Genomic DNA, 70,324 nt, shown 5'->3' with positions numbered 1-70,324 from the left:
ATTTTCCAAGAAAAAAAATTGCTGGCTTTACATGAAAAACACCAGCAAGTAGTTTGTCACTGTATGTACAAAATAATTACAGGATTCATCTATGTTATTTTTACAAGAAGGTACACCCCACTGTAGCGATTGTTTTTACTGATTATTAAGTTGATCTGAGGGGACAGTGAATGGCAAAAGTGCAAGGAAAACAGCTTTACTTTAATAACAATATTTAATTTTTAATACTGTAGCTAAATAGGGTCAAGTTCTACCCACAGACTTCTATCCTCCAACACCAAATCTAAGCCACGGGCACTGTAGACATCTTTGACACTCAGGCTCACACCAGGGTCATTTCAGCACAGGCAGCAGACATATACAATTAAAAAAGAGAGCAGGTTATATACCAAGGTCAGCCTTAGCTCAACAGATATGATTTCAATATGCCAGATTGCACAAGCATTATAAGAATTATAACCAAACTACATTGCCAAATAAATATATGTTCAAAAGCAGATGGTCTCTTAAGAAGACAGACTCATGCAATCTATCCCATGACTAGTACAGAGGAATTTGTGACAGGCCAAAACTGCTAGCAACTGCATTGTATAAGTATTCATCATTCTCACACAGAAGTTGATTTTTCTTAGGTACAACATTGTGATAAAACTACGGTATATAACCATGACCGTCATGGAGACAGTTAAGAGCTCAGTCAGTTGGTCTGCTCTGTGAAACCCCACTCCATAATGGAATTTATATAGAAAGTCCTATACATTTTCTTTGAGAAATATATTTTACAAATAGAGTATGAGACATCTGCCAAATACTCCATACCATCATACAGCATACAGCTCACTATACAGAAAATACAAATGTTTTGCATTCAGGCATATAAAATGTGGAGTAATCTCGCTTAACAAAAATATTGTTTTCACTTGAGAAACCTTCACCACAAGGGACTATGATGAGGCAACAGCTTAAGGTTTTACCATAGTAGCTCTTTCATCACAAAGTAGCAGCATTTCTGTTTGTTCTATGTCTTATGTTTTAAAATTCACACCCTTTCTAAGTGAAAGAGTATTAACATATTAACATATTAACACCCCCTGTTGTGACAAGAAGACAGCAAGGCAGGAGGTTAATACTGCTTCCTGTTTAGCCACAAGCTTTGCTTCAGTGTTCCAACATGTCAATTTTACCACCACACCAGCACTACAAGGTGGGAGAGCTGTGTGTAATGAATAAAGCACAGAATTTTTTTTTTCGACTAAATATCTCATATCCAGTGAGTGTGGGTCTTCGTTACACCCTTATAGCAAAAAGGTCATCTATTCACACGCACGCACTAACACACATAGCAGCAGTGAAGGAGATAACATACTAGTTGCCCACCTGGCAATCAGTGAGATGTCAGCAAAACTGGTCCGTGCAGGAATTCAGTGTTCCTAAAACACAGTTTTATTTTCTAAACATTCTAAATTCCTATATCTGCTGGAGGGGTAAACACACAACTTGTAGGTTAGCAGAAAACGGATATACCCGGTCACCACAGGGTTTCCCGCAGCGCTTTATAGTTAGGGCGCTCGCCTTGACAACAAATGCCCCCCGCCTTGACTATGTCCCTCCGAAAAAGAAAAATTCTGCCACAAAAAAAAGCTGTGCTGGTGACAATCTTAACTAAAAATTAACCTACATATTACAGGTCAAACATGGCAGCTCATTGGTGACAGCAGCACATGTGTCTATAACGGAACAGAATTCCATCTGTCACATAAAAAAGTGAAGCCCAATGCAAGTCAAGCACAAATATGCAGTTTTTATACAATCAACTTAGATCATCTTCAGTCTTGGAGTAGTATGTGTTGAAGCCAGCAATTTCATTAGGGTGTTAGAGACAAATGTAAACAGTAATAAGGACCTGACAATAAGTAGTCCTCTTTGCTCTGTAAGCCCCTCCTGACTGCTACTAGAGGAAAATTTAAACAAATGTGATGTGGGTGAACTGGACCTGGCCCCTTTAATAAATACTTTTTGAGGAGCATGGTTTAATTATTAGCTCGTTGGTCTCCTCCAGCAGGTCCAACTCCCAGCTTCCTCCTTCATAACAAGTGGCATTCTAACAAACTGCCTTTGTGAGCTAGCACTGTTTATAGAAGAAACAATAAGAAGAGAGATGTAGGCCAAGACTACACCATGGCCCTGTTTCCTGAAAGCCTTAAGAGTCACTGCAGCAACTGCAGAACAATTTGGGACTGGTTAAATCTTTATTAAACACTTGACACATAGCCTTGTTTAACAGCAAACTAAAAACTGAATAGAGAATGGATCATGCTACGTTACGCTATGTTCAAGAGACAAAATTCAATAAAACTACTTTCTATGTATCTCAAAGAAGCTCATAAAATTCTAGCTAATTAATAATCACAATTGAGCTCACTGGCTAAAACATGAAGCTAATTGATCTGTGCTGTGTGATAGGCAGTGCTGAATAACCTTAAACTACAACAACTGAGTTGCCCATATGTAGAGAAACAGAGAAAAAAAAATTTGAGGTGCCATAAGGAGCAAGCTTTCATTAACATTGTGTCCAAAGAAAAATGTGAAAACCAGTAGTAGGTCACAATAAATTTGTTCAATAAGAAACAAATTACATCTCAGAGATTACATTTAGCTATGATATACCAAAGTATAGCATTTTAACCTTCCTCATTCAACCATCTCTAACTCTGTGTGACTGTCAGGCATCGTTGAATTCTGAGGCTGGCTGTTTGTCTATACACAGCAAACCATGAGGCATGGTGGGTGCATTATCTGATCTCCTTAAGTATGCAGCACATAAGGAGAAACAGTAGATCCCAGCAACCATGGTCATTCAGACCCCTAAGGCTCAAGGTGACCAGTCAAACCTGCATGTTTACTCACAGTCACACAGATCCATCTAGCCAGGCAAAACCCCAGAGATCAAGACAATTGAGCATTAGGCAGATAATATATTTAAATTAATGGGTTTATCACCACTATCCCTACTATATACTGGCAACACTTTCACAGTGCATAGATGTACCAAACTGATTTCTTTCCATTTATATTTGCAGGTTTTAATCAGACATCCCTGCTATTTGTGCGCTTATTGCATCTTGCCTCTCGTGTGTGGCATCAGTTGCACAAGTGCCGCAAGACAGGCATCATGAAAACATACTCCAGCTTAGGACTATCCGATGTTACATGCCCCCAGGATGCTTTCTTTTGTTGAGGGAAATAAAAAGGTCACTAAGGGGAACAACAAGCACTGAATCTAATGTTGAAAATAAACCAAATCATGCACGCACTGAGGACTATAAACAGACTCGGGTCATGCTTGTTTAGACAACAGTCCTCAAGTGCTTCAAACTGCTCGCAGCTACGGTGGAGAAAGAGGTACAAGGTGTGAGCGTGGAATTGGGCTGATGCGACAGATAATGGGGAGAAACAGATAGGATTTCATTCCTGTGTCAGATTAGAGGGCTCTTTGTTACTGCCAGAGAGGGCAAAGCATGCCTGGAGAGAGAACAAGGATCGCCCTCACTCTTCTGGCACTTGTGCTAGATTGTGTGTGTGTGTGTGTGTGTGTGTGTGTGTGCGTGTGTGTGTGTGTGTGTGTGTGTGTGTGTGTGTGTGTGTGTGTGTGTGTGTGTGTGTGTACTGCATTCCTGTCATACATTTGGTAGGGAATTAAAAACTCTTAGCTCCAATGTTATTGTTAAAATGGGGATTTATACTCACCACATTTAAAAATTCCTACATTATAATAAATAGTGAAATAGCTTGTGGATTTGGTAATTTAGTCTAATAGGCTACACACATCCTTAATAATATGATACAGACTGCATAACTTAAATGTATATGTGCCAATTTTGGGCAATGATGCATCATACAAAGACAGTGTAAACTTCTATCATAGATAAAGCTCACTACAGTGGAAAAAACAGTTTGCATTTGAATCTCACTTAAAGCCTGACACATTCTAAATTAAACACTACTTCTACCTGCACTGGCGAGTAGAAAAAGTTCCAGGGAGTCTATTTAAAGAAGATTCAGTTTAGAACAATTAATTTCACTTATGACAGTCTACCTCAAAGGAGGATCCTCTGTGTCAACATCAACAGAGGATGAAGTGCACCATCAAACAGATACCGCACACACTCAGACACACAAAGACAAAGCATGACACCTTAAAATAACGATCAAACTGACTTGCCTCCTTGACACAAATAACAATACAGACACCCAGAAATTTAGAACAAAACAATATTCTTTCTTCACCAGCAACCCTTTGCAAAGGAAACCAAATACATAACATAAAATATTTAAAGACCTGAAAAATAAGAAGACTTTTAAGCTATAGGCATTTTGTCAGTACAAGAGCATGGGTGTGATGTGTGAGAGATAAAACCACACAAAAATTTATAAATTACATTGAATTTTAACATGTCTGCTCTTTATCACAGCTCTGCAGTCTCTTGATGAATTTAACAGGGATTACTTTAATGAAATACTTCAGATTTCCACAGGAAATGAAAACTATCACTTAAATAATACCTTTGGGTTCAGTAGCTGTCCACCATGCTAGAAATCAAACTCTGTGTCCTTGCACTCAGGTAAAGCCAAAGTTACATTCCACACCACAAACTCAGCCATCTCCTGTGTCACCTAACAGGGGAGCCATGATGCAGCTCTTCTTCACTAAGTGTTAACTTAGCAAAGGCCTATAGCATACAGCAGAGGCCTGCTATATATTTCTCATATTGCTTGCCAAATGTTTTTTTAACAGTCATTATGTCCTCTCTGCGTTTCTGTTGAAGCAGAACGTTTAACTTTGAAGAACACAAATATTGCATGAACATATTAAATCAACAAGCTTTCACTACTGTCTGCTAACCATTTTCTTGCTAAACATACCACAGAGTGGGCTAACAATGACATCAGCAGACAGATACATCAGTCAGTAATGTTTCGTTTCAGACAACCCTGCTGAGAGTAAACACACCTCTTGCAGCTTCTTGCTGCTTTCAGCTTGCACGTTGTTTCAGTTAGCCAAACCAACAATGCAGCTTCCTGTAAATCTGTGGGTAGCCACATATGGCACAGGGGCTGGCACATATCGACTGTACACTACCTGACTGTGGAAAAAAACTAATTATGACTAAAGATAGTCAAACATTTACCAAAGATATTTTTCTCAAGAGTTGGCACGGCACTCAAAGACGGCTGACCATTGAACCTAAAATTTGACAGGACGCCAGAAATAATTCCCCAGTGGTTTCAGTCTTACTAGCTTTTAAACTTTGTCCACCAGTTTCTTGGTGACATGCAAGTACCGTACTACAATATATATAATCTGTTCTTGTGGACTGGGAGCAGTTTTTCTTTTAGGGTCTTTTTTGAGCCACAACCTAACAATGATAAAGTAGGTAGTCGGGTAAAGTAGGGCACTGATTCTCAGCAGAATTGGCAGTTGCAGTGGTTTTACTAACAAGACTGTAACCAATAAACCTACACAGGTGTTTTCATTTACTGTGACTCTACTGAGGTGATGGTGGAGTTATCATTCAGGCAATTGGCCTTGTAAGGATATTTTTACAAAATTTTACTTCCCTAACAAAGTAAAGTAAAAGCTAAAAGTTATTTTCCCAGCATGAGCTAGCTCTGCTCTGAACTGACTGAATATAAGTTAACCAAGACAGGTACATTCCAAAATTCAAATGTTCCAAAAAAAAAGTCTTTGACTGATGTCAAGACCAATTTCGGGAGGGGAAGAGAAGACTGTGATCAATATGACAACCGGTACTCCTAATATGCATAACAAACTATCTTGCTAACATAGCAAATGGAAGTAATAAGCACGAGCATTGATGGACTAGTTTGCACTGGCAACTTATCTGGACAAACTACAGCTTTTATATAATAGTATATATAAGGGAATTATTGGTTAGACCCCGATGACAACATTTCTGTGCAGCAAAGAGAAGGTTTATGGTCACTGTGTGGATTTCTTTCTCTCCTCTAATTAGAATTCCACATACATGTTTAATTAACAACAATAGTTAATCACAAAGCCCTGAAAGAATTTCAGTTCCTGGCCCCTCTGGTTTACTTTGCTTTCACTTTACATGGCAGTTATACACTGCAGTACCGTTAGCTTGCATTCACCACATGTGCTGCCTGAGAAAGAAAAGTAAATAAAAAAAAAGTCTAAGGTACAGCTTCTTTAACTATACAAGACATTCCTCTTCCCTCTGTTGCAAATTTCTGACTGCAGGCTAAACCAAAGAAAGGACATGAACTGTTTTTTCTTAAAACAAGTGAATCCTGGTGTTGTTAAAGCCAACCCACATGTCACAAGGTATCACAACCGCTGCTGAGCTGACTTTTGAGAGAATCCTCCTGAGGATAAGATGTTCCATGTAGTGCGGTGTGGGACTCTGTGGTAAATCAGGTTATTACCTAACAGAAGACAAAGTGCAGGATGTGGAGGGTTTGAGACAGTGTATAGAATGTGGTAAGCATAATGATATGCAGAGCAGCCTCTCTTAAAGTCTTAAAATGCTGCTGCCCAGGGCCACCAGCAGAGCTGCAGTAAGATAATTCTCTCAAATCATAGAGGAGCTGTGTGATGTTCTGTACAGATCATATTCGTGCAATATACATTTCTTTTGTTAATGAAAGCAATGCCTCCTCGTTATAGTTTCACATTCTCTACTTCACAAGTCTGAAGTCCCTACTTGCAATCGCATTTCTCTAATTAATAAAACAGCTATCTACTCTGCAGACAAGGACACAAAACGAGGAAGGGTCATCAAAAAATATCCCCTAGTGAAAGCAGTAGATGTTGCTCCAACATCAGCTGCTCACAAAGTGGGCATTGTACCTCTCTCATAAGCATCATGTTGGCGATAAGCATGCAGTTCAAAAGAGCTGAAGTTTCCCCACTAAAACTTTCTCACCATAACATAGGTCAATGACAGTGAAAACATTTCATTTCAACCTGTATTTCAGCTTGTTTAGACTTTGTGTGGTTGACACATGTTGACTGATGGAAATATTTTAGTGCTTAGTGGTGCAACAGCATCATGACAAACAGAGAAGTGTCTCTACAAGGACTCATTTTCCTCTATTGTGGGGGGTCGGTGTTGGAGTAGACTATAGCAGTACACACATGGGGGGTTAGTCTCCTTTGCAAAAGGACTCCATTGTTGTGCCACAGTGACAAAGCAGTTCTGCAGGTTCCACCTTTACCTCTCCTCTCTCTCACTCTCCTTTCCTCCCCGCCACATTGACTGAAAACTCCAGTTGAGCATGCTGGTTGTGCTTTATGCAAAATGTCCTTGTCAACAGTAGTTTCATTCATTCTCATTCATTCTCAGCCAGCGCTGTATAGTCACTACATAGCTCTGCCAGTGCTGCAGACACATACACACACACACAGAGTTTAATAAGGACTGTAGGATGGCCAACAGGTAACAAGATAGAGGAGGCAGCCACTACATGACTGACCTGGATATGTCACAAAATAACACTGACTGATGTGCTGCAGCAGCATCTCTGCCATGCTGATCTTGACATAGGTCATAATGTCAAACTCAATAATAAAGACAGGAACATTTGACGGCTTGGGGGTCATACCACACTGGCATAAAAAACCTGGATGAAAATGACTTAAATAATAAAATAACGAATAATAATGAGTAATATCTGCACTGAAACTTTTCCAAGAAACACCCTTCACTGTGGCAACAATGTCATTTTGTTAAATAACAAACCACATTTTACATATAAAGGTAAAAACCGGTCATTTAGCTATGACTCATTACAGGTTCTAATGCGGCCTGCTGCCCTTATAAGTCATTATCTGCACAGCTGGTGCTAAAGTATCTCTCTTTTTTTTTTAAAGTGCTTCTACTTTAACGCCTTTTTTATGCAAATGGAAATGATGATGTCAGACTTATCCAAACGCTTAGATGCTCCTTCAGCTTGACAGTAGGCTACTTTCTATCTACGGCCTATTCTGAGCTCCCATAATCAGCTTACCAGGTTGAACACCGTCTCCACAATGTCTTGGTTGGAAACTTCCCCAACTTCCACCAGGCCGGCGAGCACAGCGAATTTCATTCGTATCCCCCTGATAGGCACTCCGGGGTTGAGCGCCATGGCGCCTGCTCTCCCGTCCTTTCCATCACCTGGCTGCGCAGCGCCCGCTGCCTCCTCGCTAGCCATTGCTAAGGAAGAACGGGACAGGTGGCGTTCACAGGTAAGGCACCTGTTCACCTCCCAACGGTGACAGCGAAGCCGATGTCGGAGGAGAAAGAGGGATCTCTATCTCCCCTTCAGTGGAGCTCCTGACAGTCTACAGGCACATAAGCGACACGTTTCCCTCCCCATCCAAAACCGAACCTCCAAAGTGTGCAACAAAAAAAAAAGAAGAAAAGCGCAAAGAGAATTTGTTGGTCGTTGACACTGCGAGGCTGGAAATGTCACCGCTCCTCTCCACAGTTAACTACTCCTCTGCCCTGCTCCGTAACTTGATACTAGACAGACGGATTAATGCTGTTAAAATCCGTGAAGAAGTGTGCAGCAGGTAAGGAGGGGACACGCAGGTGAAGCACAGTTCGCCTTTTACCTGCTTCCTCTTCGCCCGGACAAACTGCAAATGAGGACACAGGGACTTTAATATCTCCGTACAGCACTCGAAGTTGCTATTGTCAGTGAGTCCAGACACTTGACAGGTAGCGCGCTTGACAGGACCGAAAACTCACAAACTGGAGCAAAGCGAGTCCGTCCGCAGCTCTGATGGAAGTCGAGAGAGGACGGAGGTCCGCTCGCTGCTCCCCGGGAAACTCCACACACTTGGCTAAATGACTACGTTGACCCAGCTGCGCTGCATTTGCTTCCTGATCTACCCCGGTAGCTTCAGCTCGTCACCGCCATGACAGTGTAGCCCTTGAGTGAGTGGCGCATGCGCAGTAGGGAGTTGAGTCTATTCAGCTAGATGGCAGGTGTGCTGCTCAGGTGGCTCTCTAGCAGGACACGCTGGGATTCAGCTCAAATCAACAGTCTGTTTAAGAGGCTGTGACCATGCCTGACCCGAGGGCAGCACATAAGCTGCTGTTACTCCAGGTTCCAGTCAGCTACAACATGTAAAACACCAAATAATCTTCGCTATACACTCTACCTCATTATTATTACAGCTTATATGAGCATTGAGAGCAATTTAATTCAGTACACTACATCCAGCATATGTGACTTTAATGATAAAATAGAATTATCTATCTAATAATATGCACAAAATTAGCATTATATTGTACTGGTGTTCATAATAACTTAGTGAGTGAATTCTTATATGCCACATTATTTATAGCCTAGTGTTTTAAACAAACACAAGAACATATCACACAAGATTGACTTCATTAATCCACAACAAAACCAACTCTTGAAGTCTAAGTGAAAAGACCTTTAATATGTTGAATAAGCACAAAAATCCACTTTGTGTTGACAAAATGAAGAATATCCTGTCAACAGAAGAGCTAAGCAGCAGGGAAAGGTGTTGATATGCATTCAGAACGTTGTTTTTTCTGCAGTACAGCAGCACATTGACAGCTGTCTGCATCCTAAGGCACTGAAACCAAACATTAAAGCGAAGTGACAGCTCTGCTTTGCTTGCCTTTTCAAATCACCACCATCCCTATAACCTATGACATGTGAGGTTTTTTTCAGCTGTGTAGAGGTCAGGTCCCAGTTTCATCTATGTCTAATATTACACAATGAAAATCCTATTAAATCGCAATGTAAAGGCTGATACAAATATATTACATAAGATCTATATTCTTTCTTCCACTTCCCTGCTCACATCGGTAAGTTCATGTTTGCTTTGCAGGATGGATGAGCAGCCGTGAGTGTTGCCACAGAGGCAGCTGGCGTCACTGTTCCCACTGACCTCCCAGTGATGTGTGGCTGATCCCTCGGGGACCCTGGGAGTCATGGAAGCCAGCAGCACCACCCATGAGACACAGGCCTTGTCTCTGATTTAATGACCTGAAATCAGCAGACTTGTTCACTGAGCCCAAAAAGTAGGCTTCCTTAGATGAAGCTTTTACTGACCTTCAAACCTAACATGAATCATGCCCTGTTATTTTTCTAAGTGCACTCTCTATACAGATGATGAGACTGAAAGTTTGTGACATTCAGTGACACTGTAATTATCATTTTTGTCAAACTAGCTGCCATTTTGAGATTACATGAAAAGAAGATTATCCTTTCTTCCAATAATCTGACAACAAGTGATGAGCCTGTGTCCGAGTGTTGATGAAATAAAGGGAATGTTTAAAGACACAAAAAGCACAAGGAACTGCCTAAACAATAACACAGGAAATGCACAGTGCAAATATAAATGGGCATCAACAAAAGGAAATGACCAAAAATGAATACCATAAATTAATTAGTTTTTAAATGTTATTTTAAGGTCGTAAAACTGAAGTTTTGAGACATTTGAGTGATGTGATACATAAACAATAACAACTTCACTTGCAATGTGTCATTTCTTTGTGTAAATGTAACACCCTGCGTGCATAAAGACATGAGCCATAAGCCTGCAGGAGTTTGCTTTAACTTTGATATTAAACCAGTTTGTTGACTTAAAACTGACAGGTGTTTGTATTATTCTGCCCATCCCATTTAAATAAATGTATACCAGTGTATACAGCTCAACAGCAACACAAACTGCATCCTCCTGAATGACCTGGAAGACATTAAGCAAGACTGGTGTTTTAGCATTTATTTTAGTTGTATGAACTATAAACTAAGTGTGTTTTACCAACAGAAAAATTCTTTCCTTTGTTACAGCAACATGGGTGGATAACAGGTTATACACCTGCATGTGCATCACACAGGTGCAGAAACTAGTTCTTCCAGTTTAGAGATCATCTGTTACATTAATCCAAAAGGCCCATAAAACACAAATAAATTAACACAATGTATGTGGTGCACACATCCTCTGTAAAAAAAACATTTTATAAATAAATTACACTCTTGAATATCTACAAATTGTGAAATGCAATGCTTGCAGAATAAACTGAAATTAGTTTATAAAAATCTGATTTTTTTGATAAACCTTTGTTGACATTCAATGACATTGTGGTGATACATGTATTTTTTTAAACAAAGACTAAAATTATGCTTTTGTAATTTCAGTAAGCATGTAAATCACCTTTAGTTATCGCTGTTTGACTCCGCTTTCAAGACACAGATTATTTGTGAATTACCTTTTTCGCCAGCAGAGGGAGCCAACATAAACCACAAGAACTCGCGAGATAAGAGAACTCTCACGATCTCGTTCGGTCTCTTTAACTATCGCGGGATTTCCAGTTTCCTCCTCTTTCACTCCCTGTAGCCAACATGGCAGTCGGCAAGAATAAGAGGCTGACCAAAGGCGGTAAAAAGGGTGCCAAAAAGAAGATGTAAGTAGAAAATTTGCACATAGTTAGATTAAATAGTTCAAAACCTTTTCACACTTATCACTGCGGTCTGAAAAATGTAAAGGATGAATGCGATTTTAAGTAGATGATTAGTGGGCCAGTGCTAGTCTCCGCGTCGCCGGCCGCTGGAGTGCTGAATGGAGTTGTAACATGCTGTTTCCACTTCCACTGAGCTATGATGAGTATTTATAATGACCTCGCTGTGGCTATGTATGCAGATCTCGAGTAAAGGAACCAGAGTAGCCCCAGAAAACAGGTTTAGTTTGGTTCTGTAGTTAAACACAGTAACGTGTGTGCTCAATGTTAGCAAGTTAGCCGAGCTTATTTAGCAATATGGCAGTCAAACGCCACAGTTAATCGTTAAAGTGTAAAGATTACCGTGTTGTATGACATCCGTGCATAACCCGCTGTGTCTGATCAAGTCGCTGGTTATTTACTGACTAGCCAAAAAGTACATTTTAGAAGCAGCCCGCTAATCTGACCTGCGTCCTTTACTGTGGATGAGTAACGTAGCTAGCTTACTTAAACTGTAGCCTATAAACCTCATGTACATGCTAGTCTGAGCTTGGGATGTTTTTGTGATTGATTTTTCGTCTGTCCTGCAGTGTGGACCCTTTCTCCAAGAAGGACTGGTATGATGTCAAGGCACCAGCCATGTTCAACATCCGCAATCTTGGCAAGACCTTGGTCACCAGGACTCAGGGAACCAGTAAGTCTGCATATCGCAAAGGCTCATTGTGCTGTGCAGTTACTAAAGCTTGCTTGTGCACCATAAAAATAAGATGATGCCAGCCCCATTCTTACTGTTTCTATGACAGCAGAATGAGCTGCTGACAGAGACTGTAACTATATCTACTACATTGTTGTGGGTATATATGACAACATAAGCCTACAATGATTACTGCTGATTCAGTTTAATATTACTTTGTGTGGTCTCCCTTTTCTAAATTGTACCTGCTTTTACCACATAGGAATCGCCTCCGATGGCTTGAAGGGCCGTGTGTTCGAGGTGAGCCTCGCTGATCTGCAGAACGACGAGGTGGCCTTCCGCAAGTTCAAGCTCATCACTGAAGATGTGCAGGGCAAGAACTGCCTCACCAACTTCCACGGAATGGACCTGACCCGTGACAAGATGTGCTCCATGGTCAAGAAGTGGCAGGTAATCAGGCTTTTGGAATCATACCTCATCTTTCTGACAGATAAAATCTTGTCTTTGTGTTATGAGTTTTGACAATGATTCTGAATCAATATTTGGTTGAACTTTGAGATTAATTAGACCTTTTTACATGTAAAACATTACCTACCCACCAATGTTTAGGTTGTGGCAGTACAAATCCAGAGTTGTGCGTTTAATAGGCAATGGTGTAAAGTCTTTGGCTGCCTTTGGAAGACATAATTAAGCTGTTGAGACACCTGAGTGCAACTAACTTAAAAATGGCAGATGTAGTTTTGACTAATGCAGGGTGGCTTTTGTTTGGAATTGGGATGCAGGCAGCAGTACACAGGAAAGTCCATGTGGTCATTGTTCATCAAATGAGCATGATGTGCTAGGCATTTGCAGTATATTGTACAGAGGGTCATGGTTTCTCTTAAGTATTTCCTGTAGCAGCAAACACGGACATCGGCGTTAACCGTTTCTATGTTTTATTAGACTCTTAACAGCAGGTAATGCAAATGTATGTTGTGAATGCCTTTATTGTAATCTTACAGCTTTCTCCATAAAACACTGCTTGGCTTCTTTCAGATTTTGTGACATAATTTTGAGAGAAGTACATTGTTCTGTAGAATACATGAACTGAGTTGTACAGCTTTCCTTACTGAAATGCTGAGGCTTTTCTATCATGTCAGGAGAATGTTCGAATAAATTAGTGTTTGAGGAAACCAGACTATGGGATCTATTGTGGCTTGCAGAGCAAATATAAATTGAAAAGCTGTACATTTATTCCAATGTAAATGTTTCTGATCTTTGTCTGTAGACTATGATCGAAGCCCATGTGGATGTGAAGACCACCGACGGCTATCTCCTGCGTCTTTTCTGTGTGGGTTTCACAAAGAAGCGCACCAACCAGATCAGAAAGACCTCATACGCCCAGCACCAGCAGGTTCGCCAGATCCGCAAGAAGATGATGGAGATCATGACCCGTGAGGTTCAGACCAACGATCTGAAGGAAGTGGTCAACAAGCTGTAAGTGTATACAGTGGCTGCTGTGTGTAAATGGAAATGTATGTCGGATTACAGCAAGGAGAAATCTTGGAATTTGGTCCAGTCGAGTTTACCTCTGTGTCACTGATGGGTTAAAGGCTACACTTCTTAGGCTTTATGTATTCATACTGATTAGAGAGTCACAACCATTTTGTGGTTCAACAAACCCTGTGTGCTAAAGTGTATTATGTTGTACTCCAGGATCCCCGACAGTGTTGGCAAGGACATCGAGAAGGCCTGCCAGTCCATCTACCCACTGCACGACGTCTACGTCCGCAAGGTCAAGATGCTTAAGAAGCCCAAGTTTGAGTGTAAGTAATATGGAGATGCACCTGTGAGGATAGAATCCTCTCTTTTTTGTGTGGTAGTGGGAACACATGATGACAAACTGTTTCGGTCCCATATGATCACCTGATTACCTTCTATTGAGATCACCTGACGTTCCCTTACATTACAAAAAAGCAACAACAAAAACCCATTTAGGCAGAAAATTCCCTGTAAATGTTTGTTTAATCAGCTCAAGGTAAAAAAAATTGCTTTCCTTTTGTTACAGTGGGCAAACTGATGGAGCTCCATGGTGAGGGCGGTGCCGGCAGTGCTGCAAAGGCATCCGGTGATGACACTGGAGCAAAGGTGGAGAGGGCTGACGGCTATGAGCCCCCCATCCAGGAGACAGTCTAAAAACACCCTGACAGATTTAATAAAAAATGTAAATGACCAAACTCTACTGTCTTCCTTGGCTGTGATGATGATGATACAGTTAATGCAGGTTGTACTGCTGTATGGTGAAGTGTATAAAATTAATCTGCCAAGCAGTGGTACAGAGAATTTAGTCCATGTTGTCTGATATCGGTGCCACCTGGATTGTTTACCCAGCACCAAAAGTGTGATCTTTGGTATATTTGAAGCCATCAGCATGCAGTCAATAAGCAGGTTGTGTAAAATACAGTTTGAGGAAAACAATGAAGTGGCAAACCACTAGGTGGTGCACATGCTCGGTCAAAGAATCCCATGCTGGTCTAACTCAAGTGAACGTAGGTCGGCAACCATCTTTAATATTTATATATAGTACAAGTTATTCAGTAAACACTTCATTTCAAGGTAATGCTGTAGAAAGAAAAGCTGTTGCACTACTTGAAGATGGAATACTGAATTCCAATAAAAGGCAGTCAAGTTCAGACCTCCACTGCTGGAAGTCAAGAGTTCATGTCACCCAGCTGCGGTATCTTGTGGGCCGTGTGGCCCTATTCCAGTACTTGCACGTAGTTTTTAGGCACAAGGGCCCGTTTTCCTCTCAAATCTCCAAGAAACCATTCTTCATCAATGGATTCTATATTAGTTATAATATCCCCAACCTGTGAAAGAAGTAACACGACAGTCTGTGATGTCAGTGGTTGCTTTGCATTGAGCTTCAACACACAGATGTGTTTACTGCACCTGTATGGAGAGCTCCTCTTCGCAGTCAGATGTGAAGCTGTACAGCGCTCTGGCTCTCCCTCCAACAGTCGCTCCGTTCTGCTGGGCATTAATAGACTGCTGCCCTGTGGAAGAAGGCATACTCAGCTAATGAATAATAGAAAATCCATCAATGTGAATGAGCAGATGAGAGAAATTGGCCAAATGAGAGAAATTGTGCAAAAAGTTTTAGTGATTATTAAAAATATTTAAACGTGTAATTAACAGAAATCATTTTTGTAGTTTTCTTTAAATTGAAGAAACACTCATTGCTCCTTAATTTAAAAAAAAAGAAAAGAAAAAGAAAACCATAAGTAGCAATATCTTTAAACATGACATTTTAGGCTGGATATTTCCTGTGGAGAGCAATCCATTAAATTCAAATGTGTGAATTGTTTCTACCTGCGGTGGACTCAACAAAAGCCCTGGGGAACATCCCCTCTCTGCCGTTGAGTCTGCCACAGCTCCACTCAGCGTTCAGGTGCTCGGTGATCAGGATGCAGTCCCCCTGCTGAAAGGACAGGTCATCCCCTGACTTCCCGGTGTAGTCGTACAAAGCCACCGCCCACTCCACACTGGACTGAGATGCCACAGACAGAATAAGGGACGCAAAGGTGATAATATATCAGGTCAGTTGCATATTTCAGCCATCATGGTTCTTGTTGATGTTGTTGCTCATATAAATATTGGTTACCTGAGCAGGTTTGGCAACTTCAGGCTGCATGCTGGGGGAAGCAGCAGCCATGCCTGTGACAAAAAAGGGTAAATCTCATATAAAGAACATGAAAAATCTCTGGCTTATCAATAATGCATATCTTATTAAAATGACTCAAAATTGTAGTAGCTAATAAGGAGACAGAGTCCATATCCTAGACAGCTAGGAGAGGTTTTTATCATCACACTGTACATTTAAATGTCTTTAGGCCTTAAAGACTAAAGTATTTTGGGAGTCATCACAACCCATGACCTCTAAGGTGTTTTTATTTTAATGCCTGCTGTGGACTGGACATCTGTAAACAATTATTTAATGAAACACAAACAGATGCACAAATTCCTAACATGCCACAGAGGGAAATGCCCGTCAGCTTAAAAGTAAAGGAGGCATTAAGGCTCCTCACTCCTCATTTTCTATTGTTAGCAGCAACCTTAACACATAAAGAAATGCATACAATGATTGCATCTGAGCATTTTCAGGTGATCTCACCAGGCAGTGCTATCTTTGTAGACTGCTGCTGACTCGGTGGTGGAGGCAGATCTTCAATGACCTCTACAAAGTTCAGGGGAAAGATGCCGAGGACGACGCCGATCTGTCCCCGTGCCCAGTCTTCTCCCACGTACTCCTTCAGCTGGATCACATCCCCCTCGGTGAACGACAGCTCATCGCTATGCTCGCCCTCAAAGTCAAACCTCGCCACACATCTCGGGCCACTTTAACAATATGTCAAATCCAATTAGCTTATCAGGCTACTTATGAAGACCAAAGTTGTTGTGCTGAAACAACAGTACCTGATGGCTGCAGCTGGTTTCTTTGGTTTCTTTACACTTAGCTGATTTGGTGAATTTGACTAAAGAAGCAGAAAATCATCAGTATTTCTTCATTCACACGGTTCTTTGATGCAAATGAAGTAACTGATGCACTGATACTTACCAGGACTTTGACATAATTGACAGGAAAATACCCAGTAGATCCCCTGCAGGTGCCTCTGTACCACTCACTGTCCACCTGCTCCACCCTGGTCACAACATCCCCTGCTTTCAGACACAGCTCTCCTGGACCCTCTGTGAGGTGAACAAATAATGAAGAAGCTGTAAGCTGTAAATAGATGTAACCTTTATGTGATGCAAGATGAGAGCTTGACCCCATTTCCAGGGCTTTTGATATGCATCAGGCTTTTGGTCCAGCATATGGGACATTCATAGGGAATGGGGAAAGATTTCAAGTTATTCACCACCTGATTATAAACCATTGAACGCAGTATTTTGTTATATCAGTGCACAGCTAGCTGTGTCCCACTGTTTTGGATTGGAAGGAGGAAGTGTATCCCCAAACATATCTGTTAACATACTTTGTACAATCAAAGTTCTGTTTGGCTTCATGACACTGTTACCTGGAATGAAGTCATGCACAGCTTGCACCTTTATTCCGTCTCTATCCGAGGCAGGTGGAGCAGCAGCCTGCACAAAGAGCACAAAGCCTCCTAAAGGTTAAAATATTCAAGCTGACCGGGCACAAAAGACAGTGAGGCTCAGGTGACAATGAATGTTGTTTTTCTTATAAATAAAGAGTACGTTACCTCTGGGGCAGACATGTATGAGCCAAGAGGAGTAATGACCTTCATACGAGACTTGTGGACGCGGCCTCTGGCTTCTCCGACTTGACACTCAAACTCATTGTGGTTAATCTCTTCCAGCAGCACAAGCACTTCATTTTTCTGTTGAAAAAGCAGAGACATTAGCAGTTCAGGAAGGACTGCTGGATTTGAATACTGGTTTTGGTACCATACAGTACAGTACAGTTACCTGGAATGACAGTTCTCCTGTATTACTCCCATTGTAGTCAAAGGATGCGATCCCATGTGGCAGCTGAAGCTGGTGGAGGAAAACAATGTTTAAACAGATGCTTATGAAGCAGTGTCACTGTAGAAACTCTCAGGTGTGCTGTGGGATCTCTCTCACAGTGTATTTGTTGTAGAGACGGTGGCCTGGGTTTGGTCTCGGAGGTAAGACTTTCCTTTGGGATCTCTGAGCCTGAGGTTTAGGTGAAGCCTCCTGTGGTAACGAGTAAGTTTGACGTGTGGCCTGAAAATTTGGTGGGGGAGGTCTTCCAGGACCTGCTTTTGCTGGAGGTGGGCGCGGTGGGAGTGATCTGTTTACACTCGGCTTCCTACAGTGCATTAAAAACATGATATCATCATTACCATCATTGTCACATACTATTTTAACATGGCTGTTTCTCTTTGATCACTTACCGAGGAGGTAGCGACGGCTCCGGCCCGGTGCTATAAAAGTCCTGCAAAAGAATGGATTTTTTTATTAGCACCACTAAAACAGAAACAACACAACACCGGGCAGCACTGAAAACCATAGCAACAGTGTTACAACACACAGCATTCACAGGGTGTGTTCACAGTAGATTCTTTGTTTGTAGGAAGCAGAGGAAAGTAATCAGGTAAGCTGCACAGACAAGACAAACCTGATTCTGAGAGCTTCATAAATGTACTGCTGTGTAGTGCCATTTTAGTCACAAGCACTGATTTAGTCTAACCCTATGACATGGCAATGTGAGTGTGTGTGTCTAAGTCCCCCTACAAAAGAGAAGTGGATCCTCTGAGTTTTAAGTTTTGTGAGGGCGTGGTGGTGTAAATGTTACCTGGAGGGAGAGGGCAGGTGTCAGGCTTTGTCTCTGGTTCACTTGAGTGTTTAAAGAACCAACAGGCTTCTGAGCCGGGAGAGGAGGAGGAGGAAGACTGTCCTGAAAGCTGTCCAATACTGAGAAGAGATTCAAGTTTACCACAACATACTGAAAACCTTTGCTGAATTACAGCCTGTGTAAATAAAATGAAGTGAATACAAAAAAAACTTACTTGAACTTTTGCTGGGGACCCTGATGGTGGTTGGCCTTCTTGTCATACTTTGCCTGTTGAAAGAGGCTCCATTGCTGTCCACATTCTGCTGAAGTACGACCGGGAGGAGATCTGAACAGAAACACGTGTGAAGCTGTGTAGCTTAGCCTAGGTTAGCCTAACCTTAAACCTCGCCGACTCATTTATTTAATTTATTCAGATATGTGAAAAACTCAATTGAAATCTAATTTGTGGTTTTTAATAGATGCTTCAAAAGGATCTTTCATCCACCCTGTAGCATCTGCAGCATCTCTGACTACACTGTTTTGCTGGTTTCTTAGCAACCTCATGATAATAAAACTCTTAGACGTGTGTGCATCTGGCTGCTGCTCAACTAAACAGTTCAATTATTCCTTCAAACGACACATATTGACTACTTAGCAATAGCACAGAGTGTTGCTACTCACTTTGCAGACTGGTTTCATACTCATTCTCTCTGAAAATGGAGACTGAGTTGTGGTTGTTAATGTTTAGGTTGGGTTTGAGTGGCTCCTTGCTGGGCTTCACTGGAGGTACGGGTGGAGCAGGTGATGGTTCCACCTCATCGATGCAGTTGGCTCTGCTCAGCACAGAATTACGTGATCTGTGTGGGATGTCTGTCCTGCTATGTAAAGCCTCTAACTCCTCCTTTATAGACAGTCCCACAGGTTTCTTGGGTGGCTGTGGTCTGGTTGCTGGTGTCGGGTTTAGTGGAGTGTTTGTGGCAGAGGCGATTTGATAGATGTTATCTGTACTGAGACTTAACAGAGGTCTGAGAGCCACAGAAGGTTTAGCAGCGACTGGAGGTTTGGTGGTGGCCCTCCTGGGCAGAGGGTCAGGTTTGGTTGTTAGGGAAACATTTTCCTCCTCGCTGCCAGCCTGGCCCTCAAAGGCCTGGATCCTGGCTCGGATGTTACGCTGAGTGTGGATGTTGTTCATCTCGTCAACAGCATCTTCAACCTGCGAGGCCTCAACGACGTCACTGTTCTCCTCACACTCGTCACCTGCACTGAAGACCTCCAATAACTCCTTTAAATACTGACTTGAAGAGACCTCTAGTGGATCAGATTGGTTAGTATCACAGCTATCGTTGAGCTTTACTAAAATATGACCTTTGGCCTCTTCTTCAGCTGCCGGCTTTCTGGCTTTGGTGCGCGGACGAGGAACGGGACGCTGACTGTGATCTGAGGAAGATGCTTCAGCAGTGACAGAGACACTTGTAGGAATATTCCAGTGAACAGTGACTGATCCGGTGTACGTGTGCGTGCAGTCTGCCTTTTCAGGTTGCTTCACATCAGACTTGGAGTCACTTTGTTCATCAGTGTTTGCGTCTGCTGAAGTTTTTTCATGTGCTTCAGTTGTAGCTTTCCTGATTCCTGATTTGGGCAATGATGGCCTTGGTGGTTTTTGTGGCTTTTCACCTGAAATAAAAACAAACAGCATGAGCGTATAAAGCAAAACCAGCAAGAGACGCCCATCAAAAAGATTCTCGGATGCCTCACCGGAAGATCGTTTCCCTGCTGACTGTGGAGTCGGACTGCACTCTGTGGAGGTATTGTCTTCCTTCACGGGGTCAGTCTGTGTGGCACTTGTGGTGGTGCAGGAAGTCCGACGGGGGGCTGCTGTGGGCTTAACGTCCTCGTGGGTTTTTTCTTTAATCACCTGGTCATAGGATGGTGGGGGCTGAGTCATGAAAAAGAGAGGTGTTCACACACACATGCATACACACATTATGTTCTCCACATAATGAAGTGATGTACCTGCTACTGGAATATTCTGTCAGTAAGTCATATTTAAAAATCATGTTTATTTCTATTGTTAACAAAAAAAATATGTACTTGTACTGAGAAAAAACATCAATGTCATATGAAGGCTGTTGTACCTGTGAAACAGCCTGGATTCCTGCAGACCAGCCTGGCTGAGGAGGAGGAGGAGGAGGAGGAGGAGGAGGAAAAACCACAGATGCAGGAGGGAACCAGCTGTTACTGGCCAAAGGTTCTGCTGAGACAATGGTAATCTCTGGTCGCCTGAAAACCAGAAAGATCCATTTACAGTTAACCTTTAACATGATTCATTTATATTCTTCAGACTTGTTAAGCAAAGCACTCAAGGCTAAAGCACCGAGAAACAAATGAGACACTCAGGATGAAAACATAAGTTGGAACTAATAGGAGCTGCATTTTACATTACCTTCTGTCTCTGCTGTTGTCACTTTGAGAGTTTGTTCTTGCTGTAGGAAGGAAAATGGAACATTAACTTTTACGCAGATGTTTTATTAAACATGTTTGCAGAGATTTTTTTTTTTTACCTTACATAATTGAAAATTGTGAAAGAATCTTTCAGGCAAACTTACTTCGTTTGATGGCAGCTCGTATAGAAGATAGAGGCCCCTGACTGCAAAGAAGAACAGAAGTCTGTGAGCTTACAGCACAGACAGATGCAGTACAGACAAGCATGGGATCAAGCTGCCACATGTGCCATCTAATGTTGGTAATATTCAATACAAAGACTTAAAACTGCTAATTAATACATTTGACTTTAAGTTGAAAATAGAGCAAAAAAGGAGTAGTGAAGTGTGTAAGTGATGAAAACTATAAATAATAAGTGGTAGAAACAACTAGAAAGGTAAAGGCCTACTTCAAAGAGTTCTTTTGGGATGAAATATTTAATATTTAAGGTCAAATTGAAGGTTTAAAGCTAATTCTTTTCATGAATTTGACCTACCTTACAAAACAGGAAGCATCTCAAACCTTGGGTTTCCTCCTTATACCTTTACTGTTGTAGACTAAATCTATAAAAACTCTTTGTCACTGTCCTCTTTTATTCATCTCACTGTAAAGTATGGACTAACAAGACTTTCTGATGTGTACCATCACCAGAGCTACAGTGAACTCCCATGGCAGGGACACATAATGAACCTGTATCCTGCTCATTAAGACACAACAGTCCTGTCCCTCCCTCTCTTCTACCATGTGGCTGATATAATTGATTGGCTGTGAGCTGTAAAAGAAACTGAAGTTCACAATTGGATTCTGTTATCCTTTTTGTGTGTGTTTTAAGTGCAGCATGGTGCGTTGGTCCCTGTGTTGACCCTCTGTCTGTCAGCGAGGAATGATGACTGCATTGTTGGGCCCATTCACAACTTCACCCATCAGCAGATCTGACTGTTAAAGGGACAGTGTCCAGCCTGCTGCCGGATGCACCTCAGGTTTACCAATACAAGTGATAAAAGCTCAGCTGAAGGACAGGTGACTTACCTGGATACTAAATGTTCTGCTTTGGTTCTTTCGGGGAGGTCTACAGAGGAAAACACACAGTTTATGTGATGATGAAAGAAAAAAAAGAAAAACATTTATGTCATCATAACACGTCTCGAGTGAAGTGACACATGTTGTCTAATGTGGCAAAACAAGATACTGTCTATTTGAGGAAAATCCAAACACCATCCAATCACTCTCCTACTAACTTCTAATAAGAATCTGATGATAACCAGTGGGAAATGTAATTAAACCTCGATGAACCTGTTTGACATGAACCTGTGAGTGAGTCAGAGTGCCGTGCATACAAAAATAGCACAAACCTGTCTGCAGGGAACTGGTATTGTCAGGTCGCAAAGTGGCCTAAAAAATGTGACAATATCCAACAGCTGGGATAAGACGCACTGTCAAATAACAAGCCAACAAAAGTGTGTTTGCCTATAAAGGAGCCCTGTAGCAGGTAGAAACCGAGGGCAGTATTGTTGTGCATGCTTCCAGAAACCATGACCTCAGTCAAATCCACCTGTCACACCTGTTACTGGTTATCTGTTAGAGCCACACCGCTACTGCCTCCAGTTACACTTTAACAGCGTACCAGGAAAAGAGCTTTCTCCTTTCTCTTTAATAAGTCATCTCCAACATTGAATGCACCTTAAAGCATCTTCACTTCCTTGTACGTGTGGAGTCTAGCATACGTAACATTACAGCTCATGTTTTAGCCTCAGTTCTGAAAGCAAATTTACCCTAAACACAACATGTCTCTTGTAGCACCCCTACCTGTGAGCAGTAAAGGAACAACACATCTAAAGGTTATTTTTCCATTCAGATATTTCCCTCCCGCTCCACCGAGTGTGTCTGACAAAGGACTTGAAGCTAGCAGTCACACACACACCTACAGACAACAGAGAAGAGAGGGACGGCCCTGCAATATCTCAGCGCTCCTCTGTTTACCTGGCCAATCTGACGAAGTGGAATGTGGTCATTCAGGAAGTGGTGGTTGTGCCACATGACACAGTCAGTGTCTTTTTCCTGCAGACTAAAATGCCACAGGAATATTACATGCTGCTCTGAAAATAATTAACATTTCAAAATGAGTGTTTTTGCTTACAATCAGTTTAATCTCTATAAAGATTTAAGAAAAAATGATTCTATTCAAAAGGTAAAAATCAGACTGAGTGATAAGAGACATCAGACCTGCACCAATAACAGCACCGAATCTGATTGAGCTGCAGGAAACACCATGTATCTAATACAATACATCTCATATACGAGATTCAAATTTTGATCTTAGCCAGGTAAATATGTAAAGTGAATGCAGGCAAGTTGAGGACAGTCCCTGACAGACCAAAGTCTTTCATCATCCTATATGTGACTTAAGCTCTGGAACTGCTTCCATCTGAGTGTATCCACTCAGGACCTGTTTAAAAGTGATTTATTTAAACTTAGATCAAGTGCAATCAATCAGATGTTGAGTCAGAAAGCGAAGAAATAACAGACTGATCAATGAAGCACTATCACAAGGTAAAGCACATTAACCACATTGTTTAACAGTTAAAGGCTCAAACTGTCCACTAAGACATGAAAGTTTGAACCTTTTATTATACAGTTTTAAAGTAAATCCCAGATCAGTAAGGTGATACCTGAGGAGACACCACAAACACAGGAGAAAGCTGCTGAAGTCAGCCCTCTCACTTCAACACATGCTGACATTACTCAGCACAGCAGCAGCAGCAGTCACAGAGCAGCTGCTGAAACTGGGAACAAAAGGAAAGAAAGACAAACAAGCTGCCTCCATGTGTCACACTACACCAGTACGAGCTGAGATCCTGCTTAGAATCTGATATATAACTGCCTGCAGTGCCGGCATTTTTTTTCAGCAGCAATACATTTGAACAGAAGTAAACATTCAGGACAGCCTGAGCCGGTCACAGCACATTCACCCACATGTGAAAAATAAGACGGTTTAAAGCAGACAGATCATGGCGTCATGAGTGAACAACACCATGTCAGCAGCTGATACAGACCTTTAGTCAGAGAAGATTAGATGGTGTCAGAGCAGATGAGTGAGTCACCGTGGAAACTGATGTGGATTTAAATATGTTCAATTATTTTGAAAGGGTGAAAAATCCCATCAAGTGTGTTCATGACACAGCAGGTTGTCTGCTCAGACTCTGACAGGAATTCACATGCAGACAGCTGCTGGGGTCAGGGTGTGGTGTGTGTGTGTGTGTGTGTGTTTGGGTCTGAGCCATTACACTGGCTGCTGAAAGAAACAAATGTTCACACACCAGGTGTTGCTAAGAAAGACCGTGAACAGTACAGAGAAGCATCACATATAGTAAGATGTAAGGCAGCTGGTAGGTGAGGCTGATAAGGAAAGTTTGTTTATTATGTCACAGGACTGGCTCAATAGAATGTGTATTTACAGACAGAGGTGTGTGGTGAGGAACAGAAATGTTGGTATAAATTACACTGCACTGTGGCAGACAGCAATGATTTAAATGAATCTAAATATTGACGTGATGATGCTGCAGGGCTGCAGAAATATTACATATTTTAGCTTTATGACTCAAAGACATAACTTTAAAGTGTATTTTGATCATATAAATTAATGCATGTACTGCCCTGCTGTCTATGTTTTGATGTGCACCTTCATTGACTGCTATAACTACATGTTAAACAATGCCGAGTATTGAAGTGGAGGAAGAAATATTACTACAGCAGAAATATGTCAAATATGTCAAACCAATGAAAAGTATTGTCAACTAAATTTACTTTAAATATAAAAGGTACACACATGGCCTCTGCAGTGTGTGGATGTTATGTTAGTGGGGCTATACATGTACTTTTTGATTATTTTACTCCATTAACATACAAGGATCATTTAAATATTAGAGCTGACTGATAATTACATGTATATACTAGCTGGTAGGTTCATTTACTGTGTAAAGTTTTTGGCTCTCTAAATGTTTAACTGTGAAGTTATTCTATAAACGTATTGTAAAAGTTTGTTCTTGTGGAGTAAAATGTCCAAAACGTATAATATATATAAATGTTAGCTCCACGGATGGTCTGCTACATACCTGCTGTCTGGCTTCTGTCTCTGCGCTCCCCCTCATCCTCCTCCTCTCGCCGGGCTTCTGCCATCGGTGTTGATTTTAAGAAAGTAGAAATAAATAAATCAAAGTTAGTTAGCTAGTTAGACAGTCTTTATTGCGCAGTTTGCAGGTTTTACATGTGCCAAGCTGCCGCTTAAACAGCGGGTCCCTGTCCGCTAGAAGTTTCAGTGCGTCCTGCCCACAGCAGCACTTTCTCTGCGCGCTGTGGATGGATGGAGGTGGTGCCACTCACTGTCCGGACCCCAGCAGGCAGCGCGCACAGAGGCTGCACGGGGGGAAAGCAGGACTGGACACACACACAAACACTTTGGCAAGGAGTCACATTTATTAAGCTCTTAAGTAAAAAGAAAAAATGTAGACCTTCCCTTATTCATTACTAGCCCTGTAATACTTTACTCATAAACATGTTTCTGCACTAATACTTATGAAGTTAAACACGTGTGAGCTCGGTCTGTGTGTGTTTACAAGCTTCCTTTAAAAATGTAGCTTTAACTGTGGGGACGTGTAATGTATCCGCTTAGCCACTTGGTGTCAGTACAGACCTGGTCACAAATAAATGTCTGGGTTGTCCCTATATCAGACGTTTGAGTTTGTTAAGCAAAGAGTTGTGTGGCATGACATCTGCACACACACACACACTGAAAACAGAAAAACATACATTATAAAAGTAAGCTTGTATTATTATTATTATTATTATTATTATTTGGGGCATCAGTTTTTTATTGAGAGAAAAACATTTTGAAAACAACTCGATAGAAACAGATATATTGACACTTTTCGGCCCACAGGTGGCGCCAGTTGAGATTTAGTTTACTCAAAATGTGTTTCAGTCAAACTTGTTAACCTCACGGACATCTCCCCGTGTTCACTACATTGTAGTTGGAAACAGCAAGTTTAAAACTTGCCAATTTCTCGCGCACAGACTTGATTAATCACTCGTCGCGTGTCTCCTGCGGGGAACTGAAGCATAAAAAACACAAGAAACACTCCTCCGCCGTGGACGTGGGTTTGTTCTGTCTCAGTGGGAGGAGCGTAGAATTGAGGATCAGAGCAGTTTCACCTATGTGTGCGCCACGGAGCAGCAGCCAGCCAGGTTAAGCAGCGGGGTTACAGATAGTTTACCTCCGTGGATCCGTGTGGAGCAGAAAGGAAGACACTGCTGTTCATCAGTGAGAGGGCGCCGCGGGTGTGTGTGTGTTTGTGTGTTTGTGGTTAGAAACCTGCTGCGGATCGGCGCCGCGCACACTGCTGAGCTGTGCGCTCCTGGCTGAACGGAGGATCCAGTTTGACGGTAAGACAGAGAGAAGGAAACGCCTGGAAACTGCGCTGAAATGTAGTTTTTATCATGTTATTTTACGTGTATGTTAATTTATATCGTGACAGCAACACTTGGTGGTTGTTTGTTTGGCTCTGTGATTGACATGTGCGGGTGGACGGGAGTGTTGGGTATCTCCAGAGTGCTTCTCGGGAAAACCCAGCTGGGCTCTGTGTTGTTTTTAATGGAAGTTACGCAGTAAAATGACACGTTTACATCCTCAGAGTTTAAAAAAGTTAAAAACTAAGCTACACCATGTTGTGTGTTCTGTCAGACTAACAAAATAGACCCACCCAGCTTATAGTGCGTCTCTAAGTCCATAGTTTGGCAAACCTCAGCCATGTTTTCAAGTGGATCTGGTTTCATGTGTGGCAATAGCCCACAGCCACATTAAATCCACGCACTGTGGATGTTTTCGTGGATTTTACAGGCACACAGGTGAACCACGAAGAGCAGCCATCCGTCCAGATTCACCTCCTGTCTTGAAAGACTCAAGTGTCCACAGTGAGGGAGAGAGACAGGTGTCGAGTTGCCCGCAAACATCATCAATCTTTCATGGCGTGTGTGTGTGAGTGTAAGTGTGTCATTCCTGTGCAGGTGTTGCTGAATCAATGCTCGGCACAATCACCTGATGTAAACTGAGCTTTTGAGGTAGTAAGGAAGTCTCTTAGTAAAACTGCAGGTCAGTCTGTTCTAAAGTATCAGTTGTCTCATTTATAGAGAACCCCTCTGATGCTGTCCAAAGGTGCTCAGCCTGATAAAAGAGTTACATGCTGCAGGGGTTCTGCCTCCTATTCTGTTCCAGGCCCTGACATTACAGATGCACATCTCCACTTTCTTTAACATATGCTGATTTGAATAGCAGTGAAGTTCCAACTTCATGAAGTGTTCTAATCGCTTTCTGAGGAATGGGAGGAATGTGTGGCTAATCGGTCATCTGTGTGATTAGCGGTGATGTTTGAACCTCACACAGACCACCACAGCATGTTTAGGTACCGTCAGTGCTCAGGCCTGCACCCGAGACATTCACACACAGGATGTCTATGAGTGTGCTGCTCTGTGAATAATGGTCATACTAATGTGATTAGATGTATAGCTTCGGGTCACAAGGTTGTGATTGGGATCAGATGTGCTTTGCTAAGGAGAAAACATTTAACATAAGATGTTCTTAAATTAGTGTATTTGGCTTTATTGTAAACACAATCAGCAGCTTCTCAGAATCAGTGTGAACTTGTGAGACATGTTAACAGAACAGGTGCTGTTGTCGCAGTCTCCGCAGGTGTTTGCGTGCGTTTCGTCCTCGCCCACCTTGAACGATCCGGCTCAGCTTTGTCTCGTGGTCGGGATTATCCCCACCCTCCTAGCTCGTGCCCTGACGCTGACCCTGAAAACTGACAGACAAGCATGCTCCACAAGACAGCATGTCAGAGAGCAGTTAGCTTAGCACAAGCTTGGAAAAAAACTGTGAGAAGCTTTAACATGTTTGTGAATTCATTGAATAAATATAACCATTTAAATTATTTGTTTACTATATATTTTATTTTTTACTTTCCATGATGTCCTGTCTCTCCTGACTGCACGTCCCTGGCTCCTGCCCACCTCGCATCCTCTCTGTGAAACCATTAGCTTGCTGCTAAATCTGGTTGAACCACATTTGTTGTCAAGGAATGAACGGAAGTGAAGACACCGGCTGTGTTTATGGTGTTCGCTGCCGTGGAGTGTGGAAATTACAATGCAGGTGCAGAGGCTTGTGTTTCCTATCCCATGACAACAAGTCAGCACAGAACTCATCGACCTGCTTTGCATCTCTTTTGCTTTGAAATTCCTGCAAACATTACCGTGTAGGACAGAGTGTGCAGCTACTTCGGGGCTAACACAAACATTCTTCTTGCCTCAAGTGTACTTGTTTAGAGTTATCCACACCTAAACAAATATTTGACACAGATGAGTGTAGGACTTCTCTTTCAAAACAAAAGCCCTGTTAATGAGTCTGATGTAGATCATAGGTTTTTATGGAAGCTCAATTTCATGTTAGTAATCCTCTTTTTATCCTTTTCTTTAATGAAAGAAGCACAGCCACGAATGTGCTGCTGCGGCTTGTTCTCCCGTCTGCGATAAACATCTGTGAACTTCACAGACTTCTCTTCTGTTCGTGCTCATGCAAACATGGCTGTTTCTGTATCTGCGAGTGAGACGTAATGCAAACGAGCCGCAGAGGAAGCGGTAGGAGCAGAGATAGGATACCACACCAAACACAGTCTTATCACTGACAGAGGCCTATTGTGGTGTGGAGACTGGCAACATGAAGGTAGGAGTGATGTCACCGGCCCACATTGAATGCATACAATGAGGTAATTTAACCTGTGAGAGTCAGAGAAAAAACACAGACCTGGAGGAGGGCATGTGTTCAGTGACATTTCTGGAGAATGTGGGACAGGTTGGATGACACAAAGAGAAGTTCATGTTACACTGTGCTAGTTTTCATCATCAAATCAAGGATATGCTCATACGCCTTAGCTGTGTCAGTTGACTGGCTGGAGGGGTTCGACATAGAGATGGGTAAATATAGCCAAGTTGAGAGCACATAAAGGCAGCTGAAATGAGTGTTGTTTTAGAAACTGGGCTGACCAGCTGATCAGGTGAGAAGTTTAGAAGTCCTGGAGAGGATTTGCATTCAGCTGGACTACTTGATAGGATGCTTCCTGGATGTTTCTCTTTAAAGGTCTTTAAATGCATCAGCTGGAGAATGCCTCAGGGTCCGTATGGGACTTGCTGAAGGGATCACAGAGCACAAAACTTTACTGTTTGGTGGCTTTTCAGAATATGAAAAGCATCACCTGTAGTTGGTGTGGTGAGACGACACCTAACACACCCTTCAGCACACACAGTACATACAGTGCATGCATTGACTTGAAGGACTCATCAGATCAATACTGGTGGCAGGACATTGTCTCTCCATGCCTCACCTTTCCTCTGAGGCAAGGTTTGATCTAAACATTTGTTTTTTGTGTCTTCTCATGTTGGTCTTTATTTACTCCACATTCAGAGCCAAGTTAAGTATAATCCCCTTCAAGCTTTTTCTTCCCTCTGAGTTAAATAAAGCACCTGCGTCTGTGTTAGGACATGTTGATGAGCCTCGTCTCGTGATCACTCAGCAATATGTTAGGAAGAGCCTGTTTCTTTAACCAGTTCCTAGATGAATACGACAGCCTACGCCCTGTTAGCCTTCGCGTGCATGTGAAAATCCACAGACATGCAGCATGGAGCAACACTGTCTGCTTACATAACAGTCTTATCTCATAAGCTAGTTAGACCCATTGTTCAGGACATCTGACAGTGAGGGATACTTTATGTATTGGAACTAAGTGTGACACAACAGAGTGATATTTCAAAATACTAATTTGAGAAAACTGTAGCCGCATTTAAATTAATGCTAAAGTAACCAACAGTGTTGTTTCTGTAGTGTAACAGGTCCTTGATCTGTATTACATATGATGTTATTTGTGCCATTATCTTATCTGCTATCCAAGACAAAAATAATTACAATATGAGATTACCTGTAGACTTTATTTTCATTCTGACTCAGTCAACTATGAATGGACAGACACAGTGATTAGTGGATATTATAAAGACATAGATGAGGAAATCATCGGCCTTCTCCTTCCTGCTGTGTTGTTGACTGGACGAGGATGATGAGGGCTATAAATACGCCACTATCTGGCCCTTCAGTGACTTCACCTATAGCTCTAAATATTTCAGCAGCTGCTATCACTTTAATGGGCCTGTCTGTCACCAGGTTGCCATGGCTGCCGTTAATCTCTCTCCTGTGAGCACCACCTTCAGGCGAGGGGAGTTTCAGGATCAGGAGAAATGAAACTATACGAATAGTTTCTATCACTGAAGGAAGTTTAGTTAAACACCTGTTGCAAAATGTGCAAGAATGTTTTCTGAAATCTGCTTTAAGCTCTCCTGTTCTACCAGAAAGTTGATCTTCATTCAGGTTGAAGGGTGTGTCCTGCCTCTCAGCTATTTGTCCAGACCACACCTTTGTGTATAAAACCCTCTGGGATGGCAGATAGCTGACAATGCCAGAAACCAGATCAGAAAAAAAAGATGACAAAAACCCCAGAGGCCAGCATTTCCCTTTCACTTCACAGCATTTGCTCACATCAGCCTGGGGCTTTATATCTTCTTATTGACTCCTGGGACTGATCTCGTCTTTCGTGTTTACCTTGGGAAGGTTGGTTTTTACACAACACACCACTACTTTGTGCTGTTGAAGAATAGAGGGGTAGTTTCCAGCTGTGTCTGTGCAGCAGAACAGAAGGGATGTAGCATGTTTACCAAAAAGTGGGTTTATTGTAACAACCGGCTGCGGTCTGACTTCTGGCTCATCATAATGTTGAGTCACTTATTTGATGCTAATGTAGAGGATTGTGTAAAGAAAATAGGCAGAGCTCTCAGTTAGACTTGTGACTTATTAAAAAAGCATTACATTAAGCATTTATGTGAATAGTGTGAATATCACTCTTTACTGTGTCGCTCACCTGAAGAAGAATTGTATGCCTCCTCATAAACATGTTACCTAGCTTTGTCACGTTTACCTTTTATTTAAATCTTTTAAAATAGTGTCTTATGTTTTTTACATCAGATCACCCACTCGCTCAGATCTGGTGCACACAAGCTGCATTTTCTTAATTTGTTCCTACAAAATGAAAAGAAAACAAAAAAGTTGTGTTGGAAATGAAGTCGTCCTTTACTTGTGGTCTTTTATGTAGCAGAAAGATGCACCACTTGAATGCGGAGGGAAGTGAAAACTGATTTCACTTAATAATCCTCACTAACAGTTTACTGTAAGGACAGAACTACTGTAAGATGTTTTGGCAGTGTTTCAAAAATGTCTACATTCCTGTCTGTGGGTGTTTACTCCTCATGTCCTTCTTATCGTGTGTCTGACTGTGGAAGCAACATGTGTAATCATCAAATTACCATAATTGGGAAATTGGACATTACTGAATCAGGAGGACCCAGAGAGTCCTGGACTAGGACTAAAGCTACACAGTGACACACTCACATACACAAAAGATGTATTTTACACAGCTTATACTTTGGCATGTCCTTGACCGTCCCATTTCTGACTCTACTGTACTGAAAGTTATTTTGAGCAAAAAAGATCAGTGATGTCTGGGTAACTGTGCCACAGAATGACAACAGGAAGGACAATAAATAACACGGCTCTGCAGGATCAGCTGCAAAAGTACATTTAATATGTGCGCATATTTTAGACTCTCACCGGATTGTTTGAAGTATCATAAAGTGCGACTGCTTAGTCTCACCTGAGCTTTATTCAGCGTGGCCTGTTTGGCTGAGAGATGAAGACAGAATTATATTGTACCAAATGGAGCATGTTTGAATGGAGCTATTGCCAGTGCATTGTTGTCTGAGAAGAGCTTAAGCTTAAGCAGTTTGTTTTGTCACTGACAAAAACAGAACAACAAACCATGACACGAACTGGGGAAAGTTTTAGATTCTAAATGAATGACCCAGATAGCTGAGACAACTCTAATACAGCAGCAAATGAAATAGAGAGGCAAAGAGAGGCAATGTCAGGACGGTGGGTTCACTGCTTCAGAATGTAAACAAACCTGCCAAATTATGATGCTGTCGTTTGTATGATTGTGTACAAAAACAATCATTTCCTGGTTCTCCTCTGTTCCTGATGACACATTATAACTTCATCATCAGTGCATCAAATGACACTAACAACACATTTTCACTGCTGTCCCCTCTGTGATAGATGGTTCCCCCCTCTGTTGTGTGTGTTACATGATGATAGACAGATGGTTCATCAATTCACCTGCCAAATATGTTTTTTGTTTTGTTTTGTTTTTTAAAGTGACCGCCCTTTTCCAAACACTTTCCAAAAAAACTACTTCCCAGATGGTTTTGTGTAACAAACCATCTGGTACATCTGAAACAGAACCACATGTAAGATGTGTGTTATAATCTGCAGTCAGAGGGTGATTGATTGAACAGCACCATTAACACTGTTATTATTGATATTTCTGTCCACACATCCAGTCCACATCTGAGGCCTGTTTGTCAGCTACATGCTCAAATCTGCCCTCAAGCCGCAAATAGGAAAATCAAACAGAGTTTGGAGCGGCTGAGAGCTGTGAATAGATTGGTAATTTAATAACCAAGTTTGCTGCTTTAATTCCCAAAGTTCACGTTTGTCTGAGATTTTTGAAATTTTACCCAAATACTAAATAACTGACTTTTGACAAAGGCATCTGTTATGGATGATTTCTATAATGTGCTGCTTAGTCCAAAAACCAACCTGGGTGTCGGATGGCTCATCTTTAGCACACACCCACACACACACACATATCATCTCTTTCCATCTGTCTCCCTCTTCTCATTCCCTCTGTTTACACTACATCACACTTTTTGTAGAGGTGTATACCCTTATTTGTGTTACTGCTTGAAACATTAAACAAAACAGAACTTTGTTGTATAAGTGTAATTTTGTACATCAGACCAACATTGAGGCTCCTGCGTTATATGGCATGATTCCCACGATGTATGGAGCTAGTGAGGGCAGTCGGTCAGGATGGGCCTCTCGTAGTGCAGAAGGGACTAATTGGAAAGGACAATGGTGTTGTTCTATGAGAAACGAGTCACGAGGATGTGATCAGTTCCAGCAAAATTATAAAGTGTCGACATGTTTTTTTTTATATCTATAAACACTTGTTTGTGGCTGCCTCCTCATTTCTGCAGCCTTGTTCTCAGCCTGTTTTTATTTTTTACTCCTACTCCCTTACCCTCCCTCCCTTCCTCCCTTCCTCCCTCCTTCCCCGTAACCGCCTCCTCTCCATCTCCATCCAAGTGGCGCTCGGAGCAGCTTACTCATGTCCAGTCACTTCCCACCATGCCTCGCCTGCCTCTCGCTCGGACACTCACATCCTGCTCCTCTCTTCTCATATCTCTCTCTCTCTCTTTGTGACAACAGGACAAGAATGAGGTGCTTGTCCACTCAGATGACCCGTCCCTGCTAAAGATGATTGAAAGAAGGTAAGAAATCCCACCAACACACACACACACACACACACAGCTTCCACATTCCTTCTAAAGAATCCAAGCAGCCAGCACGCTCCTCTAACTAAAAGCAGATGGTGAAAGTTTGACTGTGTGCCTGGATGGTTGGGATGTTTCTGTGGTGCTGTGGTAAAAGTGAATTCAAAATAAAGGCGTCAGCTGTGATTGGCTAACAGACACATTCAAGGGGCAGGAGCTAGAAGCTGTAATTCGGCATCATGGCGTGCAGCTGCTGCCTGTTTTACAGTTGACCCCCCCCGGAGTTCATCACCCTGTGTGGTCGATGTTTGCATGCTACAGTAGTGTTGTGGCTCTGTCAGTCAGTTGATCCAGTGTGTAACATGTGGCCTGTGGCTCGCAAATGATGGATCCTAAAGATCTACCACCACCATGAGGTCAACAACTGTGAAACAGTTCAACAGTTATTGCACAAATGGCTGTGAGTTTAACAAGTTAATGTCTCCAGAATAATTAATTTTGTCTTTTGGACACCAAATCTTTTTTTTTTTTCAATCCAATTTTAATGCACAGAAATGCTGCTCTTGCTTTTATTATTGTGTTCGCTGCAATACAGCACAGTTTTGTTGTCAACTCACTTCTTGAACATAAGAAAAAATATCTTAACGAGTCATTATTTTTAGGGTTAGGACTATCAGGAGATAGTCACATCCTTACATCTTTTTTTCTGGCAGTGAGGCCTGTACCCTGGAAAGAGTCTAGCAGAGAACAGAACTGATCCTCACTATATTGTTTTAATCCCAAAGCAGTTCACATGTTCCTGCTGCTCTGTCCTTTTCTTTGTGTTGATAAAGAAAACTCCCATTTCATTGTGGCAGATTCAATCTTTCCAGTAAGGTCCTTTCTCTAAGGGAAACAACAAATTAGTTCCTTTCTTGGAGGGAAAAAAACAAGGCATCTTCCAAATTTCCATGGTGCCAGTGTGAGTGTTGGAACTCCTCTACAAAGCTACCCTCAGGCTATTTTCAGCTAAAATAACATTTTTTAAAAGTTATGTGAGCAGTGCAGACTTGTCTACTGTCGATGTTAGCGTCTAATTCAGAGGTGAAAACAGCACTTATCAGAATCATGACTGATGTACAAACCTAGCAGTCTTCCTTCTGTTTACCCTTCACACTCTCATCCGGAATAATTCACACGCACCTGCTGTTCTCTTTCTGATGTCAGAAAATGTTTTTGTAATGAGAGTGGGGGGTGAGGGGGTGTCTGAGGTATTCCAAAAGCAATTTGACAGCTGAGTCCAAAGTCCAGAGCGCGGCAGGAAAATCTACAGCCGAGCGTGATGTGTCTTTCTCTCCTCTACTGAGTCATCTGACTTTGCTTGTTATTGTTCTCTTTCCTGCATGCCTGTCATAGCTGCTGTCTAGCCATGCAGATGCAGAGAGAGGGAGAGCAGTTTGCAGCAATCACCCGTCATATCCTTGCATCTGTGCAGCTATTTTATGGCTTTGTGTGTGTGTGAGATGATGATGTGTTTTCTTTTTCTGTCTCCTCAGGTCCTCTGTGATTATTCCTCTTTCTGTGGTTATGGTTGCACCCAGTCAGCGGTCAGGAATGTCCTCATCCTCCTCCTCTTCCTCCAGCCTATGACATGGTTTAACCCACGTATGATCTGGTCACCATGATGGCCTCTATGGTTGCCAATGGAAACCGAGATGGGCAGTCTCTGGTCCTGAAAGGGGTGGATCCAGAGACCTGCATGATTGTGTTTAAGAACCACTGGGCTCAGGTAAACAACAGCATCACTCCAACAGTTATACATTTTAAAGAAATAAAGAATAAAATACATTAAAATATTGATGCTGCAGTATTTTAGCTTAATTTAGCATAAAGATCAGAAAGAGAACCAGCTTTCTCTGTTCTCTCTGTTTCAACAGTATGCCTATAATTGCCTGTAATTGTAACTAATTAACAAGTTTGTTTAATCTGTACACAAAGGAAAATGTACTGTGACAGTTTGATAACAGTTGATACACAGATTACAGGGTAGCCTTGTAGTCTTAACATGTAATCCCACATAATCCTCTGCAACATGTTCATTAAATTGGTCATTTTAGTGACTTAAAAGGTGTGTCCATAAAAATCATGTGATATTTTTATGACTCAACTATGCCTACAAACTAAAACTATGTGCTTTTTTGTCTAACAATTTCCATCAACCACTCCCAAAGTTCGGGAACAGAATGAACTTTTATAGTTGTATAAACCTGCATCAACTAAAACAAACTTGTTCATAAAGACACACAACTCCTGTCTCAGAGACTGACAGTAGAGAGCGATTCCAACGCTGTCCTAACAACAGTAAACTGCAGTGTGGTCAGGGCCAGTGGAATCTTGGCAGCTTGACGCTGACTGTCTCAGACTCTTGGCTCTTTGCAGCAGCATGTGTCCCTGTTCACCCCTGTGGGACCAGGCAGCCTGCTAATCCTACTTCTCCCACTCAGAATCTGCACACACTGACATGAGTGTGACACTGGGCAGACATGGAGGAGAGGATAGAGATGTGTGTCGTCTGCGTTTACATCCACGTTAGTGACCGTCAGTGTGGGGCCTGACCCTTCGTCGGTGTAAATCTGGCTTGCAGGGTTCACGTGTATGATTTGGATGGAAAGTGGTGCAGTTTAATGTGCAAGTGTGTGCTTTACTCTGAGGCTTTTACAGTCTCTGCTCCACTAAAGTGTGCTTTACTTAGACATGTAAACTTCAGTCTGCTTTTTAATGAACGAGGAGACAGCTCACGTCAGCACAAGTGTGGATATTTTTTTAATAAGGCACAAGAGCTAGGTGTAGTTTAAGAACTTTTTAATTAAATAAAACATCATTTTAGTAGAAAACCCACACATAAACCACCACTGACCACTGCGATCTGAGTTTTTTTTTAAGCCTCAGCAGGATGCTATTTTTATTGTAGTCCCTGTACACTACTTGCTCAGTGCTAAATTGCCTGACAGACATAGTTAGCAACTCGCTGGTGAAAATAGTAAGATTAAATATTAGGCAGCGTTGTCGTTCTGTCTGCAAGACCAAGTCCTTTTATATAAACTTAAATATTCACAAAAAGCTTTGGTAGGTTTACAAAAAGAAAAGTTTGATGAACAGTCCCTTTTCCCCCCTTCAAACTGGCACAGAAGTTGTTGTAATCAAAAATACAAGGCTCTGACTAGTCCCAGAAAAAATGGGAACGACTTGTTCCAGATTAAGGCTTGTTTTGCTTCAGGGCAAACTGGCAGCACAATTCCACCCCTACAGAGTCTTATTTCCATGCTTAGCTAATCTGTAGCCCGATAAGAGTGCTCTTGACTTTCAGTTCGGAAAACCTTGAAATCAGAGTAGCACGTTGTAAGTAATTTGGCCTGGTCCTTGTGTTAGAAGCTCTGCCTGTGTGCAGAGTTGGAAGATAGGCTTGTGTTCATTTGTTGGTTCTTATCTGCTGCCCCACAGGCCTCACAGAGCTCATTGTGTTTGATGTGACAGACCAAGTGATCTGTCAGCTACTGTCAACAGTCTTTCACTGTGCAGTGTGGGCAGGTTGTTGCTGGTTATTATCACGAGGCCTCTAATAAATCCTTCAGTTTTATCAATCTACCTATTTATGTAAAACTGCTTCAGTTACAACATGAAAACAAACTGAAAACAGCCGTAAACAAGTGTTCAGCTGGCTATAGGAACATTTTGTTTATGAGCATTTGTATGAATGAATAACATAATTCATGTTATGTTGTTTTAATGATGTCCGAGATACAAATCAAAGCTCTAGACCTATTCTGGAAAAATGAAAAACACAGTTACTAATCACAGAATTTCATAAAAATCCACACACAGTTGTCCAGCCTGCTTTTCCTGGACTGACCCCTGAGGCCTGCACCACTAGGCCAAACCTCCCTCCATCAGGCAGAGGCTGTGATTACAAACTCCACTCTCTTGTTTCCATTAGCCATGCCCAGTTCTCCCATACACAGCCAGTTATTGTCATGGCAGCAACGTCAGGCTGGGGACACTGGCTCCATTATTGTGACACTGGTTTCTACAGAGTGGACACACAGGGGAGGGACTGCATACACAAAGGACTGTTTCATGCTGTGCTGCCAAACTGAGTCTATCTGAGATGTGCGGCTGTTTATTTACACACCGTTTGTGTTGACCTGTTTGGAGGAAACGGGGTGGCTGTTCCTATTGTGCATACAATGAACTGCTATGAAATGAGATACGTCGGTCGCCCTCCACCCCATTCTTTGTCATTTTAGCATTAAAAACTTAAAAAATAAAGTTTCTTTCATCTAAAGTTGTTTATTGTTTCTCTCTGTAGGTGGTGAAGATCCTGGAAAAGCATGATCCCCTTCGCAGCGTCTCGACCCTACCCTCCCTGGGTGTCATCAACCTCAGTTCAGGCTCCAGCGGCAGCCCTCGTTTCGGCCCCATCCCCGGTGACGAGGCGAGCGCGGTGCAGAACTATGTGGAACACATGCTCTTCCTGCTGATGGAGGAAGAGAGCGGTCAGGCTGGAGCCATGGGCCCCATCCTGGAGTTTGTTGTGATGGAGAACGTGATGGAGCGTCTGTTTGTGTGGAGCCTCCGCAGGGAGTTTACGGACGACATGAAACTGGAGCAGCTGAAGATGTACGAGATGCTGGTGGGCCAGGCGCACCAGCCCCTGCTCCACCACAAGCCCATCCTGCGGCCGCTCATGATGCTGCTGTCCTCCTGCTCGGGCACGGCGGCACCTGCGGTCGAAGCAGAGCTGGTGCTGCTGCTCAATCAGCTGTGCTGCGTTCTGGCGAAGGACCCATCAATTCTGGAGCTATTTTTCCACACCAGCGAGGATCAGGGAGCCACCAACTTCCTCATCTTCTCCCTGCTCATCCCCTTCATTCACAGGGAGGGCACAGTGGGCCAGCAGGCCAGAGATGCTCTGCTGCTCATCATGTCACTGTCTGCTGAGAATGAACGGGTGGCCAAACACGTAGCAGAGAACACCTACTTCTGTCCGGTCAGTGCCAAGTCAGACTTTACTTCTTATCTCGCTCTCATTCCCCTGGTAGATTTTGGGTTATTTATTCTCAGTTCGTCCTGTTTGCCAAAGGAATTGTTCCATTCTTCATAATCCTACTCACTCAGCAGCTACATTAGTATTCTCTGACATTTCTGAGACCTGCAGTGTAATAATCAGCCTAAAGTATGCAGATGAATTCACGGACCCACTCAAAACAAGGCTGAAAAATCTGGCATTGAATATTAAAAATGTCTGGCATTTAAAAGATTACAGTGCGGTGGAAAGCTAATCCCACGTTAATAATGCCAATTACCCATGACTGCAGACAGCACAGTGAGAAACAGGTTTTGATGTGATGCCAGTTGAACAAGAAGAAGCTGAATTTAATTGGTTCACAGTGGGATAATCCTGTAGAGGGTGTATACATTCCTGCAACACTAATGATGGACTTACAGTTAAATTGTGCCTCTATATGCTCTGTGGTTGGAACCCTACCATGTAAATACAGAGAGCCGCATCACAATGCTGTTCACATTAATGGATCACCCTAGCATGGTCATTATTGCTTTCCTTATCAATTATTCATCAGGGTCTATCTGTGAGAGGACAGGCAGGCTTACATGTCGGCTGCTGCTTCGCTGTGTTTATCTGCATTACATGAATAAAAAGTGCAGAAGAAAAACTGATTTACAGTTACTGCTCTCACATGCACACACAGATTCAGCCAGATTTTGAAAGTAAACACACGCCCCTTTCTCTCGACGAGCTGCGGTCTGTGACTTTGGGCATCATGCACGTACTCTGGTGCACGCAGAGCAGGAAGAGAGTGACAACCAGCCAATACTCTGTTTTTAGGGTTTTATAGCTTCCACAGATGATTCATTTTCTTCGTTTTAATCGGATTGTAAAGAGAAGTTGCACTAATTTAACAAAAAGTGCATCAGAATGAAATCTCCTACCCTACCTTTAATAAAACCCTTATCTGTGTCTTATATTGTTTTGATAAAATATAGTCCATATAATTGGCAATAAACTAATACAACTAAATAATTTTATAGCATGAAAGAGTGTTCTAGCAGCTCTGTATTTAAGGAACAACAGTGAGCTAAATGATGGTGATAACAAGCTGACAAGGACAATTCTGATTTTAATTTTATCATCTAAAGGTTTCTACAAGTGTAAAACGTGTGGCGTTTAAAGAAAAGTCAGTCAATATACTAATGTTAATGGGGTGAAATTGATCCCCCTTTAATACCTGTCTGAATGCTGGCTTTCCTTCCCTCAGGTGCTGGCCACAGGGCTAAGCGGCCTGTACTCCTCTCTGCCCACCAAGCTGGAGGTTCCCAGTGAGGAGTGGCACTGCCTCCACAGAGAGGACTGGCTCCGGATGCCTTCGCTCGTCCAGTTCCTCAACTCTCTGGAATTCTGCAACGCTGTCATTCAGGTGAGCGTGCCTGGCTCTGCCTCATGAAAAATGTACTCACAACTTCCTTTTGACTGACATATCCCTCCATATCGTACTGTTCCCAGGTGGCTCACCCTGATATCAGACACCAGCTTGTCAGTTACATCTATAATGGTTTCCTCGTGCCTGTCCTGGCACCCGCACTCCACAAGGTTTGCTGCTCTCCTGCTTGTTTTTCTTCATCTCCATAACTGCCGATTTTGTTCTGTAAACAACTGAATCAATGGATGAATAAAGTAGTTAATATGTAGAGGTAAAATATCCACATTGTTTGCTGACTGATTCCTGCTTCTGTGAAGCTGACACTGGAAGAGGTGATGACCACCACAGCGTATCTCGACCTCTTCCTGAGAAGTGTATCCGAGCCGGCCCTGCTGCAGACGTTCCTCTCCTTCATTCTCCTCCACCGGCATGAGAGCGTCCACATCCTGGACACTCTTGTCAGCCGCATCAATACCCCTTTTCAGGTACTGAACTAACCCAGCACATGGCTTTTCATCCTTAAAAGACACAAACATAATAGTCACATGCAGCATGGCTGCTGTTGTGTTGTGGTGATGCTCAGCCGCTGTCATTCGTCCTGTTGGCAAACGAAACTCATTGTTTTAGAGCCATATCTAATGATATATTGTGTTTAAATATTCAATTATGAATTAAGCAGTACTGACTCATTAACATGAATAAACAGGTTTATCACAACTCTGCTGCTTGATTTTTCCAGTCAGGTTGTAAAACCTGTAAAAATATAATGTTCTTCTCATATTTAACTTTTGTCCATTTGTTCACATGTCTCTGTCTCTCCGTCTTCCCACTGAACGCTCCAGTTGGGCACTGTGTCACTGGCACTTTTCCGCACTCTCATTGGCTTATACTGTGAAGACGTGATGCTGCAGCTCGTATTTAGGTAAGTGCCGCACACTCTGTCTTGTCACACTTATGCAGTGTGGAGCATCTAATTGGTTTATGGCATGATGAGGTTTTATTCTCTACCTCCCACCGTTACCATCTGTCTCCTCATCCCCGCCTCTCTCACATCCTCCTCCTCCTCCTCCTCCTTTGACCACCCGTTGGTTTTTCTAACATCCCTTCCCATCTGCCTCCCCAGGTACCTGATCCCCTGTAATCACATGATGTTGAGTCAGAGACGTGTGGTGAGGGAGAGGGACTCCTATTCCGTGTCGGCAGCCAAGATCCTGGTGCTGACGCCGTCCTGCTGCTCCCCTGATCACAGCCCGCCACCCCTCCGACAGCTGGACTCCATCCTCTTTTCCAAGGGCGCAGACACCCCCAACAACTCTGGCAGCACAGGTTAGGGCAGCGTAAAAGACAAAATAATGTCAAATGTTAAAATTCAATATAACCTGGAATTATCTTTCACAGACAATATTATAACAGATAATTACTCCACAAGCTGAAAACCATGTAGAAGCATGGTGATGTCAGAAAAATGCCTTTTAACCATTTTAAGTCTGTCAGAAAATATCCTTACTTTCTGGTTGTCCTTGTGCATTACGTTGACGCTCTGTGTGTTTAGTCAAAATGAATGCCAGCCACATTCATAATAGGCTTTTATGGCTGTTGTGGTGCTTTTAAATGAGCTGAAGGGAAATCCATTCAGTCTTTCTTTACCATTCATATTTCATTTCAGTGAGTGAATTTCACAAGCTCAGCCCAAACGAACTGTAAAAATGGCAGCAATAAAAAATTAAATATTGTAAAAAAGTATGTTATTATTGTTACATTTCTTGAGACATATGGCGCACTGTAAGGTGTTAATTTGCATTTAATTGGGACATTTAAACCATCCTATAAGAGGGATGATGTTATCAAATAGTGAGATCTCCTGCTGTTTCCCTGTGTTACATCACTTTACCTCCTGTAGTCACATGTCAAACTCATTATTTGTGCTCTGTGTGAGAGCTGTGCCGAGGCGCTGCACGCCAGATTTTATCAACATTTATTATCTGTTTTTTCCCAGAAGAGAAAAAGAACTTCTTAGAAGAGGATGATGGCTCGGGTAACTCCTGCACCATTGGGTCAGAAATCTACCTGGATGTCAGCTATCTTCATTACCTCTATGATGCCCGTCTGAGCATCAGCAGCTGCATAAGGGCCTGCCAGGTTTGGTCAGCACCATACGATGGCGAGGACCCACCTCCTGAGAAATACCAGCCGGGCGTCCTTGAGGAGCCAGGCCTGAAGAGTCGAAAAGCTCAGGTGGCTCTCAAAAGAGTCCCGCAGCCGCTGGTGCCGCATCCGCAACCGTGCCCACCCCCGAACTCAGAACCGCCCTCAGTCCAGCAGCTGGAACTGGAGTGGGATGATAGTTATGATGCATGCCCTGTCCAGACTGCTGAGGTTCCTCTAGAGGGCACACCTCCGCAGCCGCTTCCTGTTGATCCCCCAAAGCACATCCAGGAGATGAGGAGAACAGCCATCATGTTGGTGAAAGGCTCATACATCGAGGAAAATGAGTTCCAGGATGATGTCATGGTGTACGATCTTGTCGCCAAGAAAGACACCAGAGATGTTGACAGCACAAAGCGCCGACCCACGGGTTCACAATCAGAAGACGTTCAACCAGTCTCATCCTCTCTAAGAAACGGGCTCAGCCTAACACTTCCAACAGCAGTGATGGTTGACAACAGCAAGAATAATTTGGACACAAGGGCCAAAGGTCAGACAGACTGCAACGCCAACCTCTCGAACACGACCGCTGTTGAGTCAGGTGGCGACCTTCTGGCTCAGTATGAGGAGCTTATTCGTACTTTGGACACTGAAGCAGGGGGGAAACAGGCCAAAACTGATGGAGAGACCAAGATGCCTGTCACACCAGTGGTGCAGGAAGAGGAGGAGGAGGAGGAGGAGATGGATTTCACCTCCTTCTCTCCTGAAACACCAGAGTCCGAGAAGCTACATTCACCATTTGGGACAATTAATAAGTTTCGAAGTGGAAGTAGGAACCAGTCAGTGCCTTTTACAGGTGAGTGAATGAAGACTCACCAAAAATCTAACCTGTGTAGGACAAATGAAAAATGTCATTCCTCTTTGTGCAGGTCCATTTGTCAGTGTGCTGTTGTCCCGTCTGGAAAATATGCTCAATAACTCGCTACATGTCAACCTGCTGTTGACGGGCATCTTGGCCCAATTGGCTGCCTACCCTCAGCCTCTTCTGCGGTCATTTCTCCTCAACACCAACTTGGTTTTTCAGCCGACTGTTCGCTCCCTTTACCAGGTAACACTAACAGGTGTCATGCTAAAAAGTACAATCACAACTTTACCTACAAAAGTCAGGTTGAAACTGGGAAGAAAACCTTTAAACTACGATAGCACCTCCAGGCGGTGTTGATTGGTCAAGGTTCTGTGTAAATACTGCAGATCTTCAGGTTCTGTGTGTGTGTGTGTGTGTTGTTAAGGTACTAGCCACTGTGAAGAACCAGATTGAAGAGCTGGCTGCCAGCAAAAAGGACTTTCCAGAGTTGATTACTGCAGCACAACACTGGCTACTGGCAAGAGAGGCTTCATTCATGGCAACAGGTGAAACTACCATCTTCTTTGTCAGTGCCAGCTATGAATGGGAACTGTATTTGGACATATTTTAGATATCTGTCATGCTGTTTAAAACATTCCCACTCAAATGGAACTCGAGAGAGTAGTAAATATATAGCTTGTCCTCAAATGAGCTGTCAATCCTAAAAAAACCCTCTGATTGTCCACTCAAATGTTGGATTTCTTTTATGTTTTTAACAATGTTCAACAAACAGACAAACAATCAGTTTAATAGTTTGGGTTAAATGACCTTAGTTAAAGTTAAAGTAAATTGTGAAGTGTATCATGTGCATATTAAATTCAGCGTATCCATGTGTTTTATTCTGTCCTTCAATCTGTACCTTCACAGACAATAGCAGTGGCAGAGGCTCCAGCCACCGCGAGGGGGGAAAGATCTTGCAGAACTCGCCGCCTCCCAAACCTAAAGCCATCTCTCTGGATCGGACAGAGGTCTTTGCTACCGTTGTCTTCACAGAGTTCCTCAAAGAACTGGCTGCAATTGCACAAGAGCACTCCATCTTATCTTACATTCCTATGGAAGAGTAATTGTGTCCCAGTAGGCCTCAGTAATGAGTCCAGTCTTAAACAAGAAAAGACTTTTATTTTTATGTCCTTTTTAGGCACTACTTGATGAAGAAACCTCTTGGAACTATTTTAAATATATATTTATTTTACACACAAAAACAATCTTCTTCTTCTTTTGAAATCTCTTCTGTCTATTTTGCGTACGTGTTTGACAGCTGAGGAGGAGGTGCTAACTTTGAGCTGGAGAATCTTGACCTGTTTGCTGAAGCCTGCACCAGCCGATCATCTTCACAAAGGCGAGCTCCAGGTCCACCAACCAAAGACGGATACAGTTAAAAAAATTGCCTTTTTTCTCTCTTTTTAGCAAAGGCCAGCCCTTATCTGATCTCAGCCTCATTCTGAATGTCTTCTACAACCAGCTCCAGTCAGAGCGACATAGTTCTGTAAAATACTCAGGTGGCCTTTCAGGAGTGTTGCCTTTATGCCATCGGGTTGCATTGAATACTACTAATGTAGCCCATTGGCATCATCAGCCTTTGCTCCTATGCAACTGTTACACAACATCATTTTTTTGGGGCAACACAGATGTTTAACTTTTGTCTTTAAAGTGGTGTTTCCAGAAAATTCTTAAGTCGTATTTTCCTCTTGATTCATGGCGGTACCTCAGGACTCTTTAATCACATGTTCTGTCACTTCTTAATCTCTCTTTTGGGTGAAGCAATCCTTCCTACAGTGCACTAGTTCCTCACGCGTATGGGTACACCGGAGCACAGTAACCAGGTTTATCAGTACGGTATTTAATTTGCCTTACGTTGGTGGCGCTTTATGATGTACATATTGTAAGAAGTTGTGATTATAGAACACTATGCAAATCAAGGATACATGGGGTATAATTAAGTTGAGCTTATTTTCATAATGGGAAAGGGGTATTTAAGCTTTTATTTTGAAAGTTTCTCTTGCCATTTATTTCAGCAATGTGATATAAGAGTCTTTCTCGGTACAGTTTGTCATCTTTATTGTTCTGTTTAGAGTGTTGTGGTCAATCTGAAGTCTCAATGATGGAAGAGTTGCAGGTGTTCGTAAATCGCTTCTGCTTTAGTTTGGGTATTGCACATGGTTGTTAGCTCCGATGTCTACATGAGATAATATGAGAGATATATTTGGTATCTACTAATAATGGAATATGTGCGAACTGGTGCCTAGTTATGAATTTAATTCTGAATTTAGTTCACATTGCCTGATTTAAACAGTAATACAATAATACTGATTTAATTTTCTTTATTCACTCAAATATGTCTATTATTAAAAGGGAGGTTTTTCATTAAACTTTAGGTTTGTAGAACAAAAAAAGGCAATCATTTCCCTTTCCCTAATGGAAAGAAGCCGTTAACATGTGGTGTAAAATTTGGGATAAAAGCTGGACATTTCATAAAAGACACTGATGGAGACTTTTTTATTTCTACATTTTAGAAGGATTTAGACACTCTGATAACTGACCGCTTTAAGTCAAAACTGTTCAGAATGGTGGCTGACTATTGTGTCAGTTACGCTGGTCAGATCACTGTTCTCATGGATTGTGTATTGTGTTATATCTGTTCCTTTGACTTCCTTCCGTGATGCTATGCAGATGCAGTGAATGCTACATCAGGATCTTTGTGTGCTGACTTTTTACCGAGATGGCTTAAAATGTACATTTGTATCGATCAAAGCCATTTTTTTTAAATAAGGCTTTCTCTTTGGTTAAAGAATGTTGCAGAGCACTTTATCAGCCTTTTTCATACCACAGTGCCACTCTGTGTTAACACACCCAGCACGGTATGACAGACACTGTTTCTAACAGCACTGTGGCATGAACACAGTTAATGCAACCACGCAGATTCATAGAGCAGGTTCTGTCTCTGTAGGTTTATATTCCAAAAGATTGGTCCTTTCTGACAATATTCAGCCTGTTTTCTGTTGTTAGGCTGCTGTTTGTTGTTATGGCATGCCTCTTGTAATAAATATTCTGGTAAATTAAACTTTGTCTCTTTTAGTTATCAACCCCAGATGCTTCATGTTGACACCAGGTGGCTGTCTGTTTGCCCTCATTTAATGGTTTCCAAACATCACCCCTCAGAGGGATGAAGGTGAAAACTAGGTCTTAGGGAAATGCAGGAGCTTATATTCAGTCTTTGAATGCAGTCACTGTGACATTAGGCAGAGCAGAGGCAGGCTGTGATGGAGAGCAAATAAACATTCTATGCATCATCATTACAAATGATGAACATTGTTTTAATTAGTAAAAAAAACTGAATGAATCAATGAGACTATATGCATATAGGTCAAAATATGGGACAGTGAACGCTGTCTGACAGAACAACCACAGCTCAAAACATCTGCCAAGTTATGGACTTAATTTTATCTTCTCCATATGGGACCAGTTGTAATTGCTTCATTATAATGATCGGTACTAAATTTTGGTGCAGATAATAATGCAGCTATCATTACCATCATCAATCGACTAAAAGGCAGACGTGGCAAAAATAAGACAATAGAGTTCAACCACAAGAGGGAGCTCACTGACCACTCACCTGCCTGGATGTCAGAGCTGGGCAGGCTTATCTGATGTAACAGAACAACTGTCATGTCAGCAATTTCATCTTCTGCCTCACAAATGACCATAATGGCCAATACTGCTCTATCCAATGGTACATTAGCTTATATGGAATGGGTTACATTCAATTATATTAGGTCCTAAAGAGGAATAATTCACCCTCTAAACAAAAATAATGTATCTCATCACACTCTGAACATTAAAGATATTTAACAGTCAGGGGTCAAACTGAAACACTTCTTCCACATACAGTGATGATGAGAATCATTTTATTGCTTTTAAAATAAATAAACACAGACCAAAATAAAGGCATTGTATAATATTTACAAACAGATCACCATCAGGCCCTCAGGCTGTGACACAGCTTGGTCTCACAGGAAGGTCTGACCTTTATGAGGTCTTTTTCTGCAGAATCCCCCTCACCAGGACCGGGTCTGCTCTACCTTTGGTCTCCTTTTGAACCAGGCCCATTAGCTTGTTCAAGACTTTCTTGTTGCCATTTCTGATAGCCTGAACCTACAGGGTACAGAAAACACAAGACATCTCAAAAACATTCACACAAATCTCCCTGTTAACGATTACATGTGAGAGTTTGTAGTTTGAGCCCTGACCTCATCAGGATGCGAGTCCACCACCTGCTGGCAGATGCTGTGCAGCTGTGCAGTGTCACTAACAAGCCCCAAATCTTGCTCCTGGGTGATCTGCAAGGCCGTCTTGCCTGATGACCTCCACATCTCCTGGAAAACCTAAGAGCAGGCGGAATCCCATAAGACGCAGGTGAGAGACAGAATACAAACAAGCACTAGGTTGAGCTCTGTGTGTACTGAATGACAGGCAGGAGGGGATAATTGCATGGTCTGTGTAGCTGACTGACCTGCTTGGCAACTGAAGAGGAGATGTGTCCCATTTCGTGGAGCTCCAGCAGCTCAGCCAGGGCAGAGGGAGAGATTGGGCTGAAATTAAATTAAGGGGGTAATTTAATTACACTTTAATAGATGGAGCTGAATTAGAGACATAAATGGTAGTGGAGATGGAGAGAGAGAGTAAGCTGGAGTGTCAGACTCAGACGGAGGAGGGAGTTTAGCAACATTTGTGATCTGAATTTAATGTTTCTGTCTTGTGCTTCTGTCAGTTTGTTCCTTAGTCTACAGAATCAGGCACCCCTCTGCAGATGTCGCATGAAGAGCTAAATTAAACTATCATTTCTTTAAAGGACACATCCACACAGTTGTGTTTCAGAGGAAAATAACCAGCCAGGTATAAGCTGCATAATGTTAGTTATTGAGAGTGTATTAAAATTATCGATAGATAAAGTGATCATAACATGAATAAAGCTTCGTAAATAACTATGGATCAATTAATTCCCATTTGCTAAAACGCATAAATGTATGAATTGGCAGTTTAAATAAATAAATACAATGAGAATCACTGAAATACTAGCTATTTAATAGGTGGCTACAAGTAACATTTTGAAATAAAAACACATACAGTGAAAAACTAAAAATGGATCAGCAGAAATAAATATTTAAGTTGTGAATTATTAAAAAAAAGCGATCCGAAAGTGATGGATAAATAAATGGTTAATGACAACACGATTCACTTGACCTTACATACAAACCTGACTCAACGAACATGAAAACTCAGTGTAACAACATTCCCTTTCACATGATCAATATTCCACACATGTCTGGACTGGTGGTACATGAGCTCATCTGGCTGTGGGAGAAGACCAGATAAAGAAAGCTGGGATGGAAATAGAGAGGCCTCATTATATTTGTTTTCAAATCTTTCACATTTTTAAAATTAAGATCATGTGGGCCTGCTGAGATATTTCACAATTCTGTCATCATGCTGTCGCCATTCTGCCACAAATCTGCCACCGAGTTTCCCTCATAGGCAGCCACCAGCAGCCTCTCTTAAAGGGGGGGGAGGCCTGAAACTTGTCTGAGCTGCTGGAGGTGTCTGGACGAGCTCTTAATGACATGTCTGGAGGTTCACCTCTCTGGCTGTCTGACCAATGTGCTTCCCTATTTCTTATTTCATCAATCTACCTTAGCAGTGTAGAGCCAGAGAGGCAAAAAGAAATGTGGGCTGGCCTGACAGCAGAGGCAAAAAAAACTTTGATAAGGCACCATGATTATATGAACAAGAAAGGAGACATCTGCAGACCTTCACAGGACTCCTCGAGACATTTAGCTTGCTGCCCAAACTGCCCGTTATTGCCTCCTGGCTCCACTTACTCAAAGTATAATTTTAATAGTTACTCTCCTTCTTCTCTGCCTGCAGGGTTTTTACGGTCCTGCTGACCATTTTTTGTTATACATTAACTTTCCTCCTTTTAACCAAAGCAAAATTATGCATAAAAACCAGCCACTTTGTGGTTTCCATCACAGCAGTCTGGGAGTGGTAAATAAAGTAAAGCTCACAGCATCTGTGCTGCCACCACTCCATCACTTCCATTTCATGCACTCTGTAATGACTCAGAGCTTTTAGCTGTAAAAAATTATGATTGCACTCTATCACTAATCTCAGTTGGACTCTCTGGCTGTCCTTCATTCTTCTTTTTTTGCTATGGTAACTATTAGGATGCCATTTTAAGAAAAATGAATAGAAATGAGTGTCCAGTATTTTAAGCCATAAACATAAACAGTGGAAGTTTTATTTTGAAGGACAAATGTGGGAGCTACCATAGCAACACAAAATAAAAAAATAAAAACAAATTCAACAGTGTTTTCTAACACCTTTGAAATCCTAAGGGAGACATCAAAACAACACCATGTCCAAAATGTATTGATTTCACTGATATAAGTGGATTTGTCCAAAATGAGCTTTCTTCTCACGGGCTATCAGGCTGTCACAGGGGCTTCCACAAGGGCAGAATGCAATGTTGTACAGTCATGGGTGAGAATCATTTTATCAAATCAATATTGTTGTTGTGCTGCCATTTTCAAAAAAACATTATTCTGAACACTACACAGGAGAAATAAGACCCTTTTTGTAGCCTAATGCTCATTAATCCAGTGCAAACCTTTTAAGGGAATAGACAGGAAACAGTTCAATAACTGAGATTTTAGTGGCATCTCCTGCTGAGCTGCTGTGTGTGTCAGGGTGTGGGTATCACAAGCAATCCCAAAATTAAATTCAATTTTTACAATTGGTGTGAATTTTTCATTATAACTCCAACACTCTGCAATTTTTGCTTTCAATTATCCCCGTAGATACGCTCTTACTATTTTTTTTCTAGCTTAGTAAACTGAACGCATCATGCCTGTGAGTAATGCTTGATTCAATATGATGCCAGCTGCCCATAATACTAACAATGACACAAAGCTTAGTCACTCGCACAGCCGTCAGTAGATATGATGCATCAGGTCAGCACTGAGGCTGTACATGTATTATCTGAGAGGCATCAGATGTTCTATTCATGTTCCTCAATGACCCAGCTCATTCACAGCTGAAACTGTGTCTATGTGAAAAGTTAATCTGCTTCATTTACATGTGTAATTGAATAAAACCTGGTGTTATATAGACAGGGATGGAACGGACCTCTTACTAATGCGAGGACAGTGACCGATGTTAATGACAGTGACATAAAACACGTAAATGTTGGACTAGTGCTGACAGCAGAGCTCCTGCAGGTCATGTTTACATCGCTACCCACACAGTTTGGCATTTCCCTTCTGCTGATATGCACATGCCAACACTGTTCACTGCCAGAACTCCCTCTAACCTCCAACCTCCTTCGCTATGCATGTTCATATGAATTTATCAAGAGTGCTTTAACAAGTAAAGTTTAGTCAGATGCTAAACTTCAGATACAATGTGCAGCAGACCACTTTAATTCACTTCAATTACAATGTTAAAAATTAAATTCTTGTAGTGGCCTGTGACACCTCTAAATAAAGAGAAATAGAGCCGGAGGTGACATTAATGAGGTCCATCTTTCCATGTTCATGTTTCATTGCTCCTTCTGCCACATTTCATGCTGTGATGTGTCGTGTGCTCCTCACCTCTGGCTCACGCTCAGGTCTTGTTGTTTGAGGTGACCCAACAGCTCATTTGTCACCCAGCCGATCACCTTCCTGGGCTCCTTTTTGGTCTCCTTCAACACCGCCTCAAAGAACTCCACCAGCCCCTCCTCATTCTGCAGCACATGCATATTATTTAATTAGGATTAAATTAGCTCAGCAGAGGCCATTAGTTCACAGCTGCCCCCAGCTGAACTGAATCCAAGCTACAACTAGCCACTCAGGGAGTAGAAAAACATCTTCAGAAAACTATGCTGTGAGCCCAGTTGCCTCCATCCTAAAATTCTTGGAAATATCTGAGCACACTGCATCAGATGGCCATTAAGTTAAAGACACAGAGAAGTGATTTAGTAAAGGAGCAAACTTCTCTTTTATTGGCTGGCTGCTTTCACCTGCTTAGAAACTCACCACCAGAGTGAAGCTGTGTTCCGGCAGGATGCCGTGCGTCTGCACCAGCCTGTCTCTTTTGACACTGGGTAGCTCTGGCAGCCCTTCCTTTATCTTCTGCACCACCACCGCCTGGCACGCATCAATGCAAGTGGTCAGTGATGCGTTATCCTCATACACAATCAAAGGGGGCAGGTTGGGCTCGGGCATAAACCTGAAAGAAGGCAGAGAGGAGAGGGGCTGTGAATGCTTTATCAGCAGTACAGATAAGCTCAGAGTGAAGGAGGCTGGCATCTGCTGAGCTACTAATAGTGATCTTGACACCACACTTGTCGCATTCCACTTGCTCCCCTCAACATTTGACTGCATCGGCCTTAAACATGTCTGTCTCTCACTCTCCTGTCTACACTACAACATGCAGTCACAATCGATTTCCAGATATCTAGTATTTATTTCTCTCCATGTAGCTGCCACTCCCAGTGTGGGCAGGATCGTCTCCACCTATTATTCTCTGCATACTAACAAAAACAAAATGCAGACAGTCACCTGTAGTCTTGAAGACCTTCTTTGTCCCTCATAGGAATGGTCTCCCTGGAAAAAAGACAAATCACAGTCTGATACTGTCTAACTATCTCAAACATCCCCATTTTGTTCACCTTGTTGGCATCTATTGGATAAAGGCAGTAATTGCAGGTGTGTGACCACTCCTCCCCAAGAGCAGTGTGATTAGTAAACACAGCATGTGGTTTGTGCATGTGGGGAAATCTCCATAAACACTCATATTACTGAGAGGCAGAATTACTGGTTTACCAAGTCATTTATCTAGTGTTTGAAAACATTATGTTAGACTTTATAATAATGGAGAAAATAATCAGTGGGTCAATTATCAAATAACACAATAAATCTGAATGTGTGTGTATGTGTGGCGATCCCTTTCACACGGCTAATTGTCATCTGACCACTTTCGCATGAATGAGAGGAAAAAGCCAATCATAGGCCATCACACACATTGTTTAATACGCCATGATCCTCGGACATGCGAGGCCTCATGGGAAGGACGCAGGGCTCCAGAAGATGATCAAGGCCTCAGCTGTGTGGGAGCTGGCTCATTCTGTGAGCTCATAAGCCTGTGAGTGGCTCACAGATAACACAGGACGACGGCAGCATCCAAATGGCTCTATTCATCATCATTACCATGATGGTTCGTCCTCAGCTAAGCTCAGGACTAATGAAGCAGGCAGAGATCCCAGTCGGAGGGTGTTATAGTGGCTAAGTCTTGGCATCACAGTGCTGCTTTTTCATCCTCTTACCCTGATTTGGAATCATACGCCCGGGTCTCGCTTTGCACCGTCCCCCCTCTCTGCAGGACATCAATCTGTCTCTGGATCTCATAGTCTGGTAAATATAAGTGAGAACATGAACACAAACACAGACCACAAATATAATTTGGCAGTAAATGCCAAACACCTGCTGTTATACACTGGCAATCCACAGGCCTCTGAGTGCTGCCACATTATAACTCTGATAAACGATGTTTTCCTCCATGACTTTTAAATACCAGTTTAGCTGCACAGTAAATGTGATACAACTTTATTGATAAATAATTCAGGCAGAGCACCACGGCATGTCAAACCCCACTTACAAACCTTGCATGTAAAATGCTGCAATTTTCTAGCTGGGACTTTTTGTCAGCTTGAAGTGAAGCTCAATCAAACAGTCAGTGAAGTTACAGCTGACATAAAATCTATGCTTTTCTCAAGTGAGCGGTTGCAAGAAGTCAGTGCTCAGTGCTATCACTTGGCTAATTGTTTATGAACGGCTGTCAGTCTTCAGTTTCTGCTTCACACGTTACTGCCTGCGTTAACTACACTTAACGCGCCTTCATAAATAAAATATGGATGTTTTGTTGCAGTATGCATGTGCTTCTTATTGCTGTCTAGCTGTCAAATAACATGGGAGAAAAATACAATTAATTTCCTCTGAATCGTTGTGGAATAGAAGTAATAGAATAACATGGAACCTCCCATTTTATGTGAGGCTATCTGCCAAGCTGTTTCTTGGCCAGGACAAGTTGCCAGGCAACCTGTGGGGACTTCAGGAAGTTAGTGATACCAGCCAAGAAATTGGGTGTTATATAATGGTTTTGGTACAGTTTAACCTAACAAAATATAACATTTTAATTAGTGACTTCAGAGGCAATTTTATAAATTATTAACTTTATGCCCCTTTATCCCCGCTTGGTGCCAAGTTGGCATGGCCACAAGTTGCTAAGTACACCTATGTATTTTTTTTTGTGAACACACAAAGCTAGAGAGGCCATAAAAACCTCAGTCTGCAGGCTCCGCCCAGCAGGCAGTGTCAGAATGGTCTATGATGGTTTGTGTTACCAGGGAAGCTAGCTACTTGCTCAACTTGGAGAACAGTGATAAGAAAAGCAATCACCTGTGCCCGCAGATTATATCAACAAATCTGACAGGAATGAGATAAAGAGATTAAGATAATGTCAAGTAAGGCTATATACATTTGAGGCCAACCAGCCAGACAGAAAGTTTTTAAAGTTGCTCACTGATGGCTCTGGCCAGGTATCGGACGCTGTTGATGTTCTTCACCTCTGTCCTGATCCCCAGCGGCTCACCTGGCCTGTGCACAGACACATTAGCATCCACCCTCAACTGGCCCTCTGAGGAGAAACAGTTAAAAGATGCATGTATGTGGAGAAGAAAGTTTAGAAGTGTAGCCTCTTGGTATAAGAGAAAGAGGAAGGTAGAGAGTGATTTCCATACCAGACATGTTGCCTTGACAGGTGCCCAGGGCCTGCAGGATGAGCTGAAGCTCTCTGACAGCTGCTGCAGCCTCCTCTCCACAGCTCATGTCAGGCTCCATCACTAGCTCCATTAGGCCTACACCTGACGCATGTGAAGACAGCTGTGGTTTACATCTTTAAGGTATCTATCCTGCAGAGCTCTGTGACAAACCTCAGCAGCTCTTGCTTTGTTGAACGACTTTATATTTAAACTCTGTCTACTGTTTTTTCGGCCGGTGTTAAATAGCAAAATTTGTGTTAGGTCGTGAAATATTTAATATTTATGTCACTGAGAAGCCTACAGTGACAATCAACTTCAAACTTCCAAGAACTCATTTATGATGATGTAAATAACACATTTATCGTGACTATTTTCAGCCAGGACAGTCAGCCATGTTCATAAACATAATAATCAAACGTGTGATGTCTAGACAATCTTACCTGCTCTGTTGAGGTCTATGAGTGTCTGGCTGCGGGCGTCATCGTGGAGGCTCTTGCCGCTGTCCTGCTCCAGTTGAATCTGTTTGATGTGCACTTTTTTCCTGATCATCTGATTCTTCTTTTTTCCTCCAAAGAGGCTATAAGTCAGTGTACCATCTACTGCAATGGGCCGTCGATGTTGAGTGATCTGGTACCCAGCCTGAAAGGAGAAAACACAATAATAGAAAAGTTTCCTCATAATATTTTGTTCATTTTCTTTAACCCTCTATCAGCTCACTGCAGTACAAGCAACCCAGTGAAGTATATATTTCTCCATACATTTGTAACCACAGATGAGATTTGGGTCTTCCAACCAGGTCTGTGGTTAGAAGCCAGCAGGGGATTCACCTCCTGACACAGGTGAAACTGGAGGCCAGGCTGATGCCTCTAAGGGAGTTAGATTCATAATGACACTAAATCAGCAAATTCAATTTATTGTCCAGCTGTGTTTGAATGAAGCAATAATCTCTCAATTCGTGTAACCAAACTGTCCTTTTTTACAAGAAGAATACCTCATATTATAGCAGTACAGTATATCCTGCAGTCTTGCAGTGAAATCCCTGTGCAACAGTGCTATAGTCTCTGTCTTGGGTCTATATAAAGGTGAGGCAGGCAGCATCAATAAAATCCTGAGCTAGGCTGATTGGCTGGGTTGTCATTAAAATGCAGAGGGAGTGCTGCCATTTCACTCAAGGTTTCTACTCACAAAAGCACAAGAATAAATATTTCATCTGCTTCTGTGTTCCTAAAAGAACCTGCTGCCCTAAGTATTAATTTCTCACGTTACTATGGCAACCACATCACAAGCACTAAACATTAATCATACTTATGCTAAAGAGAGTGAGGGCGTGGGAGAATGTGTGTGTGTGTGAGTGTTAGTCACCAGCCCTTTGTTCGGCATGCCTGATTGACACAATCAATCACCTCCATACTTCCTCCCTACAACAAATGGGAGGATACGGAAAACAAACACACTGCTGGGGATTTTCTTTTTCAATTTCTGCTCTTCTTGGAGGATTCGATCTGTAAATCTGCTGGACTTTCTAAATACTGCTGCAGCTTATCAGAAATCTGTTTCTTACTTTTGTCTGCAGATGAAAATGTCGTCTCTGCTGGCTAAAGCCTGAGTGAGCCATACTGTACATGAAGGAGTGTGTGCATTTCCTGCTTAATAAATCAACTACTTCTGGCTGCATAATGAAGGATGAGGAAAGTTTGCTGTTAATAAGATCCTAGTAGCCACATTAAGCTTCCCCAATTACACTCTGACAGCAGCCTCAGTCTTAATGAGCAGGTCCTGTGACTCCATGTACTTTTTATATCCAGCCCTGCTGTACATTACAGGATCTTTCTCCCACATACAAGAAGGCTTCAGACTCATTTCCCTGTTGTGAGGCGCTGAGTCACTTTCTGACTCATTCCACTGTCACTAAACAAACGAGACTCAGTCAGTCGGTGTGCTGCTGTTTTCCTCAGCTACCCAGCCGAGGTCACAAAGACATTTCATTTCTCTCATTAAAGATGTGTCAAAGCTTCAATAGCCAGGCCATGTCTGTTTATTTGGAAACGCAATATCTCAAGGAAATTGTAATTATATAGATTAGTGTGCAGCTGCTGAGGCATGTTATTAAAGGGCTGTTAAAAACTTTATGTATGTCCCTGGCCTGCCATTTCAATTCAAAGAAGGAATGCTGCTTGGACAGCAGCATTAATCATTTAATGAGTAAATCTGGTGTTTTACAAAATGCAATCAGGGACTTCTAGTGGAACGTTTCAATAATGTACAACGCAATTTACAAATGTATTTTTCAAGGGCGGGATAATTTCTCCCTCACTCCTGCTATTGGTTTGGTTTTCACAAGCGCAGATTACACTCAAACTTAAGGTCGAATGTGAGGAATATCCCGTCATCTGCATAATTAAATCCACTCTGAATTGAGTTTATCAAGCTGTTTCACACAACACTCAGACAGATCTCTCTCTGAGAGAGGAGATTAATGGTAAATCTGAAACACAAATAAAATGTTCAGGGTCGGCCTGCCGCTGCAAGTTGTTTGGGAAATCCCACAGTAAAATTATAATTGTAATCAGGTATTATTTGCTCTGCTGTGTGTGTCTGAATGAATCCAAAAGAGGAGATGATGCAAACTTCTGTCGACAAGCAACAAAGTAAGAGTAGCCCGACAGTAATCCCAGCGCTTCTGGAGGGGATTTTGCTTGAATTTTAATATTCATGGACTTTCTGGTGAGATAATGTATCATTTGCAATGATAATTAAAATCCGCTCTGCTGCCACTCTATGATAGCCAGTAATTCAGACAATTAAACAGGAAAAACTCTATCAGTCAAGATCTGCTGAAAATAGCTCTGCTCTATCATAACACATTTTCACAGCAGAAGAAAGTAAGCTCAGGAAAATAGTAGAAATTAGTCAAAAATATCAAGAAGAATTTCACAGCAAAAAAAGCAGTAAAAACACCAGCTAAAGCTCTTTTCTGCTTCGTGATTTGACTTTCATTTTAAGTTACTTCTTTGGATAGTGTCAGTGAAACACTACCAAAAAAAGTTCTTTGTCCGTGTTTCCCCTCCTCATTACCTTGCCCAAGGCTGTGTTATTGTAATGTAATACCAGGCAAGACAGGGTTTATAAATTCGACATGCAAAAACACCTATCTTCCAACAGTTACTACATTTATCAGGAAAGGTCTTCATAAGGTGAGTCACTGTGAAGCTCCTGTGACATTTTGTCATTTCCATCTAAGCCTGAAAATGTCAGTCAAAATGGCAAGAAAATTACCCCCCAGGCTTGGAAGGGTTGTGAAACCTTGCTATGTGAGCACTCCATTGGAAAGAGTAAAGTGAGTATCACTTGGCAAAACTGTTTAAAGCTAAAGAAGACTTTTTAAAAGATGCCACTCTCTTACACAACTACTACTATTCAGTCATGTCATGACCAATCGACACATACTTCTTGAATTCTTTAAAGTAAATTAGTAGACCACAACAAAAGAGTTGATGGCAGGCAACTGTTGCATAGTTTAACGTCAGAACGTGGGCTGTAAGAGGAATTCTAACATGTAGGGGCTGCTATCTGTAAAGTCCAGTATTAGTGTTAAATACTGTTGGCCTCTCTTAATTTTAATTAACCCTTTAATTTTCAGATTATATACAAAGAACAACAACAGACAGCTGTGCAGTGTTTCTCTTTGAGAAAACTATCTATCCACTAATGATTCAAATTATGGACTGAAAGAAAGAAGCCTCTAGATTATCAGCACAGGCACAGAGAAAGGAAATGACCTGTGTATAATATAAAAACAGAAGTGCACTTTTGCTGATTCAGCAAGGCTTGTTCAGTACTTAAAGTAGAGCTCATAGTCGAGAGAGTTCATTGGGAGTGTTGTGACTGGGAAGCTGGAGGAAGATGAGGACAGAATGATGCAGCCTGAAGTGTAGGACAAAACTTCCTCTAAGCTTCTTTTTTTCAGATTTTCCTTCTGTGCTATCTAACAAAGGACAGAGAAAAGAAAACTCACCGGGAGGTCAGCGTAAAAGTAGTGCTTCCTGTCAAAAAGTGACTTCCTGTTAATGGTGCAGTTGAGAGACAGTCCTGTCATCACTGCTGCTTCAACACAACGCTTGTTCAGGACCTAAGGACACACGAGGATGATAATGACTGGGCAGAAAGGAGTTAAAAGATCTCTTTTACTTGGTTAAAAATGACTTACTGGTAAAGTGCCAGGTAAGGATGCATCAAAGAAGGACACCAGGGAGTTCGGAGGAGCTGAGAAGCGCACGGGCGAGCCAGAGAACAGCTTGGTGCTGGAGTTAATTTGGGCATGGATTTCCAAACCCACCACTCCCACCAGCTGCTGGGGAACACTGATAGTAGAGACACAACCACATAAAAACAAATTCTACTAAAACAGGTGGACTGAGGATGAGTAAGTCATAAAGAACATGTAATGTATTGAAACTGGAAAGTAAAAACAAATACTTAAAGTCAAAAAACACTTGACGTTTTACGGTTTGTCTGCTGAACACATAGCTGTATTTTCCAAAAATGCAATGCACAATGAAGTACAATGAGCAAATAGTTTATTACTGTCAAGTGCCATAGCTGCTTTAGTAAAATGATTAAGGACTTTTACTTTACATAAGTAAAGCAGATCATGAGTTAAACAATATGTAAAATACAATGAAATGTTAAACATTTAGTGAAGCTTTCAGTCAGCTAAAGCATCTAAATGCATCTGCTTGTGTGTAATATATAAGTAATAATTATGGTTATTATACAAATAGTTTCTAAGCATTTTCTTTTTCACAACTGCTGTCAATAGCTATTACAGGTTAATAGTAACGCTACATACAAAGTCAGGTCATAGACAGTAAGCGAACATATCACCTTTTAGCTTTTAGCTGTGGTTGACTGTCGCTTTGTATACTTGTCGTGCTAATTCGTCGGATCAAACATGAAGCTTTTGGGTAAAATATCGATGTTTGTCTCATGTTGTGCAGCAGCTCACTTGCTGCTACACAGGAGGCAGCCATGTTGACTGCGAAGCTCCAAGGGAGACGGGAAATGTAGTCTTTGAAATAAGGTTATATTCGGGAGTGTAAGCCCCTTGTTCACAGTAAAAACTACAAAGCCCAGTGTTCCACGATTTCTGTTTCCGACATAAGTTGCGTCATATCCGTTTTGACAACTGGCGGGACTTCTCCACCTGGTAGTACAAGAGCGGGTTGTTTACACGCTTATAAAGTTTTAACGCCTCGCTGTTGACAAAAATCTACTCAACATGATGGCGACAAATGGAAAAGAAGCAGGTGGACTAACAGATGGCGTGTTGTCAGTGTCTTCTAATGGCAGCAGCGTTGATGTTGCTAACTCCGTTGTTGTGAACGGAGCAGGAACGGGGGGCGCACCGTCCCACTCCAAGGTGCAGAATGGAGGGACGGTGGCCGCGCAGAGGTTCACCTTCTCCCCGGAGCCCACCATTGAAGATATACGTCGCCTTCAGGCCGAGTTCACGGACGAGCGAAACTGGAACCAATTCCACCAGCCACGCAACCTGCTGATGGCCATGGTCGGGGAGGTGGGCGAGGTGGCAGAGCTCTTTCAGTGGCGGGGAGAGGTGGCTGAAGGCCTGCCGGACTGGACCGAGTCGGAGAGGGAGCATTTGGCGCATGAACTTAGCGATGTGCTGATCTACCTGGTGGAGCTGGCGGAGAAGTGTCGTGTCGACCTTCCTCAAGCGGTGCTGCGTAAAATGGCTCTGAACAGGCTGAAGTACCCCGCCAGCAAAGTGCACGGTTCTGCTAAAAAGTACACCGAATATAAGGACTGAAGGTGTGGATCAGGGGACACTGGCTGCAATGACTGCTGGAGCTGCTGTTCAGCAGTCACCTATTGGAATTGAACAGGTTCAAATGGCTTTTCTTGGACTCGTTCCCAAACTATGGATGCTCTTAAAAGTTGTTTTTTTTCTGTGATGGTTGCATCCATATGTAAAATCCTATTTAAACGTCACAGCATATTCCCTAATGTGAAATATGTTGGGTTTTACTGAGGTTTTATAATCAGGTTTTTAGAGAGCACTGATATGCCAGAGTCATTTTGCGACATGCTTTTAACAGGAAGTAGTACTGTTGTGCAGGGCCTTTGGGGAGGATTAGAGAGAAAGTACTTCTCACTGAACATTTAGCTATTAAGCTTGGTTACTGTGTAGGGGTATGACTGACTGGATTAGAAAAGCTGGTGGAGTTGAAATGATTGTTGTCCTGACATTTACTAACATGGATATGTGAGGAATGAGAGTGGCAACGTAGCGATGCTGAGTTGTTTTTGTCAATGTTCTTTGAATTACTCTCAAAAAAATATATTTTCTTCCTACCACTGCTGTTACAATTTTTCCTAAGTAAAAGTTGCTCCAAGTCTGCCATGTGTGTTTCACTCATATGCTTTAAATGGGGTGTGTTAGGGCCTGGACACCGAGTGGTGCGAATTCTCTTGGATTTGGTTTGGCCGTTTTGCCGAAAGAAGTTCAAATTTGAGGGACTTAACTAATTCAAAAAGTCTCAAAATTTTCCCCAAACGTCGGCCCCCATGAACATGTTTATATGCCACTGTCACCAAGATCGGCCGGGGTCCAATGGACCAGCACCAATTGTTTTTTTTGTTGCAATTATTACTAGTATTCTCAACCCAAGACGCACAAAAAAGTCACTTAGACCCCCCCTCCAAACTCCACCGGAAGTCCTGTTGAAGACTTTGGTCATGTTGGGTGATTTGCGACCCTGCTACAAAACTTTTTACGCCCGGCATACTTCATCGTATTGATCTGAAATTCACTGCGTCCACTTATGATACCAAAGGAAATAGATCTATTCCAAAACTTAAAAATATTACGGTGTGGCCGGGGCGTGGCCTCAAAGTTAGCCCTTTGCCATTACACAGGAAGTTACTGTATTTATTGTAGTACCAGCCACATACTTCATCCAATGTGGACATAATCTTACAGTACGGCTGTTCATCTGAGACTGAACAGATTGATATGCTAATATGATGATAAAGCCATAGTTCCACCTACTGGCAGCAGGAAATGTTTTTCGGGGTACACTTTGGAAATGAGAGGAGAACATAGGAGAGGAGACTGTGGTGGCCCCCGCGGACAGCAAATTGTGCGAGGGCACTATAATTTGAATTCGAGTTTTTAAGTTTTTAAATAGCTTTATTGATTGTAATTTTGAAAAAAAAGCTTTGTACAGAAGAAAATGACAAGTAGTTAAGGGTGGATGATCTACTCGATCTCATTATGTAATCCTTTATTTACAGCCCCATCCATTTTATTTAACTCAGCCTGGTTTAGATGGTAAAAAAGTCAATTTTCCTCTCTGTAAAGATTTAAAATATAAAATGTGAGTGCAAGAGCAGTGCATTAAGTGCAAACGTCTGTCTGATTTTTCATTTGATGTGTTCCGAGACACAAATATTGCCCTCAGCTGTATACCCTGGTATTCACTCAGAAGAATGAGTCATCCACTGGCTGCAAAGAGAACACCCATGCATCACTAAGTTGTTCTTGTGTACAAGCCGAGCCTGACATCAAAGCAGCTTTTTACTTGAGAAGATGTGACATGGCTTTCCACATTAGAAATGAGCAATTGTTTATCGTTTTGGTGCCTATCCAAAAATGTGACTATGCAAATTCTTCTTACGGTGTTGTAATGTGTTTTCTTTTTGGCCTCCTTGGAGTGAAGGGCAAAAAGAGAGAAAGAAAAACAACAAAAAGAGCTAAGCTTTTTACTGTCGTAATGATATGAAGGTAAATATACTGAAGCCTCCTGAATTTGTTTTTCATGCTCATAAACTCTTCACTTTAATCCACCAAATTTAGCAAGATTTGCCCTGCAGCCAAAACATTTCAGTAAACACAGGCTGTCACTTACAGTAGTCTTGCTGTGCACAGTGGACAAACCTGCATCTGCACCTGCATGCAGCGTCATTGTGACGCTGTGTAGGTGCTACCTCAACAGTCTAGATGTGGAGCTGGCAGCTTTGCAGTTACAGCTGTCTCAGGAGAGTCAAATGTACTGTAGCTGTTTTCAGCCTACATCAGTGCTTATCCTGCAGTTTTCTGTGGTTCTGCTTCTCTGACACACACATGTCCCGCCTACAGTTATTCTGCAGAGGGCTTGTAGGGGTTTCCCCCCCCTGACAGGACAGGTCATCAGTAAAAATGGCTGCAGATAACCATCCTGAATTAACAGAGGATTTCAGCTTTAAGTTTGCACCAGCATGAAAACGCAATATATTCCCCTTGTGATGTAATAAGGGGCTGCGAACATCTAAGTGACAGGGGTTTAGAGGTTGGGGGTGGTTTGCATGACTTTTCTGAATGAATAAATTACAAAAATAAGTAATATTTAACATTTGTTAGGACATCAATCCATCTAAGCAATGCTTTAAACATCCATAAGAGCTTAAGTACACTTAAGAACTAATGTGTAATGGTGGATTCAACTCACTGCTGATAAGTGTACTTCATGTAGACTCTATCTGCTGTCTGATGGAAGTGGGTTTTAAAGCCTGAGTGGGCAAATGGCTTGGAAACACATCAAAGTTGTCTAGGAGTAGGCACCACCCTGCAGATGCCATGGTTAATGGTAAGTTTGCAGACAGGGTTTATGTGCTTCAAACCAAACAACAAAGCAGACCTCCAAACTGCATCCGTGTCTCTTTCTGTGTGGGTGCATTCATTAATATGTTATTTTCTTTGACGTAGGTATATGTACACCTGCTATCCTGAGGTTCAGTGTGTGTTTATTTCACACACTTTGAAATGTTATAATTGAAAGTGAGCTGAGGAGAGGAAGTCGGTCTCCTCATGTTTTCAGAAAGATGTTAGTTATATGGTGCTACTTCTTGCTTGAAGATGGCGCTGAGGGCATAATTACATGTAAGACTTTTGATGAGTTTACATCTTACATTTCTTTTATAATGCTCGGCCCATCAGATACCATCAGGCCTGTGGTTGCTTATTCTGTGTTGAAAAGGACATCTAGTTTTTCATGCTCAAACAGATAGGCTTTCAAAGAGACATTTACTTGAGTGAGCGTACTGTGTGCACGCTTTGGATTCTCTTTTTCTTTCTGGACTCTTTCTCCTCCTTTTCACTATCTGAGTCTCACACACACACACACACTCTCTCTTTCATCCTGTCATAAAGACAGCAGTGGGAGCTGTCAGGTCTCACACAGTGGGGTTATCCAGCAGCAGGGGTTCACATCACATCCCATACTCATGCACACACACACGGACACTATCTTTTTCTTTGACTAATGGATATGCATGATTTCTTTCCCTTTTGTGTGCTTCTGCCAGAGACAGTCACATCCTAAATACCCCAAATGGATCCATTCTGAACATCAACTCCTTGGCAGTCTTCTTTAGTTTCATCCAGACATACAGCTCAGCCAATACAGCAATGTTATGGGTCCAATTTCCTGCCAACAATTAAACATTTATATGGGTGCTGTCATGGTTTACAATCAATTCTTTATTGTCTGCATGGGGGCGTTTGGTTCCAGGCTGTTGCTTATCTATAATTGCAGAAATATTGTCCTTCCCATTTCATTTTTTTACTGTGTAATAATCATCCTTCTGTGTAAGATATGTAGGAAATGTCTGATGGAAGATGATATAACAAAAAGAAGCATGTAGAATTTCTCATCAAGCTCTTGTTTAACAAGTTATCTAGGCCTATTTTTTCCCACTTCTTCTAGTTTTAATTGTTGGTCCTTATCTAATGCTCATGTGCCAAGATATACAAAGACAGACTAAATACAAGTGTGAGAAACTGTATTGTGTAATTACAGAGAGCCAATAACTGTGGGTTTATTCACATTTCATTCTTGACTGTACACTGCTCTGCTGTGTTTTGATTTGTGAATGAAGAAAATCACAGGTATTACTTATCAAATAAATGGTGATTGGATTTCATTCATCTGCCTGGACTTACTGGACACAAACGAGTAATCGTCAGGTCCAAACGTGTTTTGTTCATGAGACCGTTCATTGAGAACTAATGCAGACATTCAAGTGGACTTTGTCTGCTACACACACGTGACATGTGTGGAGGCCCCGCAGTGAAGAACGAACGCACCCTCGCCCCGAGGGCGGTCAGTTTAAGATCTCAGTCTGCACCTGTCAATTTAGCGCACCTGCGGGTTTTTAAAACGCGGTGTAAGAAACAAAATGTCCTGCAAATAGTCTTTTTTTGCACGTTTTCTGCTCTGTAGGATCATATCTGGTGTTGAATCAGTGCTTCAGGGTCTGCAAAGGCCTGTCCACCCCGCAGAGATGACTCGTTAACTGCGTCACTTCACCAGGCTAAGGTAAGATGCTAATGAATGTTAATTACTTACTGTTGCGTTTGACATGGAAATAAGCTTAATGTTGTCTCTACAAAAATGTTAAATCCAGAACACACAATGCCACATGCTGAATAGTAGTTTTATGTTAAGGTTAATTCTATATTTTGTATCGTAAATCAACAAAATGGCTGCCTGAGTTCTCAAATTTAATGCTAACTTTGGATAATAATGTGAATACAGCTAGCATAGCTGTGGATGCATCCCAGTTTGTTGTTGTAGTTTTGTACTGTGTTTCAATTGTTTTCTATCTGTGTAGTTCCCCCCAGGTTGCTGATGTAGTATTTGTGAATTTGCCAAATGGCTCACTGAAAATTGGGCCTCAAGTAGAGAATGTGATTGTGATTGTGTAAATCCATTATACGGTGTGAATTGTAGTATAATCAGGATTCAGGATTGTTTCACAGTCCCATTCAAACCATTATTTTCCTGTAATCAGCGCATTAATGTTGTCACAGAATGAAAGAATTCGTTCAAATTCAGCATAAAATATATTCAGATTTAAACTGTCAGGTCTGCTGTTTGGCTGGCTTAATGCTTTTTATACAATAATTAGACAACAAAAACATTGTATTGCTCTTGTTACTTGGTACATCTGGCAACCTTGTTACTCACACTGACCTCTTGCTAATGAACTCTACATGACATTTCAAAACAAGACCTCTGTCTGCAAGCTATGAATCCTCGTGCTTTTGTATGCATCCATATAGGTACAGCTCTATGTTTTGTGGCTGCATACTGTGTCAGGTTGGTGTCAGGTTTATCTCTTGATGCTGAGAGGTGTATTGTTGCAGACTGAGCAGCTGGAGCTTGGCCCACACTGCATCATTGTATTCCAGCATTTCATCCTCCATCTCTAAATCCACCTGTAGGCTCTGACTCCCCAGTGGAGGAGTTTATCATTGTCACTTCCCAATCTGCGCTACGCTGAGCTCAGTGTTTGCTTGCAGGGAGTCATTGAGGTCCATCTCTGACACCAAATAAACTCTCTCTACTACTCTGTATCCATTTAAAAATGCATCAGTTCCAGTAGTGGTGTAGTGGCTGACTAAATGACCTTTCTTGTACTGATCTGTAGCGCACAAGTGTATGATATTTATGTACTATTTGCTTTCAGTTTTTCAGTCCATTCATAGCTCGCAGGATTTTGTTGCTCTTTTGATCCAAGCTGGTTTGTTTTACTGCCTATAGGCTTTCTGTTGTAGGTTTTCTGATTTAGGTGTGTTTTGATACAAAAACACCTTCCTTGGTTAATACAAAAATGGAACAGAACTAAACTCAGCTTGAATGAATAAATGTCAAGTACTGGCCAGTCTCTCAACTATGCCATTTATGGATTTTCCTTGGGGGAAAAAATATATCTTTGGTTGCTTCTCATATTGTGAAATAGACACTGAAATCTGGAACATTTTGTGTCTCTAACAAAGGGATTATCTTTGGACTAAATTAAATATGGCGGAGTTGTGGAAGGTTTTATTTCAAAAAACAAAAAACCTGCTGCTTTATTTGAATCAAGTATTGAAAAGCTAGGAAAATGGGCCAGCTAGTGAAGTGTGAAACTGATTGGCTACTGCTGTTGATTTCAATGTGTGATTTGTAAACTTAGTGTGAAAAGCGCTGTCGCCAATGCGCTGTTTTAACAGACTTTATTGCCATTGTCAGTGAGGATGAATGTGACCTGACAAGCTGTTCAACACTCTTCAATACAATGTAGAGATGCTGCACGGCTAATTTGAGCCATTTAAGTCATTAGCTTCATGTTTAGTCAGTGTGGACTATTGTTTTAATTCTGCAATGGTGGTAATAAAATACGCTAGTATAGCAGCAACAATGCAAAAATAAATAAACAAAAACAAAAATGCCAGGTTTGTATACTTAAGCACAAAAAACAGGAAATTTAGAGTTTTTGACCTAAAGTAGAAAAAGTCCTGCTTTGAACACCAAACGCCTATGTTCCTATCATGCATTTTGTAGTCAAGCTCTCATGAGGTATATGAATCTCTTCTTTGTTTAGGTTGGAACCCCGACCTAAACATGCCATTTTCATTTCTCACCAGTGAGAAAAGAAAATCGCACATCATAGTCATAGCAGACTTAACTATTTTCCAAATCATCACCTGATCATCTAATGGTCACCTAACAAAACATTTCAGAATGATGAAAAATGACAAAATTTGTGTCCACATGAATTCATAAACAAGGTATTCAGGCCATATTTCAACTGACAGGAACATTCAGATCTGTTTTGCTTTTATCATACTTTTTTGTGTCAGTTAGACCAGGAACACTTGACAATTATGTGGAACTTTATATTCACAAGGAGTTGAATGTGCAACGCAATCCAGGGTTGCACAAAGTTGCACAGGTGTTGCTGCTGTTGGGACAGCCCCTAGAGATACTTGACATTTTGATTTGCAGCAAGTACTAAATGGTATGCAACCACAATTGTAAAACACATCTGACGGATGTATCTGGCAAATGGTTTATAACAGTAATGATCAAAGTGTGAGAGAGCAGACACAGGTCCCATTCACATAATGGCCGCAGGGAGCCAGAGCAACAAAGCCAATACATGAGAAGCAGGAGGATTGTCCTTTTGATGGAGCTGTGCAACATTAAAAGACTCATGCTTGGCTCACATGCAGTGCCACTCAGACTCAAACACAGCATTCAGAAATTATGGACATTTAAAGGATAAGGTGGCCAGTGTTTAAAAAGTCAAGCAGAGAAAGGGTTTGTTTGTCCTTTTGAATCCTGGGGTATCAAAAGATAATGGCAGGTGCAGAGTTTTATAATCTAATTCTTACTAGGGAAGCATTGCTGTTTGCACAGACATTCTTCCATGCATTAACTCTTGTGAACCTTAGGTCATGCTTGTTTGATAATCTTTTCAGTGCCAATACTACATTCTCCAATGTCAACAAATATATATAAAAACAATTGACAAAACATAGCTTTAATCTGTCTTCTAGAACTTTTTACATCTCTTGTGGCTCTCAGATCAGCATGTCCTCAGAAAACAAGCGGCAGTATGGTTGATTGATTGAATAAGTGCATGTAAAATCTCCTGTGGGGGGCAAAATTGTCCCCATACAGGAATGGTCTTGACACATGGCAATTAACTTTAAGAAAATGGAGCCTTCTGCACCAGAAGGAGAAATAAGCAAGAGATGTCTATGTCAGGGTTTGACAACACGATCCAGTGCGTTGTGCAGTACCATACAATTGAATTAGTTAGCATGCAGTGATTTATCTATTTATTTTTTTTTGTCTTTGTCTTGATTTGCTGACAAAAAGGAAAAATGGTTTTACCCCAAACCTGTCTTTTAATACCCAGAGATGCAATTATTGACCAAACCCCTGTGTTACTATATACACTAGGTCTAATCACAGTGCAAAGACAGATTTGGCTTGACATGCATTTTTGATTTGCCAATGGTCTATCTCCCCATTTGCAGCATGCTTTTAGCTCCACCGCTCCTAGAGGGGCTGCGTAGGAGTGATAGACAGTTAGTAGTGACATCCTAAATCAGCCGTAGAGACTGATCAAAGTACCCCATTGTTGGACTGAAATTGGACTTGGGCTGACTGTGGCTAGCTCAATATGAGGCAAGTTTCTGTCCTGTCTGGTCTCATTTTGAGCTCGGCAGTTTGAATGATTCATCATAGGAAGCGTGGAAATGACGAAGGAAAAGTTCAAATGGAAAGCGACAAATTATTGGTTGAGATGTTTCTTCTAGAGGAGTCTGAGAAGTGTTGTTATTCAAAGGCAAAGCTTAAGTCTTTGAATTCTTTTTATTAGCTGTTTCTGTGCTGAATAGATTTCCCACTTTTTGCACTTCCATTTTCTTTCTCTACATATGAGTTAGATGCAGGACTTTTTATTTGATAGACTAGAGAAACTCATTTGTACACTGAAAAGGCAAAGGTGACCAGTGAATGCATGCTACACAGCAAGAATATGATGCATTACTGCCTTACAAAGTCCTCTGTTTCTAAGGACTGAAGATACAAGATACTATCTGAATGGGTTCCAAAGCTGTCTGTACTGTTGCTATGTTGGACTGTTGCTATGGAGGAGACTTTCACCCTCACACTAAGATGGACAGCTGGAGTCCCGCCACAGGGAGGAGCCCTTTCTCTCTCTTCTTCCTGTGTGATGTTTCCTGAGGAGTCCAGCCTGAGGGAGTCAGTGGGGGTTCCTTCTTCACAGAGATAAAAATAAAACTGTGACTCACTCACACTGAGACAGAAGGAAACTGACCAAGTTTAAGAAGTGATTAATGTGTACAAGTTTGTAGTTGAATGGAATATATTCACAGAGACTTTCAACAGGTAAATGCATTAGTGCTTCCTCTCTACTCTTTAGCTTTGTGAATATTAAATCAGGCCATGTAGTTTATACAGTTTAGAGGCCTCTCACTGAAGTTTATTTTGCAGTGTAAAGCTTGAGGTGTGTAGGTATAACCAAGAAATCGCAGAAAACAAAGGTTTTGTTGATGTTTAAGGGCACGTAACTGTCACACATCCAAGACAACTGCATTGTACCATATTAAATGTGTAAAGCACTATACAAATAAGACTGAATTGTAATGATTATTAAGGTTGGACATCAAGAGAGAGACCCATTTCAATTAGTTCATATGTGGCCATTGAGGTTTTAAAAAAGTTTTTTTATTTGCCATTTTTTTTCTAGATCTAATAGTTATTTGTTAGGAGAGGGAATAATTGTCTCAGATTCCTCATTGTTACATTTTTTGTTTCAGCCCACTAATGGTCAGGCCACTATCTTTAGTGCTAGCTTTACGCCATCCAGGTAGCTAGGCCATATTAATGTGACATCTGTCTCTCACGTCTGGTTATTCACTTAGCCTCTAATGACTCAATTACCAGATGATTACTTAACATGTATACTTTACAACCATAAAGATATTAAAACATAAATGCTAGAACATGTGTTTTAAGATGTGGTCACTATGGCTGGATGACTGTGAATGAACAGGCTGGCTATTAACAGCACATACATAGATGTAGATGGAGTGTAATGCAATGACAGTCTGGCGTTTTACATTCTACTGATGCAACATCATCAGACAGTCAAAAAATATATCAAAATTTAAAATAATGTAGCACAGTTAGAGATGAGCACTTTGTATTCTCTGTGTTCTTCATTGTGGAAACCCTGTGTCAATCATAAGTCGTAGGTGTTTTTTGTGTGCTGTACTTGTAGTAGCTAATGTAATCTCAAGCTAGTAGCCTGAAGCAGAGGTGAGGAGTGGGTTACAGAGGTCTGGCAAAATCTTAAAATTATTCCTCCCCCCCATTCATCTTTACCTTCACAAGATGAGGGGAAAAACGGAGCTGTTCCCAAACAAGAACTTATATTTGCACAATTCACATTGAAGTCTTAACTTTTTAATTTAAATGAACAGGTGGCTTAGTTCAAAGTAAAACTCCTCCGTACATAGCTTGTGATTTAGTTTAAGCAACAAAAATCTCTTTATTAAGGTTAGGGAAACATTATGGTAGTGGTAAAATCAATCCAACATGTTCCTTTAAATATCTATTTTTTTTTTTTTTTTTTTTAATGAGTGGTATGTGAAAGTAATTTTAAGCAGGCAGGACTGACATCTGAGAATTCAGAATACATGTATCCTTAAAACCAATCCAGCCTACATGTTCTAATACATTTTGTTCAATAAATTATCCTGTCAACAAAAATGCCTATTATGCTTTAAGTTCAATTTAACAAAACTGCTAAAAGATAGATGTTTAAATGCATACTCTGCTTGTTTAGCAGTTACATTAAGTACTATTAGACCTATGCATAGAGGATTTGAATGGCTATTTTAAGTCTTATAATTTTTGCACTGTAAATTTCCTTCAACTGTGGTTTAAGCCTCTTTAGTGGGGTCTTAGCCACAGGATGCTCACAGCAGAAAGGAGTAGTCTTCACAAACTGTGCAGAAAGGGAAGAACCTGTTAGAGGACAACAAAGTATGCATGTTTAAA

At 41.7% G+C, this 70,324-nt stretch overlaps 6 protein-coding genes and 1 non-coding gene across 10 annotated transcripts in view; 4 read left to right on the top strand and 3 right to left on the bottom strand.

Moving 5' to 3' along the window:
* The window catches only part of lrba (LPS-responsive vesicle trafficking, beach and anchor containing), a 158,939-nt gene extending 149,986 nt beyond the window's left edge, over positions 1–8,953 (bottom strand). For 3 of the 4 annotated variants that reach the window (XM_028403060.1, XM_028403068.1, XM_028403050.1), the window contains exon 1: positions 8,053–8,953. In XM_028403060.1, coding sequence (XP_028258861.1) covers positions 8,053–8,238 — 186 coding nt within the window. In that variant the 5' untranslated portion in view covers positions 8,239–8,953. The remainder of the gene's footprint in view (positions 1–8,052) is intronic. The other variant, XM_028403039.1, reaches the window with a different exon arrangement.
* Positions 8,954–11,357: 2,404 nt separating this feature from the next.
* On the top strand, positions 11,358–14,417 carry rps3a (ribosomal protein S3A). The gene is made up of 6 exons (XM_028403753.1): positions 11,358–11,474; positions 12,098–12,201; positions 12,464–12,651; positions 13,469–13,677; positions 13,897–14,006; positions 14,249–14,417. Exons 1-6 carry the CDS (start codon positions 11,413–11,415, stop codon positions 14,374–14,376), a joined length of 801 nt encoding a protein of 266 aa, XP_028259554.1. The 5' UTR covers positions 11,358–11,412; the 3' UTR covers positions 14,377–14,417.
* LOC114444133 (small nucleolar RNA SNORD73) lies at positions 14,068–14,138 on the top strand. The gene has a single exon (XR_003671516.1). It is a non-coding gene; the product is annotated as a small nucleolar RNA SNORD73 (small nucleolar RNA).
* On the bottom strand, positions 14,409–25,275 carry sh3d19 (SH3 domain containing 19). The gene is made up of 21 exons (XM_028403740.1): positions 25,093–25,275; positions 22,010–22,049; positions 21,106–21,146; positions 20,943–20,982; positions 20,635–20,779; positions 20,255–20,435; positions 19,181–20,173; positions 18,735–18,845; positions 18,521–18,639; positions 18,120–18,160; positions 17,827–18,034; positions 17,671–17,739; positions 17,445–17,582; positions 17,259–17,325; positions 16,799–16,929; positions 16,657–16,715; positions 16,355–16,578; positions 15,845–15,897; positions 15,553–15,730; positions 15,133–15,236; positions 14,409–15,050 (listed from the first exon to the last, which is right to left on the bottom strand). The coding sequence occupies exons 1-21, from the start codon at positions 25,154–25,156 to the stop codon at positions 14,940–14,942; spliced, it is 3,117 nt and encodes a 1,038-aa protein (XP_028259541.1). The 5' UTR covers positions 25,157–25,275; the 3' UTR covers positions 14,409–14,939.
* Positions 25,276–25,981: 706 nt separating this feature from the next.
* Positions 25,982–46,106, top strand: fhip1aa (FHF complex subunit HOOK interacting protein 1Aa). Its single transcript, XM_028406645.1, has 13 exons — positions 25,982–26,419; positions 33,456–33,517; positions 35,056–35,288; positions 37,866–38,546; positions 39,835–39,993; positions 40,080–40,166; positions 40,314–40,481; positions 40,839–40,918; positions 41,120–41,322; positions 41,993–42,997; positions 43,071–43,249; positions 43,431–43,551; positions 43,913–46,106. The coding sequence occupies exons 3-13, from the start codon at positions 35,181–35,183 to the stop codon at positions 44,107–44,109; spliced, it is 2,988 nt and encodes a 995-aa protein (XP_028262446.1). The 5' UTR covers positions 25,982–26,419; positions 33,456–33,517; positions 35,056–35,180; the 3' UTR covers positions 44,110–46,106.
* An 827-nt stretch (positions 46,107–46,933) lies between these two features.
* gatb (glutamyl-tRNA(Gln) amidotransferase, subunit B) lies at positions 46,934–58,938 on the bottom strand. Its single transcript, XM_028414844.1, has 13 exons — positions 58,785–58,938; positions 58,108–58,261; positions 57,916–58,029; positions 54,341–54,539; positions 53,880–54,002; positions 53,663–53,776; positions 52,407–52,491; positions 51,643–51,687; positions 51,118–51,310; positions 50,692–50,825; positions 47,556–47,634; positions 47,293–47,427; positions 46,934–47,197 (listed from the first exon to the last, which is right to left on the bottom strand). Exons 1-13 carry the CDS (start codon positions 58,928–58,930, stop codon positions 47,072–47,074), a joined length of 1,647 nt encoding a protein of 548 aa, XP_028270645.1. The 5' UTR covers positions 58,931–58,938; the 3' UTR covers positions 46,934–47,071.
* A 139-nt stretch (positions 58,939–59,077) lies between these two features.
* Positions 59,078–60,319, top strand: dctpp1 (dCTP pyrophosphatase 1). Its single transcript, XM_028414858.1, has one exon. It carries the CDS (start codon positions 59,179–59,181, stop codon positions 59,725–59,727), a length of 549 nt encoding a protein of 182 aa, XP_028270659.1. The 5' UTR covers positions 59,078–59,178; the 3' UTR covers positions 59,728–60,319.
* The last annotated feature ends 10,005 nt before the right edge of the window (positions 60,320–70,324 follow it).

This window comes from Parambassis ranga, chromosome 1 (assembly GCF_900634625.1).
Source record: "Parambassis ranga chromosome 1, fParRan2.1, whole genome shotgun sequence".
In the NCBI taxonomy this organism is placed as follows: Eukaryota; Metazoa; Chordata; class Actinopteri; family Ambassidae; genus Parambassis; species Parambassis ranga.
This window is presented reverse-complemented; position numbering and strand designations above follow the sequence as displayed.

What these genes read in the sequence shown, in the direction of transcription:
- rps3a (XM_028403753.1), top strand. Translation starts at nt 11,413, where the DNA reads ATGGCAGTCGGCAAGAATAAGAGGCTGACCAAAGGCGGTAAAAAGGGT. An exon ending in CACCAGGACTCAGGGAACCA is followed by an intron (nt 12,202 to 12,463) that starts GTAAGTCTGCAT and finishes TTTACCACATAG; the next exon opens with GAATCGCCTCCGATGGCTTG. An exon ending in AAGGAAGTGGTCAACAAGCT is followed by an intron (nt 13,678 to 13,896) that starts GTAAGTGTATAC and finishes GTTGTACTCCAG; the next exon opens with GATCCCCGACAGTGTTGGCA.
- sh3d19 (XM_028403740.1), bottom strand. Translation starts at nt 25,156, where the DNA reads ATGGCAGAAGCCCGGCGAGAGGAGGAGGATGAGGGGGAGCGCAGAGAC. An exon ending in GCAGAACATTTAGTATCCAG is followed by an intron (nt 21,147 to 22,009) that starts GTAAGTCACCTG and finishes TCTTCTTTGCAG; the next exon opens with TCAGGGGCCTCTATCTTCTA. An exon ending in GTATGAAACCAGTCTGCAAA is followed by an intron (nt 18,846 to 19,180) that starts GTGAGTAGCAAC and finishes GTTTCTGTTCAG; the next exon opens with ATCTCCTCCCGGTCGTACTT.
- fhip1aa (XM_028406645.1), top strand. Translation starts at nt 35,181, where the DNA reads ATGATGGCCTCTATGGTTGCCAATGGAAACCGAGATGGGCAGTCTCTG. An exon ending in CCAGTCAGTGCCTTTTACAG is followed by an intron (nt 42,998 to 43,070) that starts GTGAGTGAATGA and finishes CTCTTTGTGCAG; the next exon opens with GTCCATTTGTCAGTGTGCTG. An exon ending in GGCTTCATTCATGGCAACAG is followed by an intron (nt 43,552 to 43,912) that starts GTGAAACTACCA and finishes GTACCTTCACAG; the next exon opens with ACAATAGCAGTGGCAGAGGC.
- gatb (XM_028414844.1), bottom strand. Translation starts at nt 58,930, where the DNA reads ATGGCTGCCTCCTGTGTAGCAGCAAGTGAGCTGCTGCACAACATGAGA. An exon ending in CATAGACCTCAACAGAGCAG is followed by an intron (nt 54,003 to 54,340) that starts GTAAGATTGTCT and finishes CACATGCGTCAG; the next exon opens with GTGTAGGCCTAATGGAGCTA. An exon ending in ATACCTGGCCAGAGCCATCA is followed by an intron (nt 52,492 to 53,662) that starts GTGAGCAACTTT and finishes TATATTTACCAG; the next exon opens with ACTATGAGATCCAGAGACAG.
- dctpp1 (XM_028414858.1), top strand. Translation starts at nt 59,179, where the DNA reads ATGATGGCGACAAATGGAAAAGAAGCAGGTGGACTAACAGATGGCGTG.